The sequence below is a fragment of the Chelonia mydas genome, chromosome 1 (genome assembly GCF_015237465.2).
Source record: "Chelonia mydas isolate rCheMyd1 chromosome 1, rCheMyd1.pri.v2, whole genome shotgun sequence".
In the NCBI taxonomy this organism is placed as follows: domain Eukaryota; kingdom Metazoa; phylum Chordata; order Testudines; family Cheloniidae; genus Chelonia; species Chelonia mydas.
In genome coordinates this window covers 171554479-171615426 of record NC_057849.1, presented here as the reverse complement: position 1 = coordinate 171615426, position 60948 = coordinate 171554479, and the positions used below count along the sequence as shown (strand labels likewise).

The following is a 60948-nucleotide window of genomic DNA, read 5'->3' as shown; positions in this document are numbered from 1 at the left end:
GGGTGCAAGGTGTGGCCATGATTCTGAGTGAGTAGGTTGGGATGCAGAGGAAGTGGTATGGGAGGCTGAACTGACAGTGCAAAGGTCAAAGAACCAGCACTCTCTTGACTGTGCTTGGGCAATGAGGATGAGCTTGGCCCAATCTGCCTTCAGCTTGAGAATGACCTGTGGGATGATTGAGATCGGGGGAAAGGTGTAGAAGAGAGCCGCTTGCCAGCTGAGATGGAAAGCGTCAGACAGGGAACTTGGACCGAGGCCCGGGAAGAGTAGAACAGGAGACATTTCCTGTTGTTCCTTGTAGCAAAGAGGTCTATCTTTGGAATTCCCCCAAGTTGTGGAGATAGTCCAGAGCATGCTTGTCTTTAGAGACCATTTGTGACTCAGTGAAAAATTCCTGCTGAGATGGTCGGCAAGGTGATTCTGAACAGTGTTCCCTCTAATTTTTTACCATGTGTGGAATGAATTTTGTTATGTGCACCAATATGGAGGTGATGTGTGATTCATGTGGTGGGACTGGGGCCGAGGGGTTCGGCGTGTAGGAGGGGGCGCAGCGGCAGGGCAGAGGGTTGTTGTGGGGGGGGTGAGGGCTCTGGGCTGGGGGTGCAGGCTCTAGGGGCGGGGATGAGGAGTTTGGGGTGCGGTAGGGAGCTCAGAGTTGGGGCAGAGGGTTGGGGTGCAGGGGGCATGGGCTTTGGGGTGGGGCTGGGGATTTGTGGTGCTGGCTGCCCTGGGGCTGCAGGGGGGAGAGAGAACTCTCCACAGCCCTCTCTTGCCGCAGCAGATCAGGGCCAGGGCGCCTCTCCCGCGGCCATGGGAGGTCCACGCTGGGGCCGGCGGGGTGGGGCGTCTCTCCCTGCTGCAGCCCTGAGCCCCTGTGCAGGGCTTAATAGGCAGCCGCGCAGCTTAGAGGAAACATAGATTCTGAACCCTGAGCAAGTGGTCAGTGTTATATCCTTGGGAGCAACAGTTTTAGGAAGAAATCACTGGAGAGACAGAGCGCTATAAACCTTGAAAGCAGCCATTTATTGCCCCACACTGAACGAACCAAAAACCAGCCAAAACTGCCTGGGCTATCCCCATATAATCTAACTCAGTTGCCATAGCAACACAAGATTCTATTACCATGACAACCAAATACACAACAGTGGGCTATAAGAATGAAACTCTCCTCCATGCAAATCTGTCACAACCTGAGCGCCTCCCGGCAGAGCATCCTGGAATGTGCTCTGCCTTGCTTGTTCATGATACGTTGTCGTGGTATTGTCAGTAAATATGTGAACACCAAAGCCCCTGATCTAGACCTGAATGGCTCCAAGCACCTGCACGCTGATACTCAGGGAGGACTCCTGCTCCAGCCACAGACCTTGGTCTTTCAGCAATCTCAGATGTGCTCCCCAGCCCATCATTAAAGCATCACAGTACAGCGTGGACATGCCCAAAGAAGAAAATGCCCATTGATGTGTTCCTATCCCACTTTGTTGCCAACGAATGGCCACTTGACAGGTTAGTGCCAGTCAGTTTTGATGACAGCTGGCTCGAGCTGTCAGCTTGTGCTCTGTCTTTGAGAAACACATTGTAGTTATAAATGGAAATTATGTTCAGAACTCTTAATATGCATTTCATACATAGATACATTACACAAGAATATTAATGATCAGTGTGGTGGTAGTTTTTGAAGGATACCTCACAGGGCATACTTTGCACAAGCATTATTACAATAATGTGTAGAGTATGAATACAGCAGTGCTTTCATATGAATCTAATTGTTTTTGGTAATGGGGAAAACAGGATTACAAAACATGAGATTAAGACAGACCAGACCTGGATATAAGCATCCAAGCTGTACGACCCACTAGATAGGCCAGAGGTGGGCAAACTATGGCCCGTGGGCCACATCTGGCCCGCGGGACCATCCTGCCTGGCCCTTGAGCTCCTGGCTGTGGAGGCTAGCCCCCGGCCGCCCCCTGCTGCCCGCCATCCCTCACAGCCTCAGCTCGCCGGGCTGCCAGCACGCTAGCCCTCCGCTCCTGCCGGGCAGCATGGCGACGTGGCTGGCTCTGGCCGGGTGGCGGGGCTGTGAGCTCCTGCTGCTCTGAGCCGCATGGTAAGTTGTGGGGGAGGGAGATTGGATAAGGGGCAGGGGATCCCAGGGGGCAGTCAGGGGACAGGGAGTTGGATAGGCATGGGAGTCCCGGGGGGGGGCCCGTCGGGGGTGTGGATAGGGGTCAGGGGAGCAAGGGGACAGCTAGTTGGGGAGGTTGGATGTGGGGCGGTTAGGGGCGGGGGTCCCAGCAGGGGGTGGTCAGGGGACAAGGAGCGGGAGGGGGGGGTTGGATGGGTCGGGGAGTTCTGAGGGGGGCAGTCAGGGGGTGGGAAGTGGGAGGGGGCAAGGGCCAGGCTGTTTGGGGAGGGACAGCCTTCCCTACCCAGCCCTCCATACAGTTTCATAATCCTGATGTGACCCTTGGGCCAAAAAGTTTGCCCATCCCCGCAAAAGGCTCATGGCTTCTTTCTGGTCCTTGCTGGATTCAGCAGTGTGGTGCTGAATTACGAGAAGGTAAAATCAATGAAACTGTCATTTGCTTACTGTGTGTGGAGCACCTACCACACTGGGCTCCATGACTGACATCTCTGGGTTGCTGCAGTGCTAAACAAAGCAATGAGTTTAATCCGCCTGGAAGACCTGGTATCTTCTGGCCACACACTATTAGTCCCTCTTTCGGCTCTCCCTTTGATTTTTAAACATTAAGTATGGGTACGTTTGAATAATGATAGTCTCAGCTTTTTAAATGTTGAGTTTGTAAGACTTTACTAAGACAAATGCTTTATTGGTGCACCATGGAGTGAATAGACACACATACGTATACAGCCCTCAAACAATGAACAGAAACCCGAGTTTTTAAAAATATAATTAAATAAAAATTACTTCGAGTCTTCATGGAACTGCTGTTTGGTTCTTACAGTGATCTAATTTTGATGACCTTCTGAGACACTTTACAAGCACAATTTTTATATGTTTAAGAATTTCCCTTTGGGGAGAAACAATATGGTCTCATCTCAATTTTATGCGGTGGGAGCCTTGCAGGCAACTACAGGTGCAGTTGCATTGAACTATGACAAGTACCAGTCCAGAAGCATCACATACCTGACCAAAATATGAGTGTGTGTCCTTTGTGCTTCTCCCCCACCTTCCAACAGCCAACATGGATCAGTAGGGGCAGCTTTGATTTTTGTAAAGTCTTGGGGGATGACCAGTAGAGTCTAAAGATAATTTTTTTTAGTGAGTGAGACATAATTGTTGGTTGAAGTTCACTTCTTTAACCTCTCATATTGCTCTATTCCACTAAAGGGTGTGTTTCTGTGAAACCTATTGCCATTCTTTGTTTGGCTCATGACATCAGTATTATATCTGGGTGGGTTCATTAGAAACTCATACAGCATAGCTGCCCACCTAGAGGAAATAAACAGTATCACACTCTACTATAAAAGGAAAGGAGTACTTGTGGCACCTTAGAGACTAACCAATTTATTTGAGCATAAGCTTTCGTGAGCTACAGCTCACTTCATCGGAAGAAAAGTACTCCTTTTCTTTTTGCGAATACAGACTAACACGGCTGCTACTCTGAAACATTCTACTATAAAGTTTGAGAAGTCCTGGTACGTCAGAAAGTGCAAGGACTTCCAGGCTGAATTCTGAGCAGGTGATGGATTTGAATATTTGCAGTGTAATTGGATAGCAGTAAAGGATGTGGTTTTTTGTCGTCAGTTGTTAATTAGCTATATAGTATACTGCATTCCATTTAGTTTTACTACATTAACAAGCTCATCTAAAGCAAATCTACTGAAGACTATTTCAGCAGCTAGGCCCAAATGATCAAAATATATTAAGGTACCTAACTCCCATTGAAATCAATGGGTGTTCAGTGCCTAAAGACCTTTGAGGCTCTAGGACCTAGCAATTACGCTACCAGAAGTTCCTCTGAGTGGTATGATACTGCAGTTGGATTGATTTAATAAAGCTGTCCTGATTTAGGTATATAACAGGGATTGGCAACGTTTGGCAAGCATCCCACCAGGGTAAGCCCCCTGACGGGCCAGGCCAGTTTGTTTACCAGCTGCGTCTGCAGGTTCGGCCGTTCTGGGTCAATGGGGGCCGCGGGAAGCGGCGTGGGCCGAGGGATGTGCTGGCCACCTCTTCCCACAGCCCCCATTGACCTGCAGCAGCAAACCGTAGCCAGCAGGAGGCCCTCCCCAGGGGGCTTACTCTGGTGGGCTGCGTGCCAAACGTTGCTGATCCCGAGTATATAACAACCTGCAGCAAGAATCTTTGCATCGCCATTTATCAGTGACATGAGTCTTTAACTTATACTAATGATGGGTTGCCAAGATTCATGGCCAAACAGCCTCATCAAGGAATTCATTAAAGGTTGTCATATGCGCTGTGTGTTTTGTGCTTGGGGGGGGATCTGTTTTGTATAATTCGGAATAAGAAATATGGAATTATTAATGTCCTCCTTTGTTGTATGTATTTTTAAGCATTATTACATAGTAAGTGTCTTTTACCTGGGGATTTTTACTTTCAGCTTCTAAGCCTACCCTTACCCCTGGACTCCAATCATCTTGTTTAAGGTAAAATACAGATTGAGATCTCCTTTCTACCAGGATTTTGTCAAGAGTGGATTCTTTAGCATAGCCTTAGTCTAAATTTGTTTTTTAGGGAGAGTTTGGTAGATATTTTCTATAGTACTGTGGTTGATGAGGCTGCAGGACCCTTAGTTTTGTGAAAGGTCTCCAGTTCATTGGTGAAATCCACAAAGGTGGTATTGGTCAGGAGTGAGATGTTAAGTTTTCATGCCTCTGTAGGAGCCCCAGCAGGGAGAGGTTCAGCTTGTACATTCATTTGGTTTTTCAGATGACTGCCCTAGGCCGCCAGACTATCGAGTAGTTTTCTTTCATGCTCTGAAGCTCTGCATATTTAGAGTGAAAATATTTCTGTAGCTTAACACCACTCATCTGAGAAGTGGGAGACAGATTGGAGAATTGGGTCTCCCACATTTCTGGACACTAACTCTTAGGCTAAAGGTTATGGGGGAGGCCTCTTTCTTCCCACTCCCAGGCATTTTGGATAGAATTAAGGTTGTTTTGCCACTCTTCTTGCAGGAAAGGGTTCAGGGCTGTGAAACCCAAGCAGAGCAAGGCACTTAAGTCTTAGGACATACCCCTCTTAACACTGCCTGCTGTTGGCTATTGTAGATCGCATTCTCAGGCACCTCTGTCTCCCCATGTATTGTATAGGGAACCTGTGCACCCATTTGAGTTTGTGAATACAAATTAAGTGTTGCAACACACACTTTGCTCTTCAGGAGTACAGGTATGCAAGGGCAAGGTGTGATTGCAGCTTGAACTTACATAGCTGAGCTAGCTTGGGTCCCAGCAGTGAAGTTGCCTTAGTGCAGGCTTGCCCTGCAAGCCCTTACACAGGGTTCCAGGTTGGCTTGTTCGGCTCACACAGCCACAGCTTCACTAATCTGGGATCCAAGATAGCTAGACGAAAAGCTTGCCCTCAGCTATGTCAACTCAACCTGTATAGACATTTTAAATATAGGCTAGAGCTCTCCCCCACCTACTGTGAGTAGGATGAGGCAGGCTACAACTGTTTAGCAGCATAAGACTAACCACTTACAGCATCAGCAAGGGTACTAAGTATGAGAGAGGAACGAAGAGTGCCGCTGGAGTTAAATTTTGGGTAGGTGTGGGTATTAGCAACCCACAACTTGGGCTATATGTTAGACTGCAGATTAAAAAGCTGCTTGGCTTCTCAAGCACACAAGTAGCACATCTCAGAAGGAGCAATAGCCTACTTTCATAGTGGCTATTAACTGCTCTCAAATCTTCTCCATCTGGCTGGTGAAATATTTCAGACTGGTCAGGTTTCATAAAAATGCTAAGAGCAAAGCTACTGCTTTGATTTTGATGAAGGCCTAGGATAAACTGTTGAATTTACTCTGCTCTAAAAGGGTAAATATTTCAAAATGTAATCCAGTTAAGTAACCAGAGACCTTTATCAATACACTACCAAAAAATCCGCTTGCTGAACATCTTATTCATCTTTATAGTTATCTTGATATTACATTAAGAAGGTTTAAAGGTGGTCTTGCCTATAGAGAATCCATATTCTCTGGTAGTTTTAGATACTCAGGGATTAGCTAATGCACCACTGTACTTCTAGGGCTCATTTTGCATGCAAGCCATTTGATATTACAGCTCTTTCTCCCTTTAATCACAAAATACCGCAGTGACAAACAATTCATAAGTTCCTAATGTTGGTGCTCAGATTTTGCAGTTGTTCCTTTCTAACAGGTGAAGGCCTCTGAACTACATGTGACAGTCACATTAGTATTCAAACCCTAGAAAACAATATTGCCCTGGCATTTGTTCTGACATATTTTCTCCCACCTGCCACTAGATTACTTCTGAATATGAAAACCCCAGCACCATGCCATCTTAATTGTGTGCACACGTCAGTTTCATTTATTTCAGCTCTGGGAAAAGCCTTTACTAGTAACTTGTTTTTTGCAGTAGCAACAGAATGAGCAAAACAGAACACTAACTATTTACCTAAATTTTACATATTAGATCCCTTCTTCTGAGAAATGTAAAGAGCAGAGACTGTGCCTTTTTAATATTGGTAAGCACAGTATTATTGGTGCTCCCAGCACTAGTTCCTTTCAAGATACAGAACTGTACTACAACCAAGTCTCTTCAATTCCTATTCTATTTAAAACACTAGTATTGAGACAGTTAATGAGGTATTACAGGTTTATTTAGTTTCTTTGAAGCCATATACTTTTATTAAGCATTGAAAAATATTTCACACATACAAAACCAACTCCATACACTAAAACCAAAATATGGAATTTCAAAAAAGAGGTGCTGTGCTTAAGTTTATTCTTCCATGCCTGATGAAATCACCTTCTTGAATTATAAAGTTTCTAAAAAGAGATGCACCATCACAATTTATTTAATGGGAAATAAATTTGTCTTTAGAAAACAGTTTTTTTTTTTTAAAACATCTGAATCATGAAATATAACCATACACAAGGCATAAATGTTACACAGAATCATTCAAACATTTTATAAAGAGATTTGAAAAAGTACCTAAAATAGTAACTTTTGTTCAGTATAAAATTTCAATAATAAAATATTGCTCATAATAAATAAGGAATTTCATGAATACTGCTCTCCTTGTAAAGCTCTCTTGGTTGGATGCTGTTTGATCAGGCATCAGGTCGTTCTTTGTTGTTGAACAGATATTTCTGTATCACTAAGACATGACACCTGCTTCAGGGGACACTGCCAACTGTGCGTGGAAAAACTACTTCCAGAGTGAACAAAAACAACCCCCCAGTAGATTTTAACATCTAAACACTTGCATTTGTTAGAATCCAAAAGCTGTTGCATACAACTTGTTTTATTTAAGTTTGAAGAAATTTTTTTCCCCCATCATTTCCCCAAAAGCTCCTAGAAGTCGGTGCAGCTTTATTTAATGGAACTGTTAAGGAAAGTTAATATTAGTAAGGACCTCATCCCATTTATATGGGGACATTTGATTTCATTCCTGCTCTTCCCACCTGTAGACATGGCAATTTGGAACAGTTCTTAAGCAGTTGCTCAATAGCAATGTGGCGGACATTGAGTTCTGAGGCCAAAGAATCCTTTTCTTGCACTTGCCGAGTCAGCTCCTCAAAAACATCTGTAAGAAGGTGGACAGTCAGGTTTAAAAGCCATTGCCTGAAGGTGTGTTAGACTTGGTTTTGGAATATGCAGTGTGATATTTACAGGTGCACAATGGAGAGCATGAGTACTGGGAGAACATTCAAACATTTTTAGCTGCAATACTCCTTGGTATACAACACCCCAGTATATTTTAACATCTAAACACTTGCATTTGTTAAATAATCCCATTTAATTTATTTGTAATTTTATTTAAAAAGTTAAGCTCAATGAGCTGGTTACTTTAAAATACAGTTTAAACTCTTGCACAAATACCTTACCAGCAAATGAAGAAGCACATCTTCGAGGAGTTGTAACTGTTTATCAAGGGGTAAGTGCATTATAAAATGTAGAAGTGTCTTTCCTGTCTCTGCTCTGAATTCAAGCTTGTGTAGATTTCAAAATGATCATTTAAGCAAACCTAGAGTTTCATTTCAAATGACATTTTCTGCATTATATAAAAAAAAATCAATAAGTATTTAAAAATGATCTCTCACCCTGGATTTGCTTGAGGAGTTTTTCATTCAGTTGCTCTACCTCTTCAGGAGTCATCATATTCACTGCAACATGAACAAAACCCATCACCACCTCCACCAAAACTGGGGATAACAAAAAAGCACCTATGAAGTTTCCCATTTGTCAAGATTTTTTATTTCTACCCTTGAATGTTAATAGCTGTATTAATGTGGATTTGTCAGTGTTTGAGATTTTTCTAGTATGATAATTGCTATAGTATAGTAATATAGTATGTGCTATAAGACAAACGTGTATTTCATACAAAAATACTTAGTTCAATGTTAAAAGTCAAACATTCAATGTTATGAAGTGCCAGAATTAAAGCTGCAAGAAAGGATATGCAGTCTTTAACTACATGATCACATTATGTTTTTCTAAGTGTGGGGAGGGTTAATTTTCATACTTTTAGGCACCTCCACAATTAGATGGTGAGCACGAATAGGAAGTGCTATGAAGTTTGTGACCCTGCAAAAACTGCCTCTGGCCATGACTCCTTCAAGGTAGAAAGCATCTGTCAAGAGCCATGCTGGACTATGATGTACACAAATAGCCCGATGGCAACATTTTTCAAACCTTCGGGAACTCAGAACAAAGTCAAGTATTTCTTTCTCTTGCCCAAATCCCACAAGCACCAAAGACAAACCCTGTACCACCTTAGAGCCCTTTGAAGTGCCAGAAAACTGTCAGTTTCCTATTTTCTACTCAGCTTGCTTTTCAACTGTCCAGTCCATGATAGTTTTTTCCATGTCTTTCTTCCCTATGCAGCTTGACTGCCCTCAGAGAGAGGGCAATACAAATAAAGGGAAGAGTTTTGAAAAGTTTTCAAAGGTGCCAAACTCCACTTCAACTGAAGTCAATGGAAGGAGAGTGAGGCCAAAGCCTAGTATGTGTCTGGAAAAAAAAAAATCTCACGAGAAAGCGTCTTATGCTGTCACAAGTGCAGGGCAGGCTGGGTACCGTCTGCTACTGCTCAGATTTCCCAGGCAGCAGAGTGAAAGTGACAAACCTTGTCATTAGCACAGATGCCCACAGGATGCTGCATAGAGGCAGCAGAAACTTGAAGATCTTAGTAAGTTTTTACTGTGCTGCAGCTTGGCATAGCCATGAGCAGGTGCACCAGAGTCGCTTACTGCAGACTTACCACCACACTGCACCCATTTACACCTAAGTTCTTGTTCAGAAGATTAAAAAAATTTCTAGCACTTGTTTGAAGTAAAGTCAAAGTTAAAATCAACCTGGGATTTTTTCTTGCCCCATTTTTAGTTGCTATCTTCTGCACAGCGCCCTGCCCACGGGGCCAAGTGAGGAGGCATGCGATATAGAGGGGACAAAGAGCAGGGCACATGGGGTTGCTGGGGTCATGTGTGGGGCACACAGACTGGGGTTTAGAAGGGCTAATGGGGGAAGGGGGGGCCCAGAGGTAGTGGGGTGACATTGAGCCAGAAGCTGAATGGGGATGGGCAGGAACAAATGGGGCCAGGGTCAGAAGTGCCTGACTGAATAGAAGAGGCTAGGGGGTCAAATAGGTCTGCATGGCATAGCGGAGGCTCCCTAAATCCCTGCTTCCACTGCCCCACCCCACCAAAAAACAAACCTGTTCCATACTACTTCCATCCATACCCAACCCCCCCACTCCCCTTCTTTAGGTTCACACTCTGGCTCCTTCATAGCAATTACTTCCCTCTCTTTCAGCTCCTCTGTTACCCCTGACTCCCCTAAGTCTTTGCAATGCAAGAAATATGTTTTTGTATTGTAGTTTAAATGAATTAACAACTTTGAGTAACATGCCTAGTAAGAAATCTATTTGTTAAAAAATTTCTGGAATCTTTTTTGTCTTCTGTATTGTTACTGACATACTTGCTGACAGGTATTTTGAAATAAACTACCAAAATAATTGAAACTGATTATGTTATTATATTGTGTTATTTTGACAAATAAAATATGCAAAATTTAAAAACACTGTGCATAGAATTTTTAATTGTTTGGCACAGAACTCCCCCAGGAATAATTTTAAGAAACCTGCTAGCCAGAAGCAGAGAAGAGAATCCCTAAACAGACTCAAGGTACAGCAGTGTTGTAGAAATCTAAGTACTCTTAACTCTTTCCCCGTAGCTGGTGACAGGCTTCTCACATGGACATTGCTAGTGGTATTTCAACAGCCCCTCACCCCCACCATCATTTTTGTCTCTACCCTCTATGCTAGCAGCTGGAGTCCAATAGCTGGTAAGTTTTGTTAACATTTTCAAGCCCCGTTTGTAATAGCCCAATAATGTCCGTAACAAACATATCACACTGCAGAAAAAACTAGGAGCAAAATTAGTTGAGAGTGACAGTGTTCTAATGCAATCCATATCTGAAATAATAGTTAAAACAAACACACTGGCCAAGCAATATGCATTTATAAATCCACGAAAAAGAAATCTGTAGGAGTGCTGACAGACTTAGCTATATTGCTACTAGGAGGGCAGGTGACGCTCTGAGACCAGCATACTTCAATTTTGACAGAGGACTGACTACATTTATTTTTTTTTAAACAAAATGTTTAGATTTAATTACATTAATATCCACTAAAGTGACGCAATCTCAAAACGACTGGTGACTTACAAACCAACAGTAAATTATGAGTCTGGAAATTTTGTTGCAAATGGAAAATTAGATCTTTTAGTATTACTTTTCTTACAGTTTAAAGCCTTTTTAAGCCTCCCGCTACACAGAGCCATCAGGAAGTAACTTATTTTAAAACACAAGAATGGCTTCGTACCTTTGGTTTTGTTTCAGCAGTAGGAGGTCAGACATGTAAGTCTCAGGATGACCGACTTCAGTCAGACAAACCCACAGGCCAGGTCAAGCTTTACATAATTCCTTATCTGCTGTAAACTGTCAATTTGGTATTAAGTGAATCAGGATTCCAAAACACAGGTGGGTCAAATAGATTATTGCCTGCTTTGAGATTTGTTGCTTCATTAGATATCGACAATATGACACACTGCAACAGTTAGGATTATATACTGGAATCCATGTCTGAAATTCAGAACTTCATGAACATGGTGCTTAATTTATTCATATTTAATACTGTGAAGAATACTTGTAGTTTTAAGGGAAAAGTTTTGTTTGGATTTCTTTGAGAGCAGCAGCCCAAAGAAACGGATATCATCTCCCCTTATAGCCAGACCTTGATATGAAGACACACTTTTCGGTGTCCCCTCCTTCCATTGTGAATTCTACCTCTGTTCTCTCCCTTTTGTTTCTTCAGTTCTCTTCCACACACTTTGCTAGTCTCTTATTTCCCCATACCTTCTCAAGAGCCAAAAACCTTCCCCACTATTTCATTGGTCCTCAAAGGAGCAGTCAGCATATCAGACCCTAGTGAACATATCCTTCCAGCAGTCCTAGTGGGCAATTCAAGCTCTGGAACCTGGTAGTGTTTCCAGTTCCCAAAGCTGGAACAGAATCCAGCCACTGCCCCAATCTCAGGGTCTGGAGGCACCCTCTCAGGACACAGACAAACTTAGTGCCCGCTTTGAGTGTTGGAACCTGCTATCCAGCTGCCTGGACCCTCTGGGCATAGTGCTGACCCTTCAGCTTCTGATGTTTAGATATGCCCCATCCCACAACCTATGCAAAAGGTGTGAAGCTTCTGGTTTACAGTTCAACTCTCTCAGGGGCAATGTGGTGATTATGAATCTTTAACACAGAGTAGACAGGCTTGCACTGATTCTAGCATCATTGCTCTTTCCTTAAGAGAGAAAGCAAGGAATACAGAGCGCTCCGAAAACACCAGAATGTCCCAAGTGCAATGTCCCTCTCTAGCTCACTCTTCCATTGGGGGAAGAGCAGGGAGGGTAATCAACTGTGTCGCATCAGGCAAGCAGGATCCATCCCCATGTTCACCCTGAAACAGCTTCCCCTCATGTTAACTCATGGTGGAGACAGGCACGCGCACACACACACACTCTTTTACCATTACATTAATCTCGTGCTGCAATTTCATAAAATTTGCAATTCAGAAGTGGTACAAACAGAACCTCCAAACTAACTTAAGGACCAAATACTGTTTCTTGTTCTCAATGGAAGCAATATTCTGACTGGGGAAATCATGCCTTACACTGCTTCCCAGTGAATCCCCACCAAACATGTTCTACTTAGGCTGAAGAAGCAGCATCAATAGACACCAGAGGGATCTATATCCAGCCTTCCATGCATTAGGGGCATCTGAACGGTCCCTTCCCCGTTTTTGTTTTCCTGTGCTTGTAATGCTTCCAGGGTCAGCTCAGTCACCTATGGCAGCATAGATAGGAACAATTATTCATACATCTTAATTTCAGAATTCAAGTGACATGGGAAAAAGCAACCCCAATTAGATCACTGAGTGAGTGAAAAATAAGACTCATTTTTAGGAAGCAAAACTCCATTTTTCAAAAGGCGTTTTCTTCAGTTCATTCCCAAGTGTACTTTCAGACACTTCAGATTGTTTAAATGGAAGTGGAAAGGACAACTAGTAGTGACAAGTGTTGGATGGCAGCTATGACCTACATTCACCATAAGTAAGGCTACAATTTAGTCATGGATATTTTTAGTAAAAGTCATGGACAGGTCACGGACAATAAACAAAAATTCATGGCCCGTGACCTATCCATGAGTTATTTAGTCAGGGGTATTGATAGTATCTTGGGGAAGAAGCACTGCTGGGGAAGCACCCCGGAGGGCTGCTGCTCGGGGGAGGGGGCCGGGGGGCCAGCAGCACCAGCTGCCGGGGCCACCAAGCAGCGGCTGCTCCGGCCACACCTGGGGCTGCACCCCCGCCACTGCTCCTGCCGCATCCGGGACCGCTGCCAGGGCCACTAAGCAGCAGCTGCTCCAGTTGCCCTCGGGGCCAGCTGCTCAGACAGTCCTGGGGCCAGCCGCTGCTCAGGCTGTCCCTGGGGTCGCCCGAGCAGCGGCCAGTGTGGCTGGTCCCAGGGCCAGCTGCTTGGGCGGCCATGGGGTCACCCACACTGGTCACTGCAGAAGTCACAGAATCCATGACTTCCACTACCTCTGTGACAAACACAGAGCCCTAACCATAAGCATTACCTTAAAGCCACACAAAGCTTTCACCTGACCATTCTGGACTCCTTATATTATTTCACTCTCTGTCCTATTAAGCAGCCATTCACAAGGCCCTCTTCTGCTAGAAAGTGAGAATGCTCAGGTTTCTTCCACATCAATGCAATGGAAGATTTCTATATAGTTACACAAAGCTGAAGTGATACTGAGCACCATCAGGAGAGAAAATCTGAGGAATTCATATTATACTATGTGGTCACGCTGTGTATATAACACCTACCATCCAACCAGAATACTACATCCATAGAGTTCTTGCTGTTCACTTCTAATCTGACTAGATCAATCAGAAGCACACATTAGCATTTCTCTACAAGAATGACAAGAATTAGACTGCAGTTGATGAAAAGGCTTTTGTCAGAGACCTCTTTAAAATAAAGTGCCTTCCCTCCTCAATAAAATAGTCTTTTCCACTACTGGCCATAATGTAGTGTTATACTATATAGAATGGTAAATTCACACAAGCAGATTACTTCCCAAGCATATCAGAGTTATAGCTCTTATGCTGGGAATTAACTTCACTGTCCTAGTCAATATGCCTTTCAATAAGACAGGTTCCAAAGTCCAAGGGTGTTTGAAAGCTTTAGTGCATAAGGGCTACTGTATATTCCTATAATTGTTACCAGTATATAATTAAGTACTTTAGTCACACTCTCTAAGTATCCTAATCTCAACTATTTTACTTTGTACATTATTTTGGTTCTATGCAAAGTTTTCTCTAGTTTCCTCGAATTCATTCTACTATTCAAGGCAATTTGGTCTCTGAATTATATATCTCAGGAACAATAATGAGAAAAAGTCACTGTCAGTAAACTGCTAATAACCTCCACTGGCACGATTGTGCATCACTGCCATGTCTGAATTATGAAGGATAAGCAAAGATTCTCCTCACATGAGCTTAGGAGACACATGCTATGTGATGGCTGGGTTAAGACTAGGAGGGATATAAAGTGAACACCTCACACTGATTCACTTGGTTGTGTAGACGCCTGAAAGCTAGTTTTTATAGATGTAAAATAAACTGTTTCAGCACGTTAGACACTTTTAGCTAGTATGTGGGTGAACTTAACTGTTGAAGAGACTACAGATGATTTTACAGAATATAGACCATAGTGAGAAGTAGAAGTGTACCCACCTAATTCCCCCTCTACTTACATTCGTCCCTGCTGTAACAGGGATGTTGTCTTTGGGCATTGGCATCTGAATCACTTTTAGCTTTTTCTGTCTTCGGTGCTTGACTGCAACTAGGCCACAAAACACTCTTGCAACAGAATGTAGCTCCTGTTTCTTGCAACATATCAAGTCTGAAATCAGTAGATTCTTTTTGTTCCAAAATACTTTGAGAACAGTTTGAGATACCCCCAGAACTTCCATCTATCCATTTTGCAGAGTACCTGGGTACTTGGGAGTCAAATTGTGGAACCAGTTTTCTGTCTGTCTGATGTCTGAAGTTAAAAAGCTGGTGTTGAGAAGTTTTTGTGCTGTCAGAATCGGAATCCAAATCTTTGTTTTGTGCATACTGTATAATCCTGTTAATTTTTTTGCTCAAGATACTTTTTACTTCTGCATAGGTACTTTTGGAGAGTTTTGATCGTGGGCAGTCCTGATTTGCTATTAAATGGAATTTTTCAAAGCAGTCTCTGTGCCCCCTTAATGATCTTGTGTGTAGAAGATTGGATTTTGGTACCCCTGTAAAGACAGAAATGACATTGATTATGTAAATTGTGTGTTATTCCGTAATACCTTTAATACTTAGAAAGCAAACGCTTACGTTTTCAAGTTGAATTTGTGGTTCTATATATTGTTTCCGGGACTCTCATACAAAATGTGTTGGCAGTTTTCCATTTAAGTGGATCTGAAGACAACTAAGGCTTCAATGAGCACAAAAAGGCCACAAGCATATGCTGCATCAACACTTAAGTATCAGAGTATTACACTTACTGTTTTTGTTTTGGAAAGACAAGGTGGGTGACATAATATCTGTTATTGGACGAACTTCTGTTGGTGAAAGAGACAAGCTTTTGAGCTACACAAAACTCTTCTTTAAATAGTTTTTACCCCAAGGCTTGAGAAATCTTATTACCTGTTCATCTCTGATGAGTGGAAAGGCTGAGTGCTCTACATCAACTTCTGCAGAATCCAAGTTTTTACTCAAAACTAAGTTTCTAGCCCTTACAGTTGCAAAGATAACCTTCCAAACATGAAGCTAGTGCACAACAATGTATTGGCTTCACCCTGAGTCCCTTTATTGCCAGTTAGACATTCCCAAGCTGCAGCAGAATTAAATTAACAAGACTCAACTTAGTTTTATTTCTGATTTTGAACTCTGTGGACAGCAGTGAAACTTAAGAGTGTTAGTTTCATATTGTTGCTTAGGAAAGCATGTAGTGCTGAAACGGTTTATGGGGAGAGAGGAACCAAAAAAACCCCAGAAAGCGAGGGAGAAAGAACAATGGAGATCCTTCTCCCCCTTTTCTCTTTTCAGCAGCTAGAAGGGTCTGGTGGAGGAGAAACAAAATTTCTCACCTTCTGCGAGCTACATAGGTAAAGAGACCCTACTAGCCAGATACAGGAAAGACTGACCTTCCAAATAAGGTCCAAGGACATACTCCTACCCAGCAGCTACAGGTTGGACTTCTTATCAACATACTGCCTCAACTCTTCACTAACATCTTTCCACCCTCCATGTTTCATATCTACCATTGGCTAGTATGTGGGAGACAGGCTTTTTTCCCTAAGCTCTGGTTATCGACTCTATAGTTTTCAAAGATAACCTGCAAAAGACTTTCAAAGCAAACTCCAGTGATAAATACATACACGTTTCTAGTATAAACCAGGGAAAGGCAAATCATTTTTCTTTTCATGGCTTTCTAATATAACTTAAATATAGCAAATCTGCTTAACTCAAGAGGCAACAAGCCTTTGTTGCAAGCCATTAGATCTTTAAGCCATCAGGGAATAGAAAGGTCTGTAAGTCAAAGTTACAGTGAATACATTGCTTAAAAGCCTTCACAGACTTTTGAGATTTATTTTTTCAATACCATTCCCCTCCCTCGCCTCTCTTTTCAGCATGAAATGCTGCTGATGTTATTTTATGCTTATGAAAACTTCAAGTCTCTCATATCTTTAAGTGAAATATTATACAAGTTACTGTATTTTAAGACTCTCTCTTTGTCCAACAGTGCTACACAGAAAAGAAGCTACTAATGATTTGGAGCAGAGAGCAGAATGCACAATGAAGTCTGTTCCTTTTGTTGGCTTGAAAAAAAAAAAAAAAAACAAAAACAGTCCAATGCAGCAGTAACTAAGGATCCCCTGAAGGTCTTGTGCAAGAAAATGGGGAGGGAAGACAGAGAAAATATTTTATCATTAAGTTCAGAATGTAAGTTTCAGTACACAATGTCTCTACGTTTTTGCCTAGTACCCACACACTGTAACGGTTATATGGAATGTTCAGTTTAAAGAGTTACGCCAATACTTACAATATACTTCTTTGTTTCCTCCCATGAAAAACAAGGAAGTCATTAGTCGATAGAGGATGAATTTCTCGCCCCCATCCCCACAAAGTCAGTTTCTTAACTATGGTTGTTTGGGGGGTGCGGAGGATGGATGAAAGGAATTTTAAACCCACACCTCCAAACTGTTGTCCCAATTCTATTTAGATAATACTTTAAAAACAAAATAATGTCATGTGGTCCATACAAGGCTTGAAAAGTCTACCACACACGAACCAGAGGATTTTTGAGCAAGGACATCAATCCTGTAAAGTAGTTAGCGTGACTCCATCTCACACAAGAGATTGCATATTAGGCAGCAGACTCCATCAATTTGCTCACAGATGGCCACAGACTAGGTTGCATAAATGGATTTGGACACTGTCCAGAAAAAGCTATTCCTTAAAACTGCTCAAATAAAACTGCAGCATCCGCAGGCTCGGCCAATCTCAGCTCCTAATAGCCGCGGTTTGCCTTGCCAGGCCAGCGGGGACTGCGGGAAGTGGCGCGGGCTGAGGGATGTGCTGGTCACTGCTTCCCACAGCCCCCATTGGCCTGGCACGGCGAACCGTGGCCAGGGGGAGCTACGATTAGCTGAACCTGCGGACACTGCAGGTAAACAAACTGTCCCGGCCCACCAGCCGATTTCCCTGATGGGCCGTGTGCCAAAGGTTGCCGATCCCTGCTATATACTATACAGATTTCATGGGGGAGGCCACCATTTCTCAAACTGAGTGTCCTGACCCAAACAGAGGTTGCTGGCGGACTGCAAGGTTATTTTAGGAGGGTTGCAGTATTGCCTCCCTTACTTCTGTGCTGCCTTCAGAGCTGGGCGGCTGGAAAGCGGCAGCTGTTGGCTGGGCACCCAGCTCTGAAGGAAGCACCCTGCCAGCAGCAGTGCAGAAGTAAGGGTGGCGATACCATACCATGCCGTACTTACTTCTGCGCCGCTGCTGGCAGCGGCTCTGCCTTCTTAGCTGGGCTCCCGGCCAGCAGCCGCAGCTCTGTGGCCACCGGGCTCTGAAGGCAGCACCGCCGCCAGCAGCAGTGCAGAAGGGTAGCAGTACCGCAACCCCACTACAATAATCTTGCAACCCTCCAACAACTCCTTTTTCTGTCAGGAGGACCCCCATAATTACAACACCATGAAATTTCAGATTTAAGTAGCTGAAATAATGAAATTTATAATTTTTAAAATCCTATGACCGTGAAATTGACCAAAATGAACTGTGAATTTGGTAGGGCCCTATTCATAAAGTAGTTTAGGCATAGTCACTATGCCTAATTTTCAGGGGTCTGGGATTCACAAAGCCTGATTTTGGCAACTATGCTATGTATACAATGAAGGGGGATAGATAGGTGTCTTAGAATGGGATTAATAAAAGTCAGCACACTAGGTGGTTCCCCACTTAAATTACCCAATGGGAAATCCCAAGCTAAGTGTGTGCACTAAGTCCTTGGCCTGTCTCATAGATCAGTGCCTACGTCCAGGCTGCAGGGAGGTGCCTCTATCTGCTTCAAACTCTCAGCTGCAAACACTGCTTTAGCATTAAGTTGTTTTTGTAAGAAGCTGGGGCAAAGGAGGATGACTTCCCTCATACCCTAACCTAACCAATGTGGTAAGACTTATTTGCCTGGAACGTGAGAGACCCCTGGTTCAAAACCCTCCTCTGCCTGAGGGAGAGAAGGGATTTGAACAGGGCTCTGCCACCTCTCAGGTCAGTGCCCTTGTTACTGGTCTACGGGATAGTCTGAAGTGGGGCTCCTTCAGTCTCCCCTGCTGAAGCTGTTCCACTGTAGATATACAATTAAAAAAAAAAATCACTGGAGCAGGGGAACTGGTTCCTGGGTCTCCCTCTTTCCAAGTGAGTGCTCAAGCCACTAGGGTACAGAGTCTCTCATGCTTGCTCCCCCACCGTGCTCCCCCGCCCAGCCAAAAGTATTTACCCTCTGGAATAGCTCAATATTGGGCCAAAGAGTGCACATAAGCATGAGAACGACCCTAGTCCCATCATTTTATGTAGTCAATTGAGTCAGGCTACTGCAACAACCTTCCAGGCCAATAACTTTACTATTCCAACAAAATACAATTTTATGCATTATTTATTTTCTTGCTCTGGACTTAAAATAACTATCACACTGACCAAATGTATCTATTCTGTATCAGAATATGATATTAGAAGTTGTGAGCTTCAGACATAATTGTTATATAAGCAGAAATTAAACAGAAGAGAAGAACTCAAGGCCATGTTCTGCACTATGTCAGTTGTGCAGACACATAATTTTAAACCATATGATCATTTCTGTAATAAATTACAGAACTGTTTGTTTTTTGCAAGCACAATGTTGTCTATGAAAAAGCCAAAGAGGGCCAAAATTTAAATTTCTTATGTCAGTTAAATTTTTTTTTTTTAAATTTGGAATTTGAAGTAGTCTTTATACAACAAAACAGCAAAAAAAGGGTGCACAAATCATTTGTAGGTCACCTTTAAGCTATCATGAAAGCTTTGCATTACAAGATTTCACACATCCACACTACCAATCTTACTACATGATTTTTGTGCAACAGTTTCTAACTACCTTTTTAATGAGTTAAGCGATAAGTAGTGCTTTCCTCCATAGCAGCTCTGTCTAAGGTCTAGAACTGATGTTCTTTGGCATTTTGGACTGAAAACTCAGAACTTACAATTGCCAGCCCAACACAGACTAACAGACACTCATCCAGAATCAGACCTACAGAAAAAAGTACTCTCCATGCAATAGATATTGTAGTCCAAAACATTGACCATCTGCTTTATATGGCAACTGGAATGCCACTCTTGGAAACACACATACCACACAGAGTCGTAAGATTTATTTTTTCCTTTTACTGGTATTTCATCAAAAATTTTTTGCAAACTGAAGAATGCCATGGACCAAGCAGCTTAGTCAGTTTTTATCATGAAAACAGGTATTCAGTCCTGGTAGCAATTAAATTAGTTCTTCCTCCACCCTATGGAAAGGGACAAATAAGCAAGCAAAGCAAAGCTCATCAAGGTTATGGTAAATTACAGCATAAGTTTATCTTACAATGATACAATATTCACTAGCCAACTTTGAACCAGAGCTTCCCTGGCTAACCTTGTCCCAGGGTTTCTTTATTATACTGTTTAAAATATTGGTCCTTGTGCCTCAAAATTCCCACATGGTAGCCTGCTGCACCTGTGCTCCCAGCATGACTTGGCTAATTTGGATAGTCTAGTCTTTAGTAGCCAGGTATGCATCAATAGTTGCTTTTACGGGTATATGTATACACTTGCCCATTTGCCCTTTCCCCAGTTTTCTGGGAAGGAAGCAATGCTGCAGCAATTAACACAAAGAATACTAGTAGCCAAACACCGTGCTATTACACAAGTATAATTCATTACATTGTACATTTAAAAACAGCCAAAAATGGATGAGAACTTAAAACCAAGGCAATAACAGATCACAAGCCCCTGTGATGATTAAACTTGGTGATATTCTAAATAAAAAAGAGCTCTCAGCCATGTCTGCAGGTATTTGGATCACTTCACCTGGGGGGTGGGGAACAGTCATCCAAAATTCAAAGTACATAAGATTAAATCCACTCAACAGGTGCAAATGCTGAACACACCACAGGGTGCTCTTGAACACCAAGACTTGCAGTGATCAGCAGCCTGTTTTGCTTAACTTCTGCTGCATTTTACTTTGTTAGGTAGCTGTTAAGACACTTTGGTCTTTCCACCCTATCAATTTAAATTAACGTAACAGAATAAGCTACTGCCATTACCTTCAGATCCCAGCAAGCGTCTAATGGGACTTCTCAGTTCTAATTGCTTTTACAACTGTGAACATCAATTAATATTATCAGTAGCTGGAAAGGAAGGAACTTTTTAGTCATAAAATGCACTTTTCAGATATACGAATGCTATAAAGCTCACTAAACCGGTTAATGAAGGTTTGTATTGCAATATTACTTAATTAAAATGTTTACTATAAGGCTACTAAGTTTGGCACTCTCCTCCACTGAAAAATTAAATGTACAGGTGTAAATTAAAAATGATAATCCAGTTAAAATCAATTTAAAGATGTCCATACACTTAAAGTGCATTACTTTAATGGAGTCTGTATGAAAGCACCTTGTTAGTTAAAATTTAATACTCCTGGGGGAATTCTGCACCACTGTGTGTGTGCAGAATTAGTGTTCCCTGCAGATTTCTTTGATTCCCTGCAGAAAAATGACTTTCTGACAGGGAAGCTGCAAGAGCAGTCACGCACCACTCCCTAGAAGTGCAGGTACATCATTTCGGGTTCCTCCCCTGCTTCCTGCCCCCATCACTCTTCAGCTTGGGGGTTGGGGGGAGAGAGGGGGATCACTATGTGGGGAGCTGCTCCCTCATCTGCCCAACCCCCCTGCATCTGGGCTTCTCATACCCAGACACCCGCGCCAAGCCTTACCCCGTATACCCAGAACCCACCCTAGCCCTCCATACCTGAACCCCACTCCACTGAACTCCATCCCTGCATCTGGAGCCCCCTGCATCTAGATCCCCTGCCTCCGGACCCCCCACCCCTGCACCCAGACCACCCCCCACTGAGCTCCCTGCACTCAAACCCCCCCACACTGATAATCCCCACTGCACATGCACCAGCCTCAGCCCCCACATCCAGACCCCCAACTAGTTGCACCCAGACCTCCACCCCAACACATACCATTCCCCCGGCACCCAGACTCCCCCGCTGAGCCCCCTACACCCAGACCCCTCTGCTAAGCCCTAAACACCTTCACCTGGAACCCCCTGCAGAGTCCCACTGCCCCTGCACCTGGAACCCCCCCCCCCACAAGCCTCGGTGCATTCAGATTCCCTGCTACTCAGACCCCCCGCTGAGCTGCCTGCACCCAGACTGTCCCACATAGAACCTTCTCACCCTACACTGAGTCCCTTCATACTTGGATCCTGCCTGCCCCACACATGGTGTGCCTTGCACACAGGGGCAGGCCCCCAGGGTGTTTTTGGGGCAGGTCCAGGCCTTGTGCTATGTCGGGGTTGGATGCAGCCTCACCGCTGAGTCTGTGTCCCAGGGATGGGTGGTGGGGAGGCTGCAGGGTGATCTCACACCATCGTGCAGCCAGTGGCCTATGCTCCCCACTGCCATGCTGGAGCCTCTGCATTTATTTATTGACAAATAAAACTTGCAGAATTTTAAAATATTGTGCACAGAACTTTTTATTTTTTGGTGCAGACTGCCTTCAGGAATATTAAACTGATGCAGTTTAGTGTGTAGACCAGGCCTAAGATCTAAAGAGCAGCGGAAGGGAGTATAAGACTCTGCTATCTGGGTATAGTGCTGGTGCCTGCCCTATCCCCAGCTTCTATTAATTCAGGATTTTGGGGTGGGGTTACTTATCCACAAAAGTGTAGGAAGGAGGGAAACTGCGTTCCATGGTCTTCTGGATCTGCTGGGCCAGTGCTGGGAAACCTGTGTTACCATCCTATTAATCCAGTACTTTGGAGCACCAAATCCTTCCTACCTGGCCTATTAGGTGGCTTTAGGCACTCTTGGTGCTTTTCCTTTCTGTCCACAGCTGTTGAGATGCTTCAGTCACTTAACAGTTGGTCTGATTCTGCCTTCCCTGGGAGATCCAGCCCTAGTTATGACATCCATGGAATACCAACTTATACTGAACTTAAATCAATATAGCATTGGCGGTGTGAACATAACACTTGAAATGTTATGTCATGTTAAACTGATTTAACTACATTAATGTAACTATCCCCATGTAGCTTAAACAACAACTAATGTGTTGAGGCCAAAAGCCAGCCATTACTCAATCTCTAGTTTTCCTGGGCTGGTGGTGAAGTTGTAAGTAAAGTGCATAAAATTCTTTTAAACATAAAAGAAAGACAATGACTACAGCTTCCTAAAAATGTGAGAGACTACATAGCCTTGGATAGCGGTTCAGGTCAATAGTGACCGAAAGCAGTTGTTATCCAACAGCTGTTCAGTGGCCTTTAGTGATCTGGTCTGTCTTGAGTTTGAGACCCCCTGAACTAATGACCACGAGGGCCACATGAGGACTAGTATATTGGCCCGAGGGCCACACCACTGACCACCCCCGCCCTGCTGCCTCTGCACAGTGCATCAGGGGCTCATGGCAGGGGGTCGGGGTGCAGGGTGGGGCAGGGGGGCAGGATGAGGCAGGTGGCTCAGGGCAGGGGGTTGGGGTGCATGGTGCATCGGGGGCTCAGGCCAGGGGGTCGGGGTGCGGCAGGGATGTAGGGTGTGGCAGGGGGCTTAGGGCAGGTGGTCGGGGTGCGGCAGGGGGCTTAGGGCAGGTGGTCGGGGTGCAGGAGGGGTGTGGGATGCAGCAGGGAGCACAGGGCAGGGGGGTTCGGCTGCAGGAGGGGTTCGGGGGGTGGCTCCGGCCCGGCACACACCAGGGGCAGGGCAGGCTCCCTCCCTGCCTGCCCGGCCCCCACGCCGCTCCGGGAAGCGGCCAGGACCTGGGGCAGGGCCCCAGGGGTCTGTGTGTTGCCCTGGCCGCTCCTCCAGGTACCTCCCCGTAGCCAATGGGAGCTTTGGGGGAGGTACCTGGAGGAGCAGCCAGGGCAACACACAGACCCCCGGGCCTCCAACCCTGGTACCGGCTACTTCCCGGAGCGGTGTGTGCCGGGCCGGAGCCGCTTTAGGTAAATGCTGGGGGGCCTGCGGGGAGCTGGCGGGCCGCAGAAAATAACCCTGCGGGCCGTGTGTTTGAGACCTCTGGTTTAGTTCCAGTGGAATAGAATCCACATTGAAGACTACCATCGTAATTAGTCTTTGCAGACAGAACCAAAAAAAAAAAAAAAAGAATAGCAACTGAACTACTTTAACCCCTACATGGAGTCTTCCGTAGGAGGAGAAAAAACTGGCGAGAGTGGATGAAGGAAACTTTCACTGCACATGTTCTGCCGTTAAGTAACAAATTTCAGTCTGACACAGTCAGATTTTATCATGTAATATAGTATAGCTTTTATTTAAGACATTTTAGATGTTTAATAATAGACCTGTCAAATGTTTTCAATAATTCTGCATTAACAAGATTTTAAGTTAGTATGTCTTGGAACAGTTATTTTCCCTTCTGCCAAAACACATTAAGTGATAGGAGCATGCAAGCAAGGTAGTCCAGTGTAAGAAGTAAAAGCTTTTTTGAATTACACCAGAACCAACACACCCTGAGCTATTTTTGTATTGCAGGTCTTAAAAAAAGAGAGACATCCAACTTTTGGAGGAAAAATGCTGGAAGAGACCTTTACTGCCAAGTCTGAGCTCTTAATAAGCGCATGCAGATGTCTTAAGCTTCCGATATTAGAAGGTTCCCATGAGCATCCGTCAGAGAGGCAAAGCAGAGCTCAGTAGTAAAGCAGAGTCTCCAAACTAGTTTACAGAGGATGTGTCTGTCTGGATGAGAAGCAACTCAGATCATGCAAGGTTTCTGCTAAAATTAAAGATCCAGGCTAGCTAATGGGTAATACTGAAAACAGTTCAGTTAGTCTCCCTTCCTACGCCACAACGAACACGAAATTACCGGGGGGGGGGGGGGGGGGGGGGGGGGGGGGGGAAGAGTCTGTAGAACCGAGATACATCATGAGATTTCCTGGCTTACTTAAGCAATCTAACCCTTATAAATTAGAAACAGGAAATGCATTTTAAGCAACAAATCTTTTCACGTTTCCTGTAGTTGTGAAAAAGCAACTAAATTATGTGTGTGTGGTTGAGCTGTTGTTTTTTTCTTCTTTTTAAAGCCATAGAAGAGTTGACATGCGAGGATATACACGAACAAAACCGACCTTTTAAGTTTTTGTAGACTTTGTTCAGCATAACTAACACGTTACATGGTTTAAAGAGTTATCAGATGTCTATTCTGAACTAAGTGTTAAGGGACACAATCAGTTACTTTAGGCACAATTCAGAATTGGCAAAAAAACATTTTTTAAATTAAAAATGATTTATATTTAGGTAAATACACCTTCTTTCCCCCAAAGAAGAGGTTTGGATACAAAGATTCCCTTACAGTGCAGATTAAACACATAATAACTAAAAAGTGAATCTGACTACACAAACTGAGCAAAGTGTAAGGCAGGTGAACAAATGATGTAAGATTATATTAAAATGGAAATAATGTTTGAAGTTTACTAATACTTTAGCACAAGTATAGAAAAATTTTAAGATGTGATTTAATCCAAGTTTTTCTTTAAATAATGATAGTTTATAACCCTCCTTTCTCCAAAGAAATTATATAGGTAGGTATCAGGAAACAGGGAGAATCAAAGCTGCAACTGTAATATTTTGCATATGTTATGTGTCTATTCCTGTGTCTTCTGTCTTTTGGCTCAACCCTGCCAAGAGCTCAGATCAGGTGGACTTCAGAACCTAGGTGGATCCCTACTGATTTAGACTGCAAGCTTTTCAGGAGAGTGACCATGGATGAAATCCTGGTTCCACTGAAGTCAATGGCAAAACTCCCCTTGCCTTCATATGCATTTATACAGCACCTAGTCAATGATATGAGCCTGATTTGGTCCTTATGGTATTAACTCAATACAAATATTGACCAACAGTATAGACACAGCATGCATTTATATTTCACTCAAAGGCTAAAATCCCTACTGGTTCAAAGGAATTCTTTTAAATGAGCAAAAATGCTATTTAATATGATTGGGGAGGAGTGTAGAGGGTAACCTGCCTGCTCACTCACAAAAGGTTCTGAACGAGACATTTGAATTTTGAGTATAGATATCCTTGTGATTACGTACTGCCATCTGAGCTAATGTCCAAACATGCTAATAAACATTTAACTCCTAAAAACAGCCTCAGAAAAGCAGAAGTTGAAACATACTGAAACCCTAACACCAATCCAGGAAACAACCTAATGACAGACTGGAACATTCCCAACCTAAGAGCTAGATGAAAAACTACATTTTTAATTCTACTTAAGTAAGGCCCAAAGGATGTAGTCATTATCCATAAAAATGAACTTCTACAGTTGTTTGGAATCTCACTGAAGTTAGAGGGGCTCTGCATGGGTATAATATTCCATCCATACTAACCAACTGAAAGATCATGGTTTATGGTTAATTAAAAAGTCAGCCTAACTATCTGTACTTTCTACAATATTTAATCTACATACGTTTGAAGTTCTACAATCTTTCTGGTTTTCTTATTGTTTTAAATCTCAGGCCAAATAAGTTTAGTTTTGCTTAAGATGTGTGAAATTGGTACAGGCAGTTTTAGGAAAAAATGCTGTCAAATACTCCCCAGGGAAGAAAACAGAACTCTGACCTTAAAGGAGACCAAGTCAAGAGAGAAAGCTTGGGTCCTTTGTGAAATATGAGGGAAATGAAAACTCATTTCCAGAAAATGTTGAAGGGAAGCTGACACAGGCTACTGGGGGCACTGGAAATGCTTATTACCTTGGAAAGATACTAAGCACAGTTACATGTATTGAAAGTTTGTTTTAAAATACAAATGGCTTCTTTATTTTACTGAGAGGGAACAGTTTGTTTATAGGCAAACTGCTTATCTAAATATAAATTCAGATATTAAGCTAAACCAAACATCATATACAATAGTTAGAACAAATATCTCTTTCCTAGCTATCAGTTTCATTTCTGAAGAACTGCAAAAGTGCTTGCTTATTTCCCATCGGAACAGCTAGCACTCACCAATAGAAAAGACACCCAAAAACTAAGTGTCTGCAAGTTTAACAGTCTGAGTGCCTGACGCCATACAGTTCAAATAAAAAGCAGCAACTATAAATTTTAAATAGCCATGACATTTCTGACATACTGCATCTCATAATTTATAACTATTCAGTGCAAGAAAATTAGCAATTACAAATGATTGCTGATTTCTTGTGCAAGAAGTGACTGATGACAGAATGATAGAAATGTAAAGCTAGTAAGAAAATTCCTGATGCATTTTGCTTTATAAAAGTGTGTGGATTACCCAATGTGGTCCCCTCCCAAGTCTTGAATAACTGAAGACCACTACTACTTGTCTACATGCCAAATAGTAAACTGTTCTGCAAGTCAAAGGTCTATGAAGTGTTAGTGAAAGTAACTTAATATCACTTCAAGGTAGAAAAGATCTAGTGATCAGGGCTCTGTGCCGGGACTCAGGATACCAGGATTCATTTTCTGGCTCAGCCACAGACTTTCAGTGAGACTTCAGAAAAATCACTTATTTTACTTTGTGCCTTGGTTCAGTTTCCCCTCTGTAAACGTGTACAGTACTTCCCAAATTCATTGGGGCATACTGAGGGCAAAAGGCAGTATTTATGAGTCCTCAGATTCTATGGCGATAAGGGCATCAATGCTTAAATGTTTCTAGATTGATAAGTATATGAACCTAAACATATCATATTTACCTTAAACAAAAAATAGTTTTAAGTAGCTATTTCTTTACGCTTGTTGTAAAACAAATCTTAAAAATAAAGCCTATATAACAAAGACTTTTATGCAATAATATTAGTACCTCTAATACTATTCAAAATTACCAGAAATAAATGCATTTTGTTGCAATCATATTAAATCTGAGATTTTTATAAAGCTGTATTTATCCACTACTGTCTCAGATTCAAGCTCACCTGCTCAAAACAAAGCACAGAGAGACAAATACATACAGTAATCTCACAATAAAAGCAGAAATATTTTTATATCAAGGCTCCTATCAGCAAGAAGCAAGTGTCTGAATGTCAAAGTCATTTATGTTCACAAGTCATGCACAGCCGTTACACTGCAACAAGAGCATTTAACTGCAAATAAAGTATAGTATTTGGTGGATTATGGCACCAGGTTTTCTTTAATCCTAAAGTGTAGGTGGTGGCATTAAAATATAACCAGAAAGAGAAATCTGTAAGTCTATCAGTTATTTTAAAAACTATGAAAAAAAAATCCAAGTTTTAAAGTACACTGACAATATCCCTTAATTCAAAGCAACTGTCCAGTTTCACTATCAAAAGATGAAGCTATAGTAGGAAGCCCTTTCTACATAAAAAGGGAAGGCAGATGGTGCAGTACTACTGAAGTATTAAACACAAGTGCTTGCTAGATTAAGATGTGTACTATCTTTTTAACTGAATGAGTGACAAAGTTTAAGGCTGTTTTGTTTTAATTTTTACCAAAATGAGTTGAGAGCACATGAAAGTGACACGGACTGACCAATATATTTTCTGGCTTCTGTGAGACACGAGTACAACTACTATTCTTTAGTATTATGTACGCATTAAGTGAGCTGTAGCTCACGAAAGCTTATGCTCAAATAAATTTGTTAGTCTCTAAGATGCCACAAGTCCTCCTTTTCTTTTTGCGGATACAGACGAACACAGCTGCTACTCTGAAACCTGTCATTAAAAGTTCAGTTAGAACTGAAACAGAGCATATTTTTATAATTATAGACAGCAAGCATTCACATCAGTTTCACTCTTCAGGCATTTAATAAAGCTTGAGGAACAGCAAAGGCATTGGAGACCTTGACCTCAACTTCAACAGTGCTCCCTGACCCTCCCAAAAAACCCTCTAAGGCCTTTGCAAGCTTGGTCAAAAACTCAACGGCATTTCTTTGTAATGTGGTAACTTTTGAATGCAGCATCTGACCAATTCCAATATTTCAGGGAATGTTCTATGCAGACTGGATCCAGACTGATTTGGGATAAACTGCAAGACCAATGGGGAACACATGAAGCTGCTGCCAGCTCTTAAGCAAATCTCCAATCACCTCCGCAATTGTCTATAGATTTTAAAAAAACCTGGTTGATAGCATCCATCAATGTCTTCCAACATAACAATACCCTATCTCATCTCTGCTCAGCATCCCAATAGTTTAACACAGCGGTTCCCAAACTTGTTCCACCGCTTGTGCAGGGAAAGCTCCTGGCGGGCCGGGCTGGTTTGTTTACCTGCCGCGTCCGCAGGTTTGGCCGATCGCGGCTCCCAGTTGCCACGGTTTGCTGCTCCAGACCAATGGGAGCTGCTGGAAGTGGCACAGGCTGAGGGACTTATCACCCAGAAAGAAATAAGAAGGGTAGGAAGGAGGGGAATGGGTGCGTATGGAGGCGTGTGCACACAGTCCTTCAGGAGTGGAGAACAGGGACCCAGGTATGGGGCAGCAGAAAGTGCCCCTCGCATGGGGGAAGTGGGAAAATGAGTGTTTATTACATAACGCTCTTGCTACCTAGGTAGGAGGAAATGGGAAGCAAGACACCTCCCATTGTGGGGAGAATGGGAAACACAAAGAATCTCTAGTGGGGAGGTGGGGGGAGACTGGAGAGATGCAGGGAGTCTCTGAAAGAGAGACCAGGAGTATGGCACACTGGGATTTTAGGACTACACAAGCTATGAAGTTTGTGACCCTCCACCCCTCCTTCATGTTAAATGCAATCAATTAGTTCTTTCCTATATCAGAAAGAAAGATATAGGACGAGATACTACTACTTAGAACAGCACGAAGGACACACTAACTTTATACATTCCATACCAATTAACTTGTTCCCTTTCAGTCGCCCATGATCAATGCAGGCCAGATCTACACTAGGCTTCTGCTGGCATAGCTATATTGGTCAGCAGCGTGGACTGCTGTGATCCCTGACCAACATCGCTGTGCCAGCAAAAGCCCACACTGTAGAAGCAGCTTTACTGAAAAATCTGCACTTTTACAGGCATAGCGTGTTTCACTCTTTGGGGGTTGTTTTATTATACCGGTACTAAGCACACTTTTGCCAGTACAGCTGCATCCAGACGAGAAGCACTTCACCAGCATCGTATACTGGTATTCTTATACTAGTAAAGCACTCCTAATGTAGGCATGGCCTGGGATCACCCCTGCTAAAATACTTCTGGGATGGGTAGATCTATCCATTATATAATCAGACTGGATTACTTTTGTTTGCTGCCAGACTCAGACATGTGATACTACAAAGCATTTATGGTGTATCAAAATGGAAAAGTTCTAATTTGCAGCACTCTCTTTTGTGGTGCAATTTAATTCACACACAGATGAATACAATACACATACGTGGACCCTTGAAGCTGCAGGCACTGTCCCTGCCCTCAATATGGTTGTTTAGATTACTGCTATAAAAACTGATGTTTTAACCTATCAGGAAATGTGTTGTGCTTACACTTTACAATCTGATAATTATATAATTATATTAGTTTATTTGTAAACTCTTGGGGGCACAGAGTGCCTTCTGAAGTAAGTTTCTGTACAGTGCCAAACACATAAGATGGAAGAAATACTGTTGCAATGGTTTGCACACCTGTCAGCAATGAATTTGGAAAGGATAACATACATGGTGATACATACCAGAGGACAAGAACTAGAAATAGATGAAGACCAAAGATGTGTTGGACAGACATAGTGAATGACATAGAACACAAAGGTTTAAAGATGAACAAAGCCACAACACGACAGGTAGTGGTGGAAAGACTTAATTCAGCCCAATCACTGCTGCTGAGCTGATGGTCAGGAATCAAAGAAAATCAAAGAACAAAAGACCGGGCTTAGCATAGGCAGCCACCTATCTCTGACTGGGAACTTCAGGCGCTACCACAGTACAAATATACTTTTCCAAAATAAATAGAAAAACATCCATTACACAATTTCTCTTGGTATTTTGAAAAGCATTTCCTGTAATTAGATACTATTTATCACTACAAGTATACAACATTATTTGGAAAAGGTGATTGTCTACTTTTTTGTAAACTTTTGCTTATCCAAAAACCCAGCCAAGCTGATTTTTATAGTACATAAAGAAATCTAACTGAAACATGAAAGAAAAGGTAATAATGAAAGTCATCTACTCAGGAAGAAGTTATTTAGAATAGCAAAACTACGTTAAATATTCAGGATTTTGAAGACTTGAGGAAGAATATCCATAAAATTATCACGTTACTTAGAAATAGTGTTAAAATTATGCATTACTACAAATTTGTTTTTAACTATTTATACACCAATGGCTACAGACAAGAGTTTGGCTCTCATTGGCTTCAAGCCACCACGTCACTTCCCTTTTTTAAATTTTGTGTTAGAACCTTCTTTTTCTCTTTAACTCAATGCAAAGGTATTCTGGGACATTTAGAATGAAGTACACTATTAAGCTAAGTTGTACTGATTTCTTACCTTCAATGTTTAGCTCAAAACAGACGTGGCAAAATGAGAGTGTTTCTTTTTCTGTTCCCAGTTTACACACGCTGCAAACATTATCATCATTCAAGTCAATGTTAACAAACTGCTCTTCATTCATAATGCCCCTAGGAGAAAGGCAAAGGTGATAATGTTATTTTATAACATTATACTATCCTTTTGTTAAAATGAGGAAGCAAGATATATATTCTGCATTTCTTGACAAGATAACAAAACCCAATATTCAGTCAATATGCATCCACATTTACTACAGAAACCGTGTGGTTCCTGAAAGCGCTTTGAGTTCTGGACACAGATGCACAAAAGAAAATAAAGGCTACAAACTCATTTATGCAGTACTATTATTTTATTCATCAGAGCATAATTTCTGAAAGCAATACACGCAATCAGATGCCTCTCCCTTTTCATATCTGACGTGATCACATCATCTTAAGAACAAGAAAACACGGGGAAGAACTAAGGAGGCTTCTATATGCGCTCTGTTAACTCCACTGCATAAATATTTTAATGCAACGAGAGACGTTTGCCTAAACCACGTCCTCCTTGGTAATTCTCCAGTCAGACATTAGACAACAACAAAGCTTCTCCTACGACACGCTCGACGGTCTCCCCCGACCCGCTCGCGGACAATTAGCGGCGTCTGACGGCGCAGCGAGTTACGGCAGCTCTGCCCGGGCAGCGGCGGCAGCCGGGAGCCTGCCGGGACGGAGACTATCCCGAGCCCCGTCGCGGACGGGGGGGGGACGGGACGCGGACACGTGGGCCGGGGCGCTGGGGGCAGCACCGGCGGGCGAGGCGGGGATGACGCGAGCGGCCCGGGGCGCGGCCGGCTCCCAGAGCAGAGCCACTGGGGCCCGGGCTGGACTCGCGGGCGCGGCCGAGCAGCGGGGCCAAACCCTCCGCCCGCCCAGCGCGGCCGGAACGGACACAGGCGGAGCCCAGCGGCAGCGGCACCGCCCCCGGGACCCCCCCCCCCCCCGCGCCGGCCCCTCACCACAGACCCCGACTCCCGCGGCAGGCAGAGCCCCTCACCGCTGCGTCGCTCCCCGCGTCTCCCGGGCCGGCGACTCCCCAGCCCCGCTTCCCTGTGGCTAGCGGCGGCCAGGCGGGCTCCCCGAGGCCCTCGCCCGCGCGCTTCCGGAAGAGACCATCGCGCTACAGAGAAAGGGGGAGGGGGACGGTTCGATGACCGTGGTCCCGGCCCTCTAGCCGCCTCCCGTCACGCCCGCCCCGGGCCGGGGCCCGCGGAGGTTCGGGGTAAGTGAGTGGACGGAGAGCGCCTCCAGCCCTTCCCCTCCCCGCGCACACCGGTCAGGTGGAATGTGGAACCACCCTCCGCATGTGCAGCAGTTGGACTCGCCCAGCGCATTGTGACGCTGCTTCCCACACACCGGAGAAAGGAGGACGAGCGCAAACTGTCTGACTCTCGGCTGTAGCACGGTCAGTGTGGGTGCTATGACTGGCCCAGGGTAACCTTAACTCTGCCCCCCCCATGCACGCTGGTGCCATGGCTCCCGTTTATAGGGCTGGCAGCCTTTTGTTCCCAGAGTTGCCTGTGTCTTACGCACATCACATCTCCCTTCACTTTAGCGAACTAGCCCTTGTTGAAGTTGCAGGAAAAGTCATGCATTGTCTGTGAAGGGATGACTTCCACAGCCTTGTCAGTTTCCTATATGATGTTTCTATCTCCCTGGTTTGGGAGTTTTGTCACATATTGTGTTGAAACACACCTGGGCCTGGGTAGGTTGAGCACTGGCAAGACAAAGTAGGTGAGGTGTTATATTTTATCGGGCCAACTTCTATCGGTGAAAGAGACAACATGGTTACAACTCTACTGCAAACATCCGTACATTGGGGTCATTCCTCTACAGTCTGGAATTACATGGTTACACCTTATTTCCAGGGGACACAGTGTGTTCAGTGAACAGGTTGGATGGTGATTCAAATGGGGACAGAATCCATATAATTCATGTCTCAAGTGGCCCTAATATCCCTCGTCCCCACATCCCTCAGCGCATGCCACTTCCCGCAGCCCCCATTGGCCTGAAACTGCGAACCACGGCCAGTGGGAGCTGTGACTGGCCGAACCTGCGGACGCTGCAGGTAAACAAACTGTCCCAGCCCGCCAGCGGATTTCCCTGATGGCCCACGTGTCAAAGGTTGCCCATCCCTGCCATATGTAATTACTGCAGTCTAAATTTGCATTTGGCTTATGGAAATCACTGCTCTTACTCCGATGATACACCAGTGTAACTGAGAACGCATTTGGGTCTCACATTGGTTAGGCCAGTGGCTCTCAACCTTTCCAGACTACTGTGCCCCTTTCAGGAGTCTGATTTGACTTGCGTACCCGCAAGTTTCACCTCACTTAAAATCTACTTGCTTACAAAAACAGACATAAAAATACCAAAGTGTCACAGCACACTATTACTGAAAAATTGCTTACTTTCTCATTTTTACAATATAATTATAAAATAATCAGAATATAAATATTGTACTTACATTATAGTGTATAGTATATAGAGCAGCATAAACAAGTCATTGTATGAAATTTTAGTTTGTACTGACTTCGCTAGTGCTTTTTATGTAGCCTGTTGTAAAACTAGGCAACTATCTAGATGAGTTAATGTACCCCCTGGAAGAACTCTGTGTACCCCTGGTTGAGAACCACTGGAGTAGGATGTGTAGTAAATACAGCAGTTGTATATAGGGAATGAGGCAGGGATCAACTTGTTGAACAGTGAGAAGAAAAACAAATAGAGCTCAGCTGCCTTAACCATTTGCGAAATTGGTACATCTGTACTTTATGCACGAGTTGTCCTATTGACTCCACTGAAGTCAAAAGTACTACTCACTTAGTTAGGCATGTGTTTAAGTGCTTTGGTGGATCAGGGCCAGTGTGCCCTGCCACTTGCAGAATGAAGCTTTCTGGAAGCAAAATTTGGTCCTTTACAGGGTTGTTATTTTCACAACAGCATCTCATGAAGTTAAGGAAGAAAGGAAGGAGGGGAGTTTCAACTAAAGAGGGGTAAAAAAATTATGTTTATGTGGAACGTGAAAAAGTGAGGTAAAACAGTGAAAAAGGACAGTAGGGTTGAGAGGGAGTAGGAAGGTTAGATAAGGTGGGGAGGGGGAGGAGGGTGACAGGGTGGAAAATGCCAAATATGGGTTGTGTGATCCAAACTGAAAGGAAAACCAGGTCTGCTCTGTGTTTGTACTTAACCTGAGTGAGTTAAAGTGTTAGTAGTAGATTATATCTTTCAGAAGTTTCTGCAGTTAAAAAAAGCTATGTACGTCACAATGCGTGTATGTCAGAAGGGGATTTTGTCTACCCACACTCATTACCAAGAAAGAGGCTTAATATTATAGGAAGATATGTGTTGCATCATACTTCCTCCTTAGAAACGCTTGTTTCTACAGTACTTAATATTATGTTTATTATATTTTTTCATTGCATTTTTTGTGGGGAATCTGATTCCATGCTGTCACGAATAAAAATTACAAGGAACTTAAACCCATATTACCACATTAGATTATAATAGTGAAAGATTTTTTTAAAATGTCATTTACTTTATTATCTGTATAATTTATAGTTGCCTAACACTTTCCGCTATAAAGCCCTGTACTCAGTTTGTCCTAACTTTGCTAAATTTAACATGTTTTGAGATAAAATTTTCCTGGCAAGTTGCCTGCCACCTGCTGATTTTTTTTTTTTTTTAAAGTTTCAGTAAAAACATCTTAGCTGTTTGCAAGAATAAGATTAAGGAACAATTGCCTATGTTATATTCTTATAGTGAGATGCTCTAGCAACTCCATGTTTTGGAGCAGACACTTGAAATTTGGTAGAGAGTTAACACTGGTGTCAGCGATGTGCTTTTTGCTGTTCCTGTGAACATCCACTCAAATTTGGCCATGTTATGAACTCCGAAAAATTGGTTCATAGCTACTCAGTAGAGGTTTGTTAAAGGATTGCAGTATTATTCTTCAAAGATTCACTATGTATTGAGCATGCACCACCATCCCTATGCTCGGGTCAGACTTCACGTGCACTAACCCCACAGTGCCTGTGTAATCCACACACCTTCTGGGTGTGGTGTTCTGTCCCATCTAGGAGCACTGAGACCACTTAGAGAGATAAAAAATGAGTCTGCTCTACAGCCTTAGCTAACAGCCAGTTGGCTTTTAGCTCATGTGGTAGCTAAAAATCAGAGGTCCCAGGTGTAATCCTGCCTGCTGACAACCGGGACCTGTTGTTGTTATACATACTCCAGCCTAGGGCTGTAGTAAAAGCAGGACTTTTCCTAGAATTGCTCTGCCTAGCTGGTAGGAGCTAGTATGATGGCAGGCACTGGAACAGAGGAGGGAGACTGTCTCTCCTACGCTTTCAGTGGTCCTCTTGCTGACACCCATGTAGCATGGTGGTGGAAGAGGAATTGTCTGACTTGAATGGAAAGGGGATAGGAGCAGAGGGAGACATAAGTCTGGGGTGGTGTGTAGGGGAGCTGAGGATGAGGGACTAGCCTGGGGAGAAAGGGGCAGAAGGGTCTATGAGTACTAGTGCACACTCCCCTCAGAGCCTGAAATAGGACCTAGGATTCCAGAGTCTCAGCATTGCATGGGCATAGTATTTCAACAACTGTGAAACCTATTGGCAAAATATGTTTCTCTTCCACTGCTAGTGACTTGTCCCCATAGAAGACAACAGTCTATTAGTGCAACCAGCTGCTCAGTTAGCTCAAGCAGTAGGTGTGTCTCTGCTGTGGTTCTAAAGATCCAAACCGTGCTGATGAGCCATGCGGGGGTCAATATGGTTGTGCATGATGGATTTTTTTTTTCCAGTTTGCTTTATAAAAAAAAAAGGAAATTACATAAAAATGTATTAGAAAGGCAAGGGGGCTGAGATAAAATCTTTTATTGAGCCAACTTCTGTTGGTGAGAAAGACAAGCTTTCAAGTCACACAGAGCTCTTCTTTGGGTCTGGGAAAGGTTCTCAGGGAGTCACAGCTAAATGCAAGGGGGGCAGATTGTTTAGCATAAGTAGTTAGTACATATTCTAAGGGACTATTCCAGTAGAATGGCCCATTAACACCCCCCCTGCAGTTATAGGACAAAAAGAGGGGGTGAGTAGGTCATGTTCTCTGTATGTGTGTGTATATATATATATATAAAATCTTCTTACTGTATTTTCCACTGCATGCATCTGATGAAGTGGGCTTTAGTCCACGAAAGCTTATGCTCAAATAAATTTGTTAGTCTCTAAGTTGCCACAAGTACTCCTCGTTCTTTTTGCTGATACAGAATAACACGGCTACCACTCTGAAACCTGTCACCATAAATCCAGTGTCTCTATTCAGTTCATGATTTTTAGAGTCGAGCAGAGTTATGAATTTAAGCTCCAAGGTTCATCTTTTGAAAGTGTTGTACAGGTTTCCTTTGAGAATGAGGACTGATAGGTTAGACATAGACCGCTAAGTTCTGTAATGAACTGGAATGACATTAAAAGGAAGAAATTAGCGGTTAACTTCAATGCCATTGTCCTTATTGACAGTGTTAACATCTTGCTATTAAATACAAAATTTTAGGAGCAGAGAAAGTGGGTTTTTGTTTGTTTGTTTTTTACTTTAGGATTTCATCTGAATTTCAACATCCAGCAGATTTTTTTAAAAATAATGTGTGTGGTAGCCTGGAAACAGATATTTTCCTGAAGTAAAAAGTGAATCCATAAGCTTGTACATCCATCCAGTGGGTCACAGAAGTGAGGTAGCTGAGCCAACTTGCAGTTACTCCTCTGAGTCATATAGGATCTGGGTGGAGCAGCAGCTACTCCATTGTGTCACAGTAGGGAGGGGGTGGCAACCAACAAGCACCAGGTATTACAGTGGATTAGAGACATGATGAAACAAAGTGGAGTTATGGCTACTCCAGCAGCTGCGGATGTGAGGCAGAGGAGTGGAATGATTCTACTTCCTTCCAAGTTCTCGTAAAACATTGTTCCAATAACCTAATTAAGAAAATTACCTGAGCAGTCTCAATATTTACTAGTTTACCCCATTCTCTGTTTTCCAGGATACATTTTGAAAATTCCTGATTCCTATGAATAAGGTCCCAGTTTTTAATAATAACGATAAAAAGAGTCTTAGCTCTTAAGCAGTGCATTTTTCATCCATAGATCTTAACACCCTTTACAAAGCCACTGCCTCTTCAGATGAATTGGAGTTGCTATCTAAAACTGCTGCCTTGAGTTTCTCACTTCCAGCTCCATCCTTGACTCCCAACAATCTATTTTCCATTCTGTCCAGACTAAAGAAACGGCTCTCACTAAAGTCTAATGACCTTCTCCTGGCCAAATTCCAGGGCTTCTAGTCTATCCTTTTCCTCATTGATCTTTCAGTAGCTTTTGACACAATAAGCCACTCTCTGTTTCTTAAAACCATGTCCTCATATTGGTTTTTGTGACTGTGCTTTCCTGATTTACCTCTGACCTCTCACCTACTTCTGCTTCAGTATCTGGTTTAGTGGGTCCTCTCCCGCCTCACTCCCTTTTTCATTGTGCACCCCCTCAAAACTCTCTCCAAAGCCCCTCACCTCACTCTGTGTCCTATTTCTAGATACTCTTATCCACAAACTTGTCATTGACTATTATCTTTATGCCAATGACTCACAAATCTACCTCTCTACTGCTGATCTATCTCTCTGCATCCAATCCAGCACTTCAGCCTGTCTTTCTGACATCTCCTAGTCGCCCACTTAAATTTAGTATGGCCAGAATTGAGCTGATCTTGCCCCCAGTAGCCTTCCCTCACCCCATTTTCACTATCACTATGGATACCACATCATCCTCCCAGTCACTCAGGCCTGTGATCTGGGTATCATCTTCACCTTGGTTCTCCCTCTAGATCAGGCAGTATCTAGATGCTGTTGCTTCTGCGTACATAACATTTCAAAGATCCAGCCTTTTCTGACTGCCAAAGCTTTTGTCCAGGCTCTTATTTCATGCCTCAATTAATGTAAGTTCTTCCCTTTAACCATGATACTGCAATTTGTTGGATCATATTAAAGAAGTTCTCTATTAAAATCACAAATGAGTTTGATTCCCCATAGTTTAAATTCCAGGGTATTACTAATTAAGAGGTCTCTTGGTTTTTGGTACTGTTTCTCTCCTTCTCTGTGTGAAACTTGCAAGCTGCTAATTGTGTTAGTACATTCTAAGATAGAGTCTGTTCTCAGAGCAATTCTTTGTAACAACAACTACTCACACAGAGAGAGACTCAAAGCAATACTCTGTAACAACAGGAACAGCACCCAGAGACTCCCCGCCCTTTTGTTGTATTCATCTCGCTTTGTTAACAATTGTGATTAAAATAGAGATAAAGGATGTATGTGGATGGATGCTTGATGGGGATAATAACTGAATGATCAGGGAGGTGCCAGCCTAAGAATCCAGTGTCCATCGGCTGAAGAAGGCGTCAAGTGGAAATAACCAGAGGACCCCCGGAGGGCAGACTGGAATCCACCAAACAGCCTCAAGGACGGGAGAACCAAAGAACAAGATAACATCTGGCAGCACGGAGCCATCAGGAATGTGCCATCTGCTGATTGATTCAGCAACAGCATGATGAAGCAATTCCCATAGACTGGCATAAGAAGAAATTCCTATAAAAATGGACTCTAGAAAGTGAGAACTTTGGGGTCTGATTCTGCAAAGCAACTTCCAGGAGCATCAGATGAGCATCTGACAAGGCCCTGCTCCCTCCTCATGTCCAGGCCACCTGGCCAGTGGCTTGGCACGAGCAACTCTAAGGCTGGTAACTATGATAATAACCTTGCAGAACCTGTGTGTGTGTGTATGAATGAATGAATGTGTGAATACATATGAAATTGAATGGACTGTTATAGCTATAACTAACTGCTTACTATGATTCTTTCTGTATTCAGAATAAATGTGGTATTTTGCCTTTTCCCCTTTAATAAGATCCTGCTGGTTTTTATTTTATTGGTATAACAAATTCTCCTAAAGATCATTCAAAATGCTGCTGATAGGATCATCTTCCTAGATTGTCATCCTGACCATGTCATCCCCCTTCATCTTTGTGGCTTATCCTTAGTGACGACTTCTTCTCCAGTGCACAAGCTTGTTGTCTTCTTCTGTAAGGCCCTTCATTATTTGGCTGTACCCTATCTATCAGTTTTATTGTCTTAGCAAGCCATCAGCTCCCACTTTCTCTTTGCCAATAATGTTGGTCTTTACTCCTCTACACTACTTCTCCCACAATCATCTTTGTGCTTTCTACCAGTCTGCTCCTTCCATATGGGAAAAACTGTAAAGCCATTTTTTGTCCTCTTTAAATTCCTCCCATAGTCTTATTTCTGCCATGCTGCCTACAGAACACTGTCAGATGATGACTGGGCAATAGTGACCTGAGACTACTGCTTAGTATAACATGCTAATTTTACTCATACTTTGACCTCCCAACATTCCCATTTGTCCATTTCGTCTACCTGTTGTGTCTTATTGTAAACCTGCATCGTAAACTCTAGTCTTTTTATCACTTGTGTATACAGTACTTAACACAATGGAGCCCTGATCTCTGATTGGGAGCCCCTAAGTGCTATTGTAATACAAATAAATTATAACAGCAACAACAACATGGTAGAGCTAAATTAAAAGACACACAACCTTTCATTTATAGCATTATGAAACTGGAGTGCCCTTTCAGAGATCCGAAAGAGCTATGTGAACCAAAGGCAAATCCTCTCCCTTCAGCCTGAAAATGGAAAACTAGACACATGTCCATTTTAACGAGCAAGGAAGGTTTAATGACATACCAGTGTCTTTCCATGATAAACATCTGAAAGACTTTTTTTCTTTTATGTGCAGAATTCCCCTGAAAACCACATACAAGTCTGAAAGAGCATTCAGACAGATGCGCCACTGCTGAAGTATGTGGATGTCTAGGCTCTTAGCAAATGCTCTGCACTTACCTAGACAACTGATAACACAAGCTGCACCAACAGAATATAAAGTAGACTGTGTCTGTTTTTATAAAACTGCTTCATGTGACAGGCTTCAAAGCTTTAATGTAGTTCTGATGTTAGTGTGCTCTTGGCTCCTTATATGCTCTTGTGCACATTGACATGGTATCAGCAGGGGCTCATCTGTTCCATTGTAATTATTTCATCTTTTCCTAAAGAAAAAACAACAGAGACATAAACAACCCAAAACATCTTAACACTTACTAAACATGCTTTAATTTGTTTACCCTGTAGAAAGAGAACCACATCCTTCACATGTCCTTATTTAAACTAGTACTACTCTAGATCCTTGATATCACACCAACAGTTCAGTTATTCTGATCCTCCACTGTGTCTAGTATTGAAGGGCAGGAGGTCATTGTGGGGCTAGTACTGGCATCACGGTATATGTGCATGAGTCAAAGTGCACTCACAGAGCACTGTGACGCTAGTTCTGACTGCTAGCATCATGGCTTATTGTTTATATATGCAGTCCTCCTGTAGCACCAGGAGTCAGCGCTTGTGCCATATCACAGTGTGACAGACTGACAATATCCTAGACAAACCTCCTGAAATTTAGATAAACTTTATTCTATTAAATTAAACCTGATTGAATTAGAGTTAATGACTTTGGCAGTCCATTGTATTAAAAATGTCATTGTGGGTGTTATTGTGGAATTATATGTATCTTCTCTAGGAGGAGAGTGATGCTAATGTACTTCCTCCTTTACCAACCCTTTGAAGCCATCCCCACGAAGAGGTGCGCATATATTGATTCAAATTGGATTCTCCAGAGACCAACAGACCAAGAATGGACTTCTGAATAAATAGCTGGGTTTTAAACTGGCTCAGGGCCTTCTTCCTGATCCAGCAAATTGACAGGACTTCTGATCACCGGAGGGCCCCAATCCTTAGGGAAGGGTTGGAACATTTTGGCCTACTGAAACCCCATAAGACTGTGTGCTTGTTCTGGGCTGGAGCTGTGATGGACTTGTGAGCACAAAGGAAACCCTGTAGGTGGGGTATTGAAGGACTTCTCCTTCCAGAGTCCATGTTAGAGTTGGAATGGTGTCTGGTAAGCTTATTAGCATGCATCTAGGTTCTTTCATTGTTTTTAATATGCTTTCTTTGTAGTGCTTTTACCTTAAGAATAAAATAGGCTTGCATGGAAAGAGCTGTGTGGTAGCTTATAACTGTTGACAATCACTCTGTTATCAGTCTCTGAAGAGAAGCAAGAAGGTGTGCTTAAGCAGCCTGTCTCTCCTGGGAATATCACAGTGAAGCCAGGGAACTGTGTAGCCTGGAAATATCCTGCTCAGAAGGGAGAAGGATGAGGGTCTGCACCCAAGAAAGGCACCAGCTGTGGAGTTGGAAGCCTGAGAATGGGTGCCTTTGCTGGACCACTGAGGAGAAATACAGAGGCAGTTGCTCTGAACAGTACAGTATTACCAGATACCACTGTGAGGAAGCACAGTTTCAATGCTGAGCTGCAGTAGGCAATGGAGATTGACAGGTTTCAGAGTAACAGCCGTGTTAGTCTGTATTCGCAAAAAGAAAAGGAGTACTAGTGGCACCTTAGAGACTAACCAGTTTATTTGAGCATAAGCTTTCGATGCATCCGATGAAGTGAGCAGTAGCTCAGGAAAGCTTATGCTCAAATAAATTGGTTAGTCTCTAAGGTGCCACTAGTACTCCTTTCCCAATGGAGATTGAGAGAGAGATGCCTCATGAAGATGGACAGTTTCTATAAAATATGTTAGCTTGTTGGGAACCCTAAGGGGCACAGAGATGATCTGAATAAATACATACTCCAACATTTCTAAACGAAACCATGCTAGATTTCTAGCCATCTTCATATAGTACCACTTTTTCATTCTGTAAAAGCCACAGACAGTGCCATGTTCGACTGCTGAATGCATGTGTTTTCTATGTTGAACTAAATGAAAAGTAAAGACTGTGTTTAGCTCTGCTTCTTACTTAGTTAAAGCTAAAATGACACATCAATGTATGTGCAAGCTGAGCCTTAATCTTTAAAGACTGTCAGAAAGTATTAGGCTTATTGTTGACAATGGCCTAGTTTCCATTGATGGGTTCATTAAAAGTTTTGGCCAGCAAAATCAGGAAAAAGTACTGACTGGCAGCCCTAAATTAAATTCAGAAAGAGCCACCCTGTTTTGTTAATCCATTCCGGGTACTTGAAAACAACTCAGCAGGATAGGGAACTAATCCTATTTCATTTCAAATGCCTGCTGGGTCCATTTAATGAGCATCATGTCTGGTTCTTCTTTAATCCAAAATAACACTTTAAAAATATTTTGAGTCACCTTTTTGGAAAGTGAAAGTCTGGCATTGAGATACTTAGGGCCTGAATATCACCTCCATTTGGATTAGTGGAGGGCTCCCAAAGAAAGTACAAATGGGATGTGTAGTAGGAGGGGAGAAGCAAATGGTCTCCCCTTCTCCAGATCCTGTGGAAGCTCTGCTGCAGATACATTGTGGACTTGGAGTCCAGATACAGGAGTGGGGGCTGTGAGTGGGTGAGGTGTAGAGAGAGAGGACTGCTCTTCTCAGCATCACCCCCCTTCATAGCAGAGAAGAATTTGCCGGGTGAGATAATGCTGACTCTCATGCTGCTTACATTGGAATGTGCCCGAATGGGGAGAGGAGGCTCCAGCAGTTGGTGTGCAGCCCATCTCCTGAGGGAGCCACGCTGTCATGGTGGGAGAGGGGCCCGGAGATTAATCCCAAGGTAGTGCACCTCCATACAAATACTCTTGTCTCCCTGAGTATTGTGAGATCTGTGAAATTTTCTTATGGGTCTCAAACAAATGTGGAATGGGTGGGTCACATGCCTGCCAGTTTTAGTGGACCAAACCCCAGACCCCTATGACAGAGCAATCTGAACGGAACCCCACTAGTTTCACTGTGCTAACTTTCACAGTTTGAAGGTGATAGAGCTCTTAGGATGCACTGTATCTCCCAGTTGATAAGGACTGAGGAAATCACAGTAGATACCATAGTGAACTCAATCTTTAGTTGAAGGGTGGGAAGGTCATAAAGAGAAAATATCACACAGGAGAAAACTTGGGAAAAACAATATTCATAGACAATGTAGTAGTTTAGTCAGTATTTTTCTGTTACCTTTGATAGTATCAAAACTATTTGTGTTCCATTAAGGTCTCCCTCAAGCATATTCCAGACTTTTGTTCTACTGTAGCCAACAGTGATATCACAGTCTAGTGTGTGACATCATAGTGCTATGGAAATTATGTCTCCATTTTAACAATCTCCCTCTAGGATCACCTAAGACAAAAAAAGGTGTTAAAAGGGTGAAAACTGTTCTTTAAACACCGGGGCCTAGATCTTTTAGTGTAATAGTTATGATTACAAACCATGCTTGCAACTCTAAAGTATGCTGCCCTGATCTTCCCCATTCAGCTGAGGCTACAATGCGACCCGCATAGATCCCAGATGGCCACTCTGGGGAGGGATGTCCTAACCACCCATTGCTCTCAGCCACATACCTACTATCTACTTTAGTTTTGGGTAGCTCATCTCACTGCTTGTGGAGTAAGCAGGATGTCATTCATAAGCCCTGACATTCATCCTGGACGGACCCAATTAATAGTGTTCTGAGCCAGGTGTCTGTTGAACTACTTACCATTGGGCAAGTGGAAGCCCATCACTAACTTGCTTACTGTAAAGTTTCCTTATCCAAATACTTTCAGCTGACCATCGCCTAGACAGCTAAGCAACTGCAGAGACCTCATGCAGTGAATGAAATACAGCTATTCAAGAACTACCACTACAGTGTTAAACCATGTAAACTACACAAAGTTCTTTACACAAAGCTGCAGGGTGATTCTGGAGCCTGGTGTAGAGTGCATCTTGTGGGAGCCATTTGATTCCCCTGTAGGAACTTAATGTACGGTGTGTTTCTTTAGAAGTAGCTGCCTACAATTCTCCATCTCTCTTAATGCACCATTTTAATGATGCTTCAAATTAGGCAACACTTCTCAAGGTGTATGCAATTAAATATACCTTCAAATCCCTCCCCTTTTTGGAGCAAGAGCCATAGGCACAGTGACCAAGTGCTCAAACAGGTATTGTCCAGTGAACTGCAACTCAGACAATAGGAAAAATTGAAGCACACTGGGTAATACAGTGAAATACATGCACACACTTTTTGTATGGCGGTCAGTCTATCAAAGGCAGTTCTCATTTCCATCACATCTACAGAGAGCCACATAGAGGGGACCTCCCCTGGTTATTAATGCACCAACTTCCTGTTATTAACTTTAATGGTGTTTGCAAATTGCTTCATAAATTATCATGGCGTACTTTGATATTTATCATTGTGAAAATTAATAAGCAGAGGATAGCTCAACAGAGTGAGTGCTAAAATCACCATCCTACGCGGCCCTGTACCAGATGTAATCATTTCTAGCAGTGAAAAGTGGGTGCAAAATACTACTATTCTACTCGGACAGTATTTCACACCCGTTTTGCACTGGTGCTGATGACTACACAAGGTGCAGGGCAATGAAGACTCAGGACCCATTACTGTTCACAAGGAAAAATATATATAGCTATCCTGGAAATGGTCAAAGTTCTGCTACCTAGAATCACCATTTGGAAAGGGTACATCACAGAGAATGAAGATAACGCAACATACGTAACACACACTATTCATCAATGAAATTGACATGTTCATGCCAGGATGCTGGAACAATTTGCATAGTAGGGGTGCTGAGAGCCATTGAACCAAACCGTAAACCCTATATATGATGGAAACCACTTCAAGCCAGGGGGTGCAGTAGCATCCCCAGTCCCCCTAGTTCCAGCATCTATGGTTCATGCTGAAGAAATCTTTGACCCGAAGGCCCGTTTTTAAAATGAACAGGCTATGACACTGAGCCAGCTTCTCCTAGCTGAAACAAAATCTCCACAACCAAATATTCCTTTCTCCCCATGCATCTCTGCTGTTTCTCCAACACTACACAGTTTGGAGGCAGAGTCAAACAGCTCCATGTTATTCTCTCTGGCCTGGAAGAGGTTGGCAGGCAGCCCTCTTCCTACATGTGTCTCCCTCCTAGTAGGGAAGAGATGGAACCTTAGCTGTTCTTCTTTCCAGAACTTGTCCTGATTAGCTGAGGGGGAGCTCTGCCCCACTCTACATGACAAGGCGCCTTCCTGGTTCCAGGCCCTAAAGAGAGCAATTGCCTTGGGTTTTTCTAGACCCCAGCTGTTACCCTGGTACCACTTATCTTCTCATAACATTTGTCAGTCATTTCCTAGATTTCTGTCTGCTGCAGAATTCCTGGAGCGAGCAGCCTGGCTCCTGAGACTTCTCCCTTTGGCTTTAAAGGTCCATATACCACATTATAAGTGTGTTAAAAATGGGCAAAGACTAAGTTTTCATAAAATATATCTTCATCTTTAGCAAGACCTCTATGTACCTATCTCTGTCTAGGGGAATAAGGATGTCCTCAGCAATGGCTGGTTCAATGTCCTCCTCCGCCGTTGCTACATTTTTCGAGACCTCCAATATTGGTCAGACTCTTCACATCCACAGAGCCAAAATACCTTTTCCGGTGCCGTGCTGACTACAGCCTTAGCTTGTTGTAGCAACAGAATTGCAGCTATCTGATGTCACAGTTACGCTCCATGTTGACGTGAGTGGAAAATTTGAGTCCCTTACTCAAATGAGGTGCTTCACAATCACAGCACAATACTATAAGGGCAGTGCACAAAATCACTTTCCCCTATAATTGTGAGAATAAAACAATTAGTAACAAATGTGTAAAGTTAACTTTTCATGACTTGTATTTTTTCATACATTTTATACTTCCTATGATGTCCATGGCAAATTATCCGTGTTACCAGTTCAAGACAGTTATGCACCATAATCCCAACAACTGCTATTCCTATATGTTACACAGTTCAAGGCATAAAGACATTGTCAGTAACCACAATTATCTCCCATTCACTGACAATAGTCCTACATCCCCATTGCATACAGAGCAATATGCCATTTGGCAGTGTAAATTCTGCAAAAATCATATCAACTAAGAAGAAAAGAAGGTGGTTCTTACTTTACACATAACAACATCACACTATTACTTACTTCATATCTGTATTCATAAATAATAACAACTGAAAGTTTAAACAGCAAATAATTGTCATCCAATTTCTGATGGTCAAACCAAAACATTCTCCCCTAATCAATTTGTAATCTGAAACGTAAACCTGACCATATACCTGTTTTTGCAATTCAGTTATTACATACCATTAGATTTAACTCCATCCTGTGAGGCCACCTTTTACGAACCACAGAACGATGCTGTGACAAAAGCTATGTAATCATGGAATATTCAAAGACTATTATATTAACTTTATAAATGGTCTATGTATCTATAAGGGCTTGTTAGTGATTATACTCCTGGCTAAATGGGTAAGATAAACAATGCTTCCTGCAGGAACTAAAAACGTTAGGGGGTAATTAATGCAAATCCTCAATACTGAAACAATGTAAGTAACATGTCTTTTTAAACTCCTCACCCCCTCTCCCGCAACCAAGCACAGAGAATGCTTTGGTCTGGTGGTTCAAAGAACTAAGAAAACAAAGAACTCAAAGCTGCATAAAACGACAGCCTGGATCTGGGAGAGACACCATCTGAGAGTGTACAGGCATTAAACAATGACCAACAGAAACAGGCCCTGTGGAAGGACTTGAAATATTTTAGACCTGCCAGGGTCTTCATGTGAAAGATGCATGACCATCTTCGTAAGCGGGGCATGCATATAAACTATTTATCGTTTTCAGACATGTTTCTCTACAATGCAAATTTCTGCCTGGTATAAGGCAAAGGAACAGTGATATCTGAGATTATTCTGTACTTTTCAGATGTCCTCCAGACTTTGGGGAAATTTGGATCTTCATCTAGATCTGAGCTTCATGACTTTGGCTCATCTCTAAACTTTAGGTTATAATTGAGGCTTGAGTCCATCTCATTTTTAGGGTCTAATTGCAGATATGTATGAAAACTCTGCATTTTCTACAGCCTTGTTACTGAATTTGATGTAATCTAAACACAAAGTTCAGCAAATGTAGTGTTAACATAAAGTAGAGGCTGCGTGACTTGAATACTGAATGTTAATGAAACTGAGTTGTGTCATATTATCCTCATTTGCTTCCCATATATTTACTCTCCTTTCCCCCTCAGAAGCAGCAACTCCACATTTCATCTTAATTTGTATACCCAAAATACAGCCAGCTTAATTACCAATTATAACCTTACTCGTTTAAAAACTAAATCAAGTGGAAACAACTCCAAAAAGTGTCTCCCTTGAGGGGAACTAAAGCCTTTGTGTTCATTTTCTTCACATATTTTGATTAGTATAAAGTACTGTGTAGCTTAGAAGTTAAGCTTCCCAAATGGTGTTAATTTTAAATCAAGGTGACACATTGATCCTCCTGGGAAGAAAGTCAGATCAACACTACAGCCTTCTTCTCCTCCTTCACCCCTGACCTGACATGAAAACCCGTTCCTTCACAGGAGACTGACAAAGCAACACTATTGTAACCTGCTCAGCAGGCAGCCTTTTATTTATTTCCACCATTTTTTGACTTATTTCTTTCCTGCCTGGCCTTTGTTATTTCTTCAGGTTTAGAAGTTCCTACAAACAGGCTTGTGGGTTTATCCTAAGTGCAATTTCTCCATCTCCTGTGAAACAAGAGCTCCATCAACTTTGTACAAGGCATATTAGCTACTGGGTTTGATATATTTGAGACCTCCACACAAAGCATTGTTCAGGAGTGCAAGTGCATTTCACAAAACCTGTCTAGTTCCTGGATGATTTTACAGTGAGTTGTTCATAGTGAAGTTCTCCATTACCACAATAAGTGCCAAAGTAAATATGAGGTACTGAACAATTGTCTTGACAGCTGCCATCATTTGTGATTTTCCTTTAATACATAATTTCTCATCCTTTGTGACTCTGGTCTTTGCTTTGAGTTTAGGACCCTCTTCTGTAGAAGGTGTCATATCAATTTTCAAATCACAATTATTTAGGTTTTCAGAGGTTATTGTGAGAGGTTTTTGTGTCATCCCTTTAACCATCCTACAAGCAGCTGAAGTTCCCCCACTGCTCTGAACAGAATACAAACAAACATACTGTATATAGCTCAAACGTCATAGGATGGGGTTTTAGTGATGATTCATAACAATAACAGAAGATAATCCTAAATCTAAACTCTGCCCCATGCAAGTTTGGATGTTTCTAGGGCAGTGGTTCCCAAACTTGTTCCGCCGTTTGTGCAGGGAAAGCCCCTGGCGGGCCGGGCCGGTTTGTTTACCTGCCGCGTCCACAGGTGCAGCCGATCGCAGCTCCCACTGGCCGCGGTTCACTGCTCCAGGCCAATGGGGGCTGAGGGAAGCGGCGGCCAATACATCCCTTGGCCCGCACCGCTTCCTGCAGCTCTCATTGGCCTGGAGCAGTGAACCGCCGCCACTGGGAGCCGCGATCGGCCCAACCTGCGGACACGGCAGGTAAACAAACCGGCCTGGCCTACCAGGGGCTTTCCCTGCACAAGCAGCGGAACAAGTTTGAGAACCACTGTTCTAGGGTAACCATGAAAGTTGGCGTCTGTCCCCACCCCTTAGCTCCCTCTGAGAAAGAAAGTCTCCAGACCTTCTTATATCCTGATGAAAATGCTAACAAGGAGCACTTGTGACTGTCAGATGATGTGACTTGTTCAGGTTCAAGCTTTAGACTCAGCACAGGAGTTCTGGATCCTTTCTTCTGGGTTTTAGAGCACGTTACACTCTCCCTTCCACATCCCTAGAAATTACTACACATGACCTTACTGTGCATTATCAGGGCTCTCTCTCTTTTTTGGCTATTTAACTCTTTGAGGGCACTGGTGGATTACTTGCATGACCATATCAGTAGACCATGAGTGGAATCCTGGCCCCATTGAAGTCAATGAATGTCTTGCTCTTGATTCCAGTGATGGCAGGATTTCACCCTATATTTACAGCTTTCCATTAATTATAAGGGGTATTCCTTAAAAAAATCGATAGCTCAAAGTGTGGTGCTCAGAGTTACATAAACTTAAAATATCCCCACTTTTTTCTTGATAATTTGTAAATTTCCCTCTTATTTTAAAATATTTTAGTTACATGGATGTTGTTCTGGCCTTCTGCACAGGGCTGAATTTACAGTGGAGGAGCCTGCAAAACAGAGGCACTGCTATCGGGTAGAATGCGTGCTCCCTCTGCCCTCCCCAAGATATGGCCCCTCTCTTTTTTGGGAGCTCTGCACTGGCAATGGCACGAGGGATCGCTCCTGCAATGAACTCAGCATTCTTTCAGGTGCTGATCAACCTCCATTCCCACTTCAATGTGATTTGAACACTCAACGCCTTGTAAGGTCAAGTCTTGGAAGCACAACAATCAGGATGGTGCACAAACCCTGCACAAAGGCTGGGGAGAAGGAAAGGCTTCTTTTCCCCCACACCTGGCCTTATGTACCCCAAATGACTTAAGATACAATTGTCTCTGTGAATGCAGCTAACTGTCCTCATCTTATTTTGCTGCAACTCTACTCTCATTCACACATAAGGCTGGTCTACACTACAAAGTTGGGAGACAGGCCAGTCCTCATTTACAGACAACCAACCTGAAGCAAATACTCACCAGCAACTACACACCACACAACAAAAACACTAACCCAGGAACCTATCCCTGCAACAAATCCTGTTGCCAACTGTGTCCGCATATCTATTCAAGGGACACCATCATAGGACCTAACCACATCAGCCATACCATCAGGGGCTCGTTCACCTGTACATCTACCAATGTGATATATGCCATCATGTGCCAGCAATGCCCCTCTGCCATGTGCATTGGCCAAACCAGACAGCCTGTACGCAAAAGAACAAACAGACACAAATCAGACGTCAAGAATTATAACATTCAAAAACCAGTCGGAAAACACTCCAATCACCCTGGACACTTAATAACAGACTTAAAAGTGGAAATTCTTCAACAAAAAAACCTTCAAAAACAGACTCCAACAAGAAACTGCAGAACTGGAATTAATTTGCAAACTGGACACCATCAAATTAGGCCTGAATAAAGACTGGAAGTGGATGGGTCACTACCAAAACTAATTTCCCCCTACTAATTTCCCCGTAGTGTTACTCACACCTTCTTATCAATTGTTTGAAATGGGCCACCCTGATTCATTGGCCTCATTACTACTACAAAAATGATTTTCCTCCCTTGGTATTCTACCGTTGAGAATAGCCCACTTCCACTTTAATTGAATTTTCTCGTTAGCACTGACTCCCCACTTGGTAAGGAAACTCCCATCTTTTCATGTACCATGTATATATACCTGCCCACTGTATTTTCCACTGCATGCATCTGATGAAGTGGGTTTTAGCCCATGAAAGCGTATGCCCAAATAAATTTGTTAGTCTCTAAGGTACCCCTCGTTGTTTTTACTACAAAGTTAGGTCATCTTAACTGTATTGCTCAGGGCTGTAAAATTTTTCATGGTCTATGCCAGGGATTGGCAACCTTTGGCACGTGGCCCGCCAGGGTAAGCCCCCTGGTAAGCCCCCTGGTGGGCCGAGCTGGTTTGTTTACCTGCCGCGTCCACAAATTTGGCCGATTGCAGCTCCCACTGGCCGCGGTTCACCACTCCAGGCCAATGGGGGCTGCGGGAAGCAGCGCAGGCTGAGGGATGTGGCGGGCCACATGCCAAAGGTTGCAGATCCCTGGTCTATGCAATGTAATTAAATCAATCTAAGCCGCAGTCTACACAATGCTAGGTCAATGGAAGAATTCGTTCATCAACCTAGCTTCTACTTCTTGGAGAAGTGGATTTACAACTGTGACAGAAGAACCCCTTCCACTGCTGTAGTGTCTACAATACAGTGCTACAATGGTGCAGTTGCAATGTTACAACTGTACTGCTGTAGTATTTCTAGGGTCTTCCACCAAATACTGCAGGACACAGGGACATAACGAATATTCTTTATGGACATGGCCTTCTTGGAAGAATAAAAAGTTAATTGACTCAGAAATGCCACAAGTGATTAGACCAAAAACCTTCTGTTAAAATAACCTTTGATTTAAACCCTCAGAATTCAAGGAAATTCAGAGCTGACGTTTAATCCTACCAATACAATTTATTTATTAATCTTACTTTTGCCACGAGGGATAAATTCATACTAAACAGCATGAGTAAAAAGGCAAATAGATTCAGTAAAACAGATTTACTGCCCAGAACAATTCAGGATCAGTCATTAATTTATGGTTCATCAGCACCCATCAGACATCATACGGTAAGTTACAGCAGGAGCTGGAACAATCCCCACCACATTTTTCCTTCTAAATGGGGGAGTGTAGGCTAGTGGACAGGGACTGGGATTGAGAGACAAGAGGCCCAAAGTCCTATTCTGACTCATCGTATGACCATGGGCAAGATATCAAATCACTCTCCATCTCACCTCCCCCACCTGTAAAACAAGGATTTTTGGAGCCCTGGAAGCAGAGAATAGCCAAAGTACAAAGGAGTGGACTCTGGGGGTATGTTGGAGGTATAGCCAATCTGCTCCCTACACAGAGGGCTGAGACTAGGGCATTGTAGAACCTTTATGCCAGTTCAAAACAGCAAACAGGGGAGGTTTGCATGGGGGCCATTTCCTCCCCCTTTGGGGCCCCTTTACACTGCCACAGCATCATAAAGAGGCTTTAACGTAATTGAAAATCAGGCCTACTGTTTCAAGCTGCCTGTTTTCAGAGTAGGGAGAATCAAGACTTAATCAGTTAATATTTGATTCACATTTTGGAATCTTTCTTCACAGCCAGAAGGGCTAGTAATTTAATTTCTCTTAGATGAAAGCTTAGATGCTGATTCCTGATTCTGTAGTAGGGAGCGAAGGCTTCAGCAAACTTCATTGCTGCTGAAGTATAGGAAACATGGGGTCCTGTCTTTTTAAACAAAGGCGTAATCCATTTTCCCCTTCCCCCCATGGCAACATAAAATTTACATTTCAACAGATAATGAACCGGACCTTCCAGCTGACCCACCCCGTAGGGACACCTTCTCATAGCTTTAGTGTTATTATTCCTTCCATCTGCTCAACATGGAGCTTGGGTAAGCTATTCTGTGTGTCTTATGCAGAAAACCCTTTCTTGAAAGCAAAGGCACTTTTCATTTTCTTTTTCAAACAGGAAAGAGCTTATTACTAGACACACCTGTCATATCTTCTTGACTGGCGATATCATTACTGCTGCTTTTAACTGACCGTTTATTAGTTTCCAAAATCCAAATTGTCATGGTCCATGGGAAGCTAGCTCCTGTTTTGAATGTAACATAGTATCAGAAAAGGTTATTCACATTTCACAAAAGCCCCTGAAAAGCACAGTCTGGGATATCTAGCAAATTAAAATGGTTGCATGGTCATTTTTAAAAATTCTAACAGCTACATTTATTTCCCAATTCTCAGCTCGTAAATACACTCCTGTTAGAGCATGAAATAAAACACCTAAAAATATTCTTTATTCTCCTCCTTCTCTGCCCCCAGAGAGCTCCCCTAAGTCAATCCCCCAGACTCCAGCCACATGAAGAGTTTGTACAACAGTCAAACTCTGTAAAACATTAGGATGGCATCTTTATTAAGGACTGTAACTGTTCTCCCCTCCACTTGTGGAAACAGGGTGGGTAAGCAATCAGTGGCTTACAGCTGTTTTGCCGGTTCAGAGGTCTCTCCAAGGGCCTGGGGATCCACAAGCAGGCAGGAGTGGATAGTACAGCGGAGGTGATCCTGACTGGGGCCTGTTAGCCCAATAAAAATAAGTGATGAGGTAGGTTGCAGTGATCCTTCATGCTTTGCCACAAAGTTTATCACCCTAGCTCTTAGCTCTCTTTTACTATAGAAGACACTCCTTTTTTAAGGTGCAAGCTAACCTTCCACCCACACTAGCGTTAACTCATTTCTCTTATTTTAAAATGCAGCATCATAGACCCGTGGTTAGAGAAAGTGTGATTCACACAAAATATGTTTAATTCTGCCTCCCTTTAATTTTTATTTTCATAGGAACCTACAGGGGTTACATCCTGTATGCAGTCTATGAGCCTGATCCAAAACCCATTTAAGTTAAGGGAGTTTTTCCATTGACTATAGTGGGCTTTGAATCAGGTTCTATGTAGGCAGAAGCTCAAAGTTCATCATCACAAGATAGCCTTTTTGTTTACAATACAGATTGCATGGATCAAATTTTGTAGAGAAAATTCATCTCTATTTTCATTAAGGACAAAAGTCCATTGAAATCAATGGGAGCTTTTCCAATAACTTCAATGGACTCTGGATCAGGCCCTAATTGTTTGTATGAGATTGGTCTTTTTCTTTTGAAATATGGAAATAGTTCTGTGATTCTTAAATATAATGTAGTGGTGTCAAGGTTCCTTCCCCACTCTGAACTCTAGGGTACCGATGTGGGGACCTGCATGAAAACCCCCTAAGCTTATTTTTACCAGCTTAGGTTAAAACTTCCCCAAGGTACAAACTATTTTACCTTTTGCCCTTGGACTTTATTGCTGCCACCACCAAGTGTCTAAGGGATATATAACAGGGAAAGACCCCGCTTGGAAACGTCTTTCCCCCCCAAAATCCTCCCCAAACCCTACACCCCGTTTCCTGGGGAAGGCTTGATAAAAATCCTCACCAATTTGCATAGGTGAACACAGACCCAAACCTTTGGATCTTAAGAACAATGAAAAAAGCAATCAGGTTCTTGAAAGAATTTTAATAGAAGAAAAAGTAAAAGAATCACCTCTGTAAAATCAGGATGGTAAATACCTTACAGGGTAATCAGATTCAAAACATAGAGAATCCCTCTAGGCAAAACCTTAAGTTACAAAAAGACACAAAAACAGGAATATACATTCCATTCAGCACAGCTTATTTTCTCAGCCATTTAAACAAAACAGAATCTAAAGCATATCTAGCTAGATTACTTACTAAGTTCTAAGACTCCATTCCTTTCTGTTCCCGGCAAAAGCATCACACAGACAGAGAGAACCTTTTTTCTCCCCCACTCCAGCTTTGAAAGTATCTTGTCTCCTCATTGGTCATTTTGGTCAGGTGCCAGCGAGGTTATCCTAGCTTCTTAACCCTTTACAGGTGAAAGGGTTTTTCCTCTGGCCAGGAGGGATTTTAAAGGTGTTTACCCTTCCATTTATATTTATGACAAGTGGCAACTAATGAGACATTGCAGCAAGGATGTTGAAGAAAAGACTTTTCTTCTGAAGTGCTGGTGTGTACTCAAAATACTATAATTTTTGTAATATTTGTTTCCCTTTTGAAACTGAAGTGGGAACAGGAAGAGAAAAACCCAGAGCAAGGATAAAACTTTCTCCTTACATCTGCAGCATGACCCCATAGCCACAGTTTGGATCTGAGGGGAGAATTTTGCTCCAAAACTATAAATGACTTTGGAAACATGTATAGCTTTATGCTACAGTAGATGGAAATGGAAGACACCTAATAGAAATCTTAGGCATTGGTATCTATCAGAAGTCAGTTGCAGGATCAGGACCTGAGTCTATAACCTCCTGCAAGGGCAGGGGAATGGGCCTGATTTCAATAGCAGCAGGGCTAGGCTCATAGGCCCTCTGCAGAAATAGATATTTCTATAGTTATCTCAGCCACACAGCCTCATTAGTTTCCAACAGGGATAATCTTTCATTCAAGAAAGGTTTTTGTATGAATATAAATATTTATCCAGGATATTTTAGTGTGGAAAAGGTTAATGATATATACACAAACTTCATCCATGTGTTTTTTAATAATAAGAGGTCTGATTCTACTCTCACCTGTACTGGTATAAATCAGAAATTACAGCATTTCAAAACGGCTGAAAATGAGCGATTGGACCTGATTCTCCTATCTCTGGAGTTCTTTGACATGAAGCAGTGTATTTCTAGTATTACTGCTCTGTAGGGTGGAATGTTGCTCACCTGCTGCTGATAGGACTAAATTATATATCAACTACTCAGGTTCCTTATTTCTCCACTGTGGTCTGTCATCCAGTAATATATAGGAGCTAATAATAATTAAAAGATCTACAATCTGGGGATTAATGTGCAATCTCTCTAAAAGACATTACGGACTATGCACTTGTTAAAAACAAATGGCTTTGTTACTGCTAACTAGAGGATATGAAACAACCCATAGGGTCCCAATTTGTATTGGTCATGACTAGTATTTTCTGTACCTATATAATTATTAATTTGTGGCACTACTGATAGAAATGGGCAGGAGGAAACAGTTCTAAAATTATGCTATATTTACATCTAATTGTGTTCTTTGGATATTTAATTTGAAAATGAACTTCTTTGTATTATTACGCTTGTGCCTACAAACCCCTAGTAAGGTTAAGGTCCTGTTGTGATATGTTTCTACAGCACCTAGGAGATTATCCCTCCCCAAAGAGTTTACCACCTAGATATGCAAGACAGACATAGGATAGTGAAAAAGGATACATCTTTTTTTTTTTTGACACCATGGAGATCAGCAGCAGCATCTGCACACTGGAGGTGAAATCCTGGGCCTATTGAATGGCAAAACTCCCATTGACTTCAATGATGTCAGTAGCACCTCAGAAGCAGAGAGACAGAGGAATGTTGAAGAAAAGTGACCATCAGTTCAGGAGCAAGTGTAATTACACCAATGCAGTCTGCTTAGGCTGTTGCTTGCACGGACTCAGATGCATTTGGAAACGTACCCACTGCTGTACATTGGCTCTGAGTGCATCTTGGTGTGTCATTTTTGTCCTATTTTCATATGTCACCCAGAATACTGTGTTCAATGCGAGTCACCTCATCAAAAAAACAAAAACAAAAAAACTCAACAACACTCCAGAGATCGACAGGTTTTGAAAGGCAAAAGAAATGATCAAAGGAATGATGACCTCTGCATGAAGGGACACTAACAAGATGGTTTACTTTGCAGAGGAAATGAATATGAGAGGTCAGAAAAGAGATATATGAAATAATAATGCAGGGTACAGAGAAAGTAAATCAGGCACAGGGATCTCCCCCTCTCAGAATTCAAGAAAGAGGGTACAGTCAATTACATGCAAAGACAAGAAATTTAAAACTGATAGAGGGAAATAGGTCTCTCACACAGTGAATAACTAACTTGTGAAACTCATTGCCATAAGACAATTGTGTCCAAGAGTTTACCAGGATTCAACAAAGGAACAGACATTTGTATGAATAATTAGGAGATGTACAGTTACATTGGATAGGATGAAAAAAACCCCTCTCTATATGGGATATAAAAGCTCATGCTTCACTGCATAAACAACCACTAACTGCCTGGAGTTAGAAACCTCCCCTATGGAGAAGTTATCCATAACTGTCCATTACACGGATTCCTCTGAAGCCTCTGGTACCAAGCACTGTCAGAGAGAGGTCATCATACTAGACGGACACTAATCTGATCTAGGATGGCGGTTCCTATATACTTGCAGCTATGCACTGACATTATGACATAAAGCCCAGGGGGATTTTGGTTGGCTGTTTTGATGAAAGCACCAGCTTTCGAATATGCCAGAGTGCACACTGAGTACTGGACAAACAATCTTTGGCTTCTTTATGGGCTAATTAAAAAGGCTCTGTGCTCCTCAAGCTAAGCTTGTTGCATTTTCCACGTCAATGTACCTTCAAATGCTGTTGTCCAAACTAAGAAATATGTGCTCCCTCTATCATCTGGCAGATACCTGCAGCAAGTTTGGTATTAAGGGTGTCTCACTACCAGTTAGTATACATCAGAAATTAATCCTGCCAGTTTTCTATTCCTACAATGGGACCAAATCTGCAGGGTAATAAAGCAAATTGCAGGACACCTCACACGCCAACAACGATCTTTGACTGGCAAAGGGGAACTTCTGCATCAGCAGCTACAAAATGAATCCTGAGCAGTGTTCATACTCCTGAGGTATGCACTGGGGCCTCATTGTTAGTATAATATAAGCAGGTAGGCAAGGGAAACTTAGATGATGACTCTGCATACTAAATTATGAAAGAGGGTTCGGCTTTTTTCTTGCATGTGGCTGAAGCCTCCGAAAAATGCTGAAGTTAGAAAAATTATCTTTGATGTTAGAGGGCCAAGAATGATTTTCACCATCAAAATAAGATGTATGTTAGATCTGAGTGGAAGACTGCTTCATGAAACATAACTAGGCATAATTGGCACTTTAACTGAAACAATGCACTTAATCCTTGCCTTGATTGTTCTAAGCAAAATTATTAAAAGTTTATCACGAATAGGTTGTTTCTGAACCATTTTACCACGCTTGAACTGTCAGCCAAAGCTATAGCCAATCTGTCTTTCTACTTGTGAATAAAGAAGCTTGTCAACAAATGGATGAGTTCGCCATATTCCAGATTGAAAGTAATGATGATTTTATTCAAGGTCTAGCTGAATTATCAAAGTGCTGGAATTCTGCAGAATTTATGACTTTTTTGGACATGACACTTTGAAAGTGACTTTAAAGCCTGTACGGTGCAGGCCACACTTCATTGCTGGGCCGGAATAGGCTTTAGGAATGGTAAATAATATAAAAAAAGGATCTGCAACAGACATAAAAACCTTGGGGACTTTCCCTGTTTGCTATAAAGAGGAAGAAATTCTGTCCAGGACTGTAGTGAAACACTGCAATCTAACAGAGTCCTGGATTGCAACTATGGGCATCTGAAAGCCCACAGCTCCTCCTTGTTTACAGCTCCTATGTCTATGCCAGTCCAGTCCACACTCTAGAAGTATATTGTTGATACAGAACAATGCTTCACGTTAGCCCTTGTTTTACTGTACACTTCCTGACAAATGAGCTATTGACAAGTGAGCTGAAATGTTGCGGTGTCAGTCTCTTCATGAGGATTTCAGTACTTTAAAGCCTTTGGGGTTCATACAAGCACATAACAGTGTGTGTTTCCTTTATACATTGATATGGATGAGAGAGAATAATGCTTAAAAGCTGACCTTGCCATATTAAGGAACAGCCTACCACATCATAACCCAGTTACCACATGGTGTTATAATTACTTTTCCATTAAATGATACTGCATAAAAAAAATGATGTATAGTTGGCATTGACTAGGAATTTGAACTGAACATATACAAATAAGAAATATTAGACAGGCATGGGATTAAGTATATGGATTTTGAGTAGAAGATTCTATAGTCCTGGAGAGATAAAATCTTTGTGACTCTCAGCTGTGTTAACAAATAACGAGTGAGTTGTAAGGCAAATGCTAACAGCTCAGAATTTATGCTGGGATTTTCAACTGAACTCAAGGGGGTTAGACACCCAGTTCCCATTGATTTTTAATAGGAATTGTGCTTTTAAATCCCTTTCATGCTCTGGAAAATCTCCACACTATTGTCTGTAGCCTGCTTTCACCAGGGTGAATGCCCCTGCTGGCACAGCAGCCTCTATAGCATGGAGTGAATCAAGCTCTATGGGTTTAAACATTTTACTCATATCTGAAGGTCACTTGGTTCTCATTCTGCTTAGGAGACACTGAAAGAAAGAAAGAAAGAAAGAAAGAAAGAAAGAAAGAATAGAAAAACCTGACATGAAGAATAAAATCTAGTATATTTCCTGTATACAGAAGGTCTATTTATATCAAACTAGCTTTTTGGGAGTGAACATCTGATTTGTTGCACCTAATTCGAAACATTTCATTGAGGTTGATTTTATATTAAGCTGCATTTGCTTGAGCTGCTGCAATGCCTCATGGAAGTTATAGTTTGGGTGCCTTGTGCCCCAATTATCCTCTGCCAAGTTCCCTAGCTACACTACATTTCCTATGATGTACCATAGTCTCTCCTGTAATGATGCATCATGGGAGAAGTAGCTGAGATGCCCAGCCCATAGAAGAGAATGAGGGCCTGAGACATCTGAACTACAATTCCTATGTCCTGATGGCTGCTCAGGGGGACTGGGATGGGGTGTGCTCCCCACACTCACCTGGAAAGGGTTAAAGTAGGTCAGATAGGCCAATTAACCTATTAGGATCCAAACTGGGGGTATTTAAGCTGAGAGGAAAGCCCTAATTAAGGGAAGCTGGACTGTGCAGGAACAGGCAGGGCTTCTTTAAAATCAGGCAGTGGGTAGAAGAAAGTGGGCTGCAGTCACTCCCCCTGGGACAAGGAAGAGAAAGAGTTTGGAATCAAGAGGATGGGTTTGCCTAGCAGACCCAGGAAATAAGGGTTTAGCTAGAAGGGTGGAGAATGAGAGCATGGGATAGGCAAGTAGTGCAGGGAGTAGCAGTTCATGGTAGTATATGGTAGTACAGACCTTAGCTGCTAGACTGAGGGTCCCTGGACTGGAACTCAGTGTAGGGGTGCTCCTGGGTTCTCCTACTAGCCACTGAATGAGTGGCATGATCTGGGCAGTGAACCTGGAGACTATCTGGGACCATTCATTCTAGTCACCGACTGAGTGGCTCAGTCAGGGCAGTGGACTCAAGGACTGCCTGGGACAGCATGGAAGACTTGGATAGTACTGCAGAAGGGGTGGACGGTTAGCTGGTGGGCTAATCCACAAAGACAGGTGCAGCAGCTACTGAGGAACAAGAGAGGGGCTGCAGAGCGAGAAAATAAGCCGAGAAAGAAGAAGGTATCAGGCTGGCAGAGCTAATCCCCAGACACGGCCAGAAGGAGGCACACCAGCGGTGAGAGGACCCTGTGACAGGGACAAAGATTAATGTTGAACCAAGCCAAAATGAAATATGGCAACATTTCCAAACCAAATTTTTCAGATGTTTCCATTCTGCAAAAAATGTCCATATTTCAAAATTTCAATACTGTTCACTCTGATCTGAGAGAAAAACAAATCAAACAACTTTGGAATTTCCCACAGGAAGGAAATTTAGATTTTTCTACCAGCTCAATCTGCATTTTTAAATATACTTACCCCCTCTCTAGTTTTATGCTTCACGCTGCCCCAGGAGGAGGGAGTGTGGGGTGGGGGTGGGAAATAAAATTAATAAATACTTAAAAAACCAAGAAAACTTGAAAAATGAAAATGTTTTAGTGTCCCGGCCAAAGGCAAGTCTTGAACTTAAGTTACAGGACTGATAGTCAGGAACCTGGGTTCTAATCTTGTTCTGCAAAAAAAGTTGAACTTTGGGCATATCATTTTAACCTCTCTCATTTACTTCATCTGTAAAATGTAGATTATAGTTAAGTAGCTCAGAGGGGTGGCTGTGAAGTTATGTTTATAAAGTACTTTGACATCATCCGATGGAAAGCACTATAGAAATGCAAAGCATTTCTATGGTGAAAACTGGAAGTTGGGCCAATTTGGTGGTCTTGTAGCAATTCATTGCACTATGAGAGGTGGGCCTTAGCTCCTATGCTAGAAGGGGATAGCATATGAAGCTCTGGGATGAAGGGAATGCCTTTAAGGTACATTTGGGGGCAGCACAGATGGATGCTGTAGTAGTTATTTTCAGCTTTTCTTTGGTGTCTTCATGAGAGAGGATGGATAAGTGAATAAAAATACCCACACATGGGATTGCTGGAGTTCAGAAAGACGCTCAGAAAACCTGTCATATCATCTTGTCACCAGTGGATGAAAGAAGAAAGCAAGCTGAAAGTTATGGGCCAAAACTAATAAAAAAACCTCAGCAAAATCAAACCCAGTTAAAAAGTTTACCACAAACAACGTATCCCTATTGTGAATAATCCATTAACTGTTTTTATGTAAACAGTGAAGCCCCTAAAACCACAACCCTACATTTATTTCTCCCCTTCCAGCGTGATACATCA

General features: G+C 42.6%; 1 protein-coding gene and 1 long non-coding RNA gene across 7 annotated transcripts; both read right to left on the bottom strand.

Moving 5' to 3' along the window:
- Positions 1-6805: 6805 nt before the first annotated feature.
- On the bottom strand, positions 6806-32321 carry C1H21orf91 (chromosome 1 C21orf91 homolog). 5 transcript variants are annotated; one of them, XM_037905739.2, is made up of 5 exons: positions 32106-32321; positions 31050-31180; positions 14548-15081; positions 8271-8333; positions 6806-7753 (listed from the first exon to the last, which is right to left on the bottom strand). In XM_037905739.2, exons 2-5 carry the CDS (start codon positions 31171-31173, stop codon positions 7593-7595), a joined length of 882 nt encoding a protein of 293 aa, XP_037761667.1. In that variant the 5' UTR covers positions 31174-31180; positions 32106-32321; the 3' UTR covers positions 6806-7592. The 5 variants fall into 5 exon arrangements, with proteins under 5 accessions (XP_037761667.1, XP_037761660.1, XP_037761655.1 ...); XM_037905732.2 differs by having other exon boundaries at positions 8271-8372; positions 32068-32296; XM_037905727.2 differs by having other exon boundaries at positions 8271-8372; positions 32106-32289.
- A 7570-nt stretch (positions 32322-39891) lies between these two features.
- Positions 39892-54166, bottom strand: LOC122462169. Of its 2 annotated transcripts, XR_006284569.1 has the most exons (5): positions 54127-54166; positions 52847-52940; positions 52361-52462; positions 43227-43388; positions 39892-40258 (listed from the first exon to the last, which is right to left on the bottom strand). It is a non-coding gene; the product is annotated as an uncharacterized LOC122462169 (long non-coding RNA). The 2 variants fall into 2 exon arrangements; XR_006284570.1 differs by lacking the exon at positions 52847-52940.
- Between the last annotated feature and the right edge of the window lie 6782 nt (positions 54167-60948).

Excerpts from the sequence above, each read along its gene's own strand:
- C1H21orf91 (XM_037905732.2), bottom strand. The coding sequence starts at position 31,173 with ATGAATGAAGAGCAGTTTGTTAACATTGACTTGAATGATGATAATGTT. Across the intron at positions 15,082-31,049 it reads TTTTGAGCTAAACATTGAAG|GGGTACCAAAATCCAATCTT; the intron begins GTAAGAAATCAG and ends CTGTCTTTACAG. Across the intron at positions 7,754-8,270 it reads ACTCCTCAAGCAAATCCAGG|ATGTTTTTGAGGAGCTGACT; the intron begins GTGAGAGATCAT and ends ACCTTCTTACAG.